We start from the raw sequence: 60194 nt of genomic DNA, 5'->3' as shown, positions 1-60194 counted from the left end.
GAGGTATTGTCAGATGCAGCAACCAGGTGGCAATGGAAACTTAGACCTGTAGCCTTTACAAGAAAGTGCGAACATGCATATGTATGGCAGTGAGAGCAAGCATAGCTGAAATGGTATAGCTTTTCCAAAAAAAAATAGTGCCACACTAGCTTGATTTAAAAGTGTTGAAGCTCATCAGAAAAGCTCCACCTTAAAGATTGTGAAACATCGAGCTCTTCTTCATATGAGACACATTTTTTTCCCTTCAGTAGAAAACTGAGGCTGAAATTGCTGATGTCTTGCATTTCAGACGTCACTGAAGACTTTCTCACAATTTTAAAGCCAATAACAAGCAGCTTTTGCTTAAAGCTGGACAGAATCAAATGAAAAATATCACTGAACGTCTGAGAAACAAACTTTGGGCTGTTCCAGCTAAACACACAGCGGAATGAGACCAGAAAGAACGGAGTATCTGAAGACTTCTTCCTTTGATGTTGCTGAGAAAGATGTGATCCCAGCCGAGCGCCTAATCAAAGTTTCGTTAATTTGCTGGAGAGGGCAAGGGTGTGTGCGGGAGGTTGGGGGGTTACAATGTGACAGACAGCGATATCTGGCTTAGTGTAGGTGTGTCCGAGGAATGTCACAGGGGTTGTTACCCCACACACTGAATCTGTGTCGCCACACACACTCTTTGTTGGCCGAGCAGCATAAGCAACTGTTGTATGTAATACTTGTAAAAGGGGTGTTTGTGTGCATATGTATTCAAATGCTGGTGTGTGTGTCTGTGTGTGTGTTTTTGGTGTGGCGGTAGCATCTTAAAAGGTATAGTGTGTGGAAAAAAAAAAGAGGGAGGGAGGAAATTCATTTGTGGCCAGAGAACACAGAAGACAAATTGAGGAAGTGTTGTGCTAATGTGTAGGGGTCAGCAGCAAACACACGCAGGTTTCTGACTGACTGCCACTTGGGTGGCCTGCTTGCTCTCTCTGTGTGTGTGTGTCTGTCTCTTACTCACCCACAATCAGCCCTCAAGCCACGAAGCCACCCATCGTCTCAGACACCCCCACCACCACCCAGAGCACAGACTCCACCCCACCTCTCTGTGCATCTGTTTGTCCGTGCACCACACATTTGCCTCCACTGTCCATCTGACCCACCCATCTTGTACTCCTCTTTATTTCACACTTCTCCATTAAAACTTGAGTTCATGATGACTGACCCATCACTGAGCCACTCTGAATCTGATCTATTTGTTCTAATTTTTTTAAAAAAAACGAACAAACTCCCAACAAACTTAGAGTACTTTCCTTTCTGCTTCTAACACAGTGATTCTTAGGACTCGTCTTAACTCACAAGTTAAAATTTAGAAAAGTGAACTACTTCTTTACCAAATCTATCAGCTTTACTCTGGATGATCCAGACTTTACTTTGGATAGTTTTCCCCACAGCATCTTCAGTAGACAGTATCGCTCCAACAAAAGCAAATCAGTCATTTACAGACTATCAAGAGTCTCTGGAACACTAATTTCTGGAAAAGTATTATATATATTTTTTCATGACTTTGTGTAACACAAAGATGATTGATTTATTTCAGTTTTATTCAGGCGGTGGCCAGGGTGTGGCGTTATAAAAGTTCACAGTCCCTGGAGGGTAAATGAGACCCCACTTTTTCAGATTTACATGAACTTCCCCTTTTAAACTACAAATCTGCTAACCAGCTGTCTTTTATTATACAAATCAGATAGCATCAGTCTAACATGCCCAGAGGTGTCATATAATGCATTTATCTTGACAAAAAGCATTAAATGTTGACAACCATTTGAATCTTCCCCAACCAACACTGAGCCACTTCCCAGACTCTTAACAAAAGGAAAATAAAAAACCTCTGATGAGAACCAGTCTGCTGAACTCCAGACCTCTGTCAACTTTTGTCTTTAAAATTCAAGCACACCATCACAAAACAATACACACTTCACACTCAACAACCAGGTGTAAACACTCACCACAGAGTCACGCGGAAAAAATTAAAAGTTTGTCTAAATTTCACAACCGTTAAGACAAATCTTGTGGACAACCAATACCGGTAATCATCTATGAAATGGTTCTGTATCACAGATGACTGGTTTTATGATAAAACACACGATCAGGTCTTCATAGCTTGCAAACCTTTGGATGCACGTGCGCACATGTGCATTTGCAGTCGTTCACAGGGTTATTAGTTGCTGTAACAGAAGATTAATAATGGTCACACACACGCACAAGCAAACAAATCTACTGTATGCGCTGGAAGACGGGTTCAGCCATGGTGGTGCTTTACTGAGGGGGCTCCGAGGTATTTGCGTAAATATACAAACCTTTACCCAAACACACCCGGCCGCCAGATCTCATCATGTGGTCGAGGAGAGAGGTCAGAGTGGAAATTTACCAAAAGCGTAAACACGGCCAAGACAAAGAACACAGATAAAGTGAATCTTAACTGTTGTTTTTATATTTTTAAGCTAGTAAATGCAGTCTTTCAACACCACATTTAGTCACCCTCGATATGAGGAAAAGTTCCAAAGTAAGAGCCCTTTGCAGAAACCACTGGCTTGTCGTGACTGCTGTGATTGCAATACTTCATCAAAAATGAGACAATTTCACATTGAGAATGAAAGGTAGATTTAACGTTTAAATAAGCATAAAAATGATTAGTAAAACTTTTAGCAAAAGTTTCACACAGAAATTGGAATAAAGATAAAATGAGGCAGAAAAAGCAAGAAGCTGCAAAGTAATTTAGTCTGTGTACTTTCAGTAAATACAGTGAGAAGACATTTCTGTGGTGCATCCTCAACAGCCACATAAGTGTCTGAAAAAGCTCGTTTTTTCAGCCTGACGCACACACTTATAAATAAAGTGTAACTCTTATTTGTATCACACCCCCCAGATTAAATCTGAACTCATGATAGTGTCATTTTACATTTACATGCATATTCTAAACTTCTATTTAAAGATGACCGCCCGGTTTTCTACAAATCCTGAAACAAACTGCTATGGAGAGAAATTACAATCCTTCTCAAGCTAATTAGGACAAGTAAGTCGCTGCTAATTAAGCTTACAAAAAATAAAATGTCTTTCTACAAATTTAAGATCCATGATTTAGTTTTCAAAGATCAAGCTGTGAGTAGCTCCTGCTCTCTTTCCTAAACGATCAAGGTTATTTTCGACATTTTACACAAACCACCGACTGAGTTTATTAATCAGAAAAACAACCCTTTAAGGGTAAAACTTTGTGTCAACTATTACTGCTTTAAGAAACTCAAATAATGAATGAAATCTATAGTTTTGACTTTTAACTGCATGATTCATACTTTAGTCCATATCTCGCATAGTTAAACTGTTATGGCAGTAAATTGTACTTTACAAGAGTTTACATACAAAGTCAGAGAAGTAACTGTCATTTTTAGTGAGTATTTGAAACACATGACTGTATAGCTGATATAGACAAACAAGGCTATCTAAAGGACACCAGAGAGGGGAAGGGAAAAAAAACCCGGACCACGATAATCTCTCTCCTACACACACGGGAACATCACATAATCAGGCCACAAGAGACAGTCTAAATGTCTCATGCAAGGCCACAGACACAATAAGAAACGGGGGACAGTAAATCACGCGCACGCACATGTACACAAAAAAGCATCCCTGCAGACATCCCTGTCCTCATCTTCTTCCTTTGTGACTAAGGAACCCTCAAACCTGTAATTTAAGAAAAAAGTCGAGTGATGGAATGCAATAAATCTCGTGACAGCAAAAGGAGCAGTAATGGAAAGAGGAGAAGAAAGAAAAGCATCGGGTGCAAGTCGGCTTCCTCCTTTGCTGCGTTCGTGAACGCGTGTGCGTGTGAGGGCGGGGTGTCGGTGTTAACTGATACAGGATCGAGTTGGGTGGTCCGGGGCCTACACATACACCATTTTTGTGTACAAATAAACTCAACCCCCACGCCATTGTGGTCTCCCTCCCACTGCCTTTTCTCTCCCTTCTCTGGTCTTCACAGCTGCACAGTGTGCATGTGTAAACACCCGTGAACATTCGAACGTGCATGAGTGCGCGCTCCTCCCTCTGGAACAGGCTAAATTGAGTAATTGACTGCTGCTATTAAGAGACAGTAGTGATCTGATAATAACTAATGTGGTGACATGATTGCTAAGATTGACTCGGTACTGCCACAGAAAAAGTCTGTAAAATGAAAGAAAAAGAGGATTTCTTAAAAACAGTAAAAGAAATAAAATAAAATAAAATAAAAACACGGATCCACAGGTTCAAGCTGACGTGAGTTTATTTGGACACTGTGTACAAAAAAGCCAATTGAGGTCAAAGTCTAGGCTTCTGATTGGCCTATCCGCTGGGGGAATTAGGGCCGTGTTTTGCTGCACTTGGATTGGTTAATGAGGTGAAAACTAGATCTCCATGAGCTGGTCTGTTCCAACGATGATCTCGTTAGTCCGTTCAGCTGCAGAAAAGAGATATGACAAAGAGATTATATCAGTTGCAGCTCTTGTGATCTTCACAGTTGAAAAAATAAACAGGGGAAAAAACAAATTCAAAAATGTGCAATCCACAAATGTCAGCTTCAGTGATCTCTTCCTGAATATTGCCACCATGCAATATGGACTTGCACTTTATTGCCAACTGGTGCACTAAACACATTTAAAAAAAAAAATATTTCAAATGCCGAATGACTATAGATCGTTGTTGTTGGGCTTTAACAATACCCATAATGTGCTCATCGTTTGAAAACGACTGCCTGTAATGTGAACACCTTCCCTTCCGCATCACAGACACAGCAGTGCTGACATCACTGGCTACAGGCGCCAAACAAATATTAGATTTTTTGTCGTAAGAATGCAAAGATTTCTAATAATAAAATTTGTCATTTGGCAGCTAGATTTATACCTTGGACTACTCGTGCACTTCTTCGTGAGTTTTTTTAATCATTTGTTTATAAACATTATACCATGAAGATCCCGGAGCACAGTTTTAGTGCTAATGTTACTGCTGGAGGAGGTTTGAAATCTAGAGTTATTCAGTCAGCAGAGAGTTGGTGATTTCTACAATCTACGCTCCTCGGGTTGCTGTTGTTCAACTTTGCGATAATAACACTTACAGCTGATCGTGGAATATCTAGATGGGAATTCATTTTATGAATTGACTTTTTGCAGCAGTGGTGTCTTATTGAAGTACCATGTTCGAATCCAGTGAGCTTTTCAGAACAACCCACTCTTTCACAAACGCTTTCAAGGCAGACTGCATGGCTAGGTGCTTGATCTTATATACCTGTAACAACTTTACTGAAAACACCAAACCTAAAAGATTAAGAGGTGTGGCCTAACACTTTTGTCCCTTTAGTGTAACCTTCATTAACTGAAGGAGAAAAAAAATCAACTAACAAAATATTTAGTGCAATAGAAAGTCTGTTTTTTTATTTCTGCATAATATTTCTAGTAGCTAACAAACTGAATACACATCCAATAAGGAGTTAATTGGTTCTTTTCCTTTCTTAAATCATTCTCTACTCAAAGCTAGTTTAACATGAGGAAAGTCAGCCCCGACTCCCCCGTGCATGGCTCTTTCCCTCCATCCCCGAGCGTCGGTACTGATCCAAAGCAAACGGTGGCAGAGAGTTATGTTCCATCCACACAGACAGGTTTTAGTGTGAAGGAATCTGTTGCTCAGAATGAGCTTATCCTCAGCTGTGAAGAGGGGAGAACAAATGGAGCATGGGACAGCAGGAGCGGGAACAAGAGGGAGTGACTGGGAAGAAAGGGAGGAAAGGTTACTCACACTGGGCCAGATAATTTGTCACTAACTAATAGAGTTTGTAGATGTATTAGGACCATATGTAACATTACATGTTACATATTCCTACTGCTGGGCCTGTGACACACATAAAAGGAGCCAACACGTGGGGGTAAAAAAACCTGTGTTTTGGAATAATTATTACTGTGACTATTTCCTTTTCCATCCTTCTTATAGCAAAGCATTCTTATCAAAAGCTGCTGTTTGCATTCGGTCATAGATAATCTTTGCCTTTTTTTGTCTATGTTTTTTGAAGCCCACTTATTCTATGCCTACATCATAAAATGTGCTACACATACAATCAGAAAGAAAGAGAGCTTTCTTAAAGAAAACACTGAATTGTTTTGTAACTCACAGAATAAAAGCACACATTCAAAAGCATCTAAGACCAGTGCGTGATCTCGCATCGTTGGCATGTGTAAATAAAAGGCAGTGTATGTGTGACACCTGCAATAGCGAATGCATATCTGAGTGTCAGAACATCTACAGGAGAGGTATGTATCTTTAAAATATCAACACCTGATGGACGTAGACGTGTGTATTGTATGTGTGCGTGCGTGCATGCGTGCACGTGTGTGTGCGTGGCTAACTGTCAGGGTGGTCCTTAGCTGCTAACAGCTTCAGCAGCAGAGTGGGTGTGTAATGTCTTTAGCAGCCCACTGTCAGCCAGCTAATTTGGTGGTGAGAGGTAATCTTGTGCTCTCCTGCAGTAACAATGTAATGCAGGAGGGAAAGAAGGCTTATCTTTACTGCAAAGCATTACACAGAATAATCTGATCTGACCCGTTCTTCATACACAGCCAGGCTGTGTGCGAGCCACTGTTAAACTGAATCTCCAGAATTGTTGTGTTAAATCTTTTGAAGTAGGTTACGGCAGATTAATCGAACATATATTAAAAACCTGTGTGACACTCTTCTTTTTCAGTCTGTTTTTATTTCCTAGCCTGCTAATTGATTTTGAAATCCAGCACATGCATGCCAAAATATGAAGGTAAGTTTATGTGCCAAATTAGAGGAATAACAAACATTTCAGTGAACCCAGGACCTTTATGGCATGTCGCAACTTCAGTCACCGAATCAAATCTCTCTGCTGCATCTGCTACTTTTTTTTTTTTTTTTTTTTCTTAAACTGTAAAATCTTCTAAGGAAGACGACTGGCTTTGGGTTGTCTGATGAATCTGACTTCAGTTTGCTGTATACACTGGACGTGTTAAAATAAAAGGAGACAATTTATGGTGAAAGGCTGTATCTTTGCTGTTGTTTTGGCCTTATAGCACATGCAAACACAGGTCCAAGTTTCCAGTGTTTAGTATAATAATGCCAGGAACTGTCTAACAGCAAAAAGGGGGAAAAAAAAACAAAACAGCTGAAGCAAGATCAGACTTCCTGCAGCAATCGCTCACTGGATGCTCCAAAAGGCTTCAGCTGTTTCCAACAGTTTTAGACAAGTTTAGCTCAAATTCACACTGTTGTTTCTTGGAACACCCTGTTGTTCACTCAATTAGGCTGCTCAGTCTGGTAGCTGAGCTCGCCCTCTCTTTCTCTATATGTGTATGTGTGTGTGTGAATGCGAGTGTGTGTGGATGTGGCTGGAGGCTGTTGAATTCCGGGTGGTCCTGTTCTGGCCCTGCTCTCTAACCTCTCCATCAATGTGACACACACATACATACACACACGCACAGCTAGCTTTTGGGACAAGAGGATTAAGGAAATAAAAAAAAAAAAATCTCTGACAAATCAGACTTGAGAATGAAGAAACTTTCCTAGTTGGCTCAAACACTTGGCACTTATAAACAGATACCACACACATACATTAACACCTTATCCGAGTCAGCCAGGGAGAAGTACAAATAAGCGCATCAACAAAACCTGGACGTTACAGCCTGTCAGAGCTATTTTTTGTGCTGGAAAATGTTAAGAGTGCAAGATGTCTCTGCTTTTTTTGTCCATACTAGGATTTTACTGCCCATTGCTCAGGATATTTGTTTTACTGAGGCCATCATTTATCCCATAGTGTCCATTTAGTTTGGGGATTGAAAACATGCTCCTGTTTAACTGTGTCATTTAAAAGAATTAAAAGTCCAAATGTACAAACCGAAATGCGAGTACTGACAGAGGAAACAGGAGTTGACTATAGTGTGGGCACCAGAGCAGCTATTAAACTCACCTTGTGGTGAAACTGCTTTGCCAACTGGTCAAATAATAAATAAATAAAGCCATAAAAGTGCTTATAAAGCCAGAAATTATAATGTTCACAAACCCTTTACAACCAGACAAACTACCTGCCGAGGTAGACTGTTTCATATAGCTAAAATCGAACGGCAAGACGTTGGCATGCTGAGAAGAGTGAACAGGATAAAATGAAATCAGGTGATAAACACCGATAGGCCATTTCTTCATATGTGTGTATTTATCTCGGTGCCTCTTACCTTCTGGTTCGATGTGTTGTCCATTTCCCACCAAACAGTATTTGAGGTCTGCTCCTCTGCCAATAACAGCATTACTGCAGATCACGCTGCCTTGGATATTACACCTGAAAATAACACACACACACAAACTGCATGAATTTGATTTTATATCAATAAATCTGCATGTGTGCTGGCCACTATGTTCCCACAGTGATGGCTGGTGGCTCTATGCATGGAGAGCTAACAGGTATACATTATACCTGCCGTGCGGTACCTGGTGAATGGCATCTTACGACGATGCCATTCGTCAGCATGTCGGTTTTTACTGCAGTTTTAATGGTATATCAGTACAGATGTTCATAGAATCACAGATGTTGCAACAATTTGAAAATATAAGACTTTGTAAAAAAAATTCTTTGCCTCTGGTTTTGACTTCTTCTCTCCAATATCAGTGCTGATGGGAAGGTGTTTTTAGAGTGATCACACCTATTTGTTCAGAAGAAAACTGCAGCAGCTACCTACACTGTGGCGATGAGCATAAACGGACGTGGCTGCGAGATGACGTTATCGGCAGCACACGAAGCGACCAATGCGGCACGTATACTGGGACCTTAACGCTCCTTTAAACAGAGGAAAGAAAACTGACATTACATGAAGAGATGCCACAAACTTGTGGCTCTCTTTGCATCACCACTTTACCAGAGATTTCATGAAAAATACCCTTGTTCATCCAGCTAAAAATCTCATCGGGATTTAATCGCTGTTTCAAGAGTGATTTGGCCGAGAGGGAAAACCATTACAAGAGTAACAAAAGCAGTCACATTGTCCAAGAGAACTATTTCCTCAGTCTTCTAAAATTGACATAAATATTATTCCACACTATCCTCAAAATATTAAAAAAAATGCACAAATTTCCCTTCCTAAACATACAGTTCAAGAAAATCCTCTTAAAAGACTCATAAATCTTGTATTACCTGAATAAGGGATGAATCAGTAGATCATTAGTCCTAAAACATTATTTTTCAGCTCAGTTGTTTGCTCTCTGGGCCCTTGTGTAAATACGCACAGGCAGGTACACACAGCAAAGAACATTCATGCAGCACTGGGAGCTTCACAGGAAAGGCGCAGCTTTCCAGCTGGGCGCTAAGCTTCTTTACTTGCACCGTCATGGACTGAGGGCCACACCGGAGGTTACACAGACATTCGGACTGTTTTCCCCACCTCACACCTGCTCCGAAAACTCAAAACTATCCAAACTATCCAATCAAACAAACTTAATGACACAACATTAGCATCTCTATTAAGTTAAGGAAGGCGCCCACGCTGTGTGCGCATATATGTGTGTGTGTGTGTGTGTACGCTGTAGGCCCCGTTCTGGAGTCCCACCTGAGCTGGCAGTGCCAACCGACTGTGCATGCTCACATTCAGCCAAACCATCACCATAAAATTCTTGGAGAGAGACACAGACAGTCCTGTGTGTCCTGTGTCGACTAACCATGAAGGGCGTGTATCTGCGAATGTGTGTGTGGGGTAAGAAACGCGCGTGTGTTTCAGAAGCTCGGGAAGCCCAGTGGAGAACACATGTAGGTCTTGCCCAGGCAGTGACGCACACACACTTGGCCCTGTGCACCTCACACACAGACAGGTTTGTATTGGCTCATTCTATTCAGGTGGTTAGGCTTGGAGGGAGACAGAGAAAAGAGTGTGTGCGTGTGTGTGTGTGTGTTTAAGTTACTACCTAGAAGGTGGTGGTGGTGGTAGTTGGTGATGGGAGATTACAAGATTCAGAGTTTTGTAACATTAGAGAGAGAGGGCGAGAGAGAGACCACCAAAGAAGCTTCGAAGCTGAAACACCACTAATTACTAACACCAGGGCTCCTCCTTGCCATGACCCCCCCCACCATCCTCCCTCTCTATTACACTCATACACAAACACACACACACACACGCATGTCAACCCCCCACCTCCTGTGCCAACCCTCCCCTATAAAGTTGACCCCAACTATCCCCCTTCCCAAACATGCAGCGCTTTGTCAACAAGCTCTGGTCAGCACCAAACAAAGAAACCAGAAACGCGAGGGGTTTCTGCGACATGGCTGGGGTCTGCTAATCCCCTCATACTGGCTCTTTCTTTCCTTCTTTCTCCTTCCTTCTTATGTCCTCAAAGAAAGAAAAGAAAGAATTGCAATTTCTTTCTTGCGTGCTAGCCTGCTTTCCCCTCGCTTCTTTCTTCCCTTCTCCTGTCTCTCTTTCTTTCACGCCTTTGTGCGTGCACCTACATGGGCATGATGAGGGTCCCCATGCTAACTGGCTGGGGTCCCTGAAAGGCTTAAGAAGAGATTGCAAGAGACAGAAAGAGAGGGAGATGGCGTTGAGGCCTTGATGTAAAGAAAAGAGAGAGAGGAAGAAGAATTAAGATAAAAGAAACAGGAGCCTGTGAATGAGAGCATTAAAATCCAGAGCCAAGATGAGTCCCTTTAAACCAATATTCCTGCCCTAAGACACCAAACAGATCAATCTACATGCTAATTCTACAGTAGACACTGTTGCTCTCTGTGCAAAGCAGTCAGTTCTTTCCACCTTAACTCTTGACTACAGCTGAAACTGGACTGGATAGAAATCCTGCTGCATCCTTACTCAGACTGGACTCAAATCACAACTACAACATCTGACATGCTCTCCATTGAGCTTCTGTGTTTCTTTAACCAAGTTGGAGTTCCTAAATCTCAAGTTGACATGATGCAATTTGCAGCACATTGGCTGTATGGTGGGTTTTTGTTTTGCTGTTAAAAATGATACGAAGTGGAAGAATAACATCATAAAAAATAAAAATAAAAACTACACAATTTGCAACACTCTACATGTAAGCACAGACGTGCATGTGTGAAGTAACTACAATGTTTACCTCCTGGTGAGCCTGATTAGACCCCTGTGCTGAAACCATTCTTTAAATAAAAGATGGCAAACTGGAGGGACAACTGATCCTTAAAGGCTAAACCAAACACGTGATTTTATTAAATAGCGGCGGGCTATTAGGGAAAGCATCATCTGAACTCCTGTGGTATTCCAAAAATTCTAGGACCAGTGGGAAACTGGGTATAGCCAAGTAATTTAGGCGCTTAAATGAAATGTATGGATGTTGTGTGTTTCACTTCACCAGCTCTGTGTTTGTTTGGAACTGGTCTCTGGCTGGTTGCACACCAATAGCTACATTGTTAACTCAGCGATCCCACAGAAAACAAAAAACCTGTTACACGTCCTATCACCGGACACACACACACACACACACACACACACACACACACTTCAATAAAAAGGTATGCAGCGAATGAAGAGGGAGCCACATCTATGCTTTTATAAATTCTAAAAAAGCCAAACAGGTTGATGACAAGTTTAGTGGTTTTTCAGAATAGCTGAGAGGCATAAATGTTCCTTCACTTCAAGTCAAGTAAATAATATAAACAGCTGAACAGGAGGATAAAAGTGTTTTTTCATGCTTCTGTTTAGAAACGTGTGCTTGCTAACTGCTGCTTGTCACCCACCACATGCAAGTAGCAACTTCACACTTAAAAAAACAAGCCAGATAATTAAAACTTTAATCTATAAACATGCCTTCAAGGTGAAATTCCCTTTTTTTTTTAGGTTAAATTAATGCGTTCAAGAAACCATTTCAAAGTACACAACCTCAGCAAGTGTGTGCATGTCTGTGTACAACTGTGTGTGTTCTCACCCCTCCTCGATGGTAACGCCATGCATGATGATGGAGTTGGTGACTTTGACCTTCTCTTTTACAGTGGTGAAGTTTCCAATAGTAGACCTTTTTATGGAAGTCTTGTCTGCAATGTGGCACACAGCTCCGATGATACTATCTGATCCCATCTGAAAGCCCACCACAAACAGCAACGGAGATACATGCATACACAATTTTAGTCCACGTATTGTAAAGTGCCTTTAGACGACAATAAAAGGCTCTGATGAAGTGAAGACAATCTGAAAAAGTTCAAAACAAGAGGGAAATGCTAGATAACTGAAATACAAGCATGGCTTGTAGTCTATATTCACCTGACATCTCTCAGAAATGTCAGCGGATGGATGGACTGATGGTTCTTCAAACAGCTTTGGGGCCTAGCAGAGAGAAAACGGGGGGAGTGAAAGAGTGATTAAGAAAGTAGTAATGAGTTTGAAAACAGACTGTAAACAAAAGATGGATGGAGTGTCCGCGTGTTTACAACGTTTCTTTTAAAAAGCCAAACATGTTGACCACAAGGTTTGTAGTTTTTAGAATAGCTGAGAGGCATAAATGTTCCTTCACAAGTAAAGTCAACTTAAAAGTGCATTCCTAAAAATGGCCATCAGGGGGCAGTTCCCACGGTCCAACTGCAAAAAGTCTTTGATAAAAGGACCAGCTCTTACTAAATGTATGACCTGAGTAAATTTATCATCAAATTGGTGACCGAAAATACTAAATCTGAAGTTTCAAGATGACATTTTACTGACAGCGGTGTGATGTCATCCAAGAAAGGAAATTAGAGAAAGTTGACTCATTTGGATGTAGCGTTTTCAGTGGGAGATGCATTTCATCACTCATTCAAGTGACTTCTTCAGTCTGGTTTCTCACGTTTCTCCCACTGATGTTGCTACGTCCAGACAAACAGAATCAACTTTCTGGGAACAGCATGTACACATAAGCATTTAACCACGATTAGGCTATTGTAGTCATGCCATACACGTAAAATAAACCCCAAACAAACAAAACAAACAGTCGAATGTTTGACTCACCAGTCGGTTCACCTCTATATAAGCAGCTAGAGTATTAACCCGGCAGCACAGACCCTGGTCCATAATGTGAACATAGCAGCGCAGCTTTCCTCCATGGTAGGCCTCACTCATATCACCACGGTGGTCATTCCAGCAGGAGCGCTCCTGCGCCAGCTGGAGGAGAGGCTCGTCCCGAGATGAGATGAGGAGCTCTGGACACCAAAAGAGGAAGAGATGCAGGAAGAGAAGAGGGTTAGAAGCTGATGCCTTAGGCAGCGATGCCCTAACCTAGAAGTTCTTTATGATGAATGTTTATAAGCAAGATGAAGAAGAATTTTAAAAAGGTTGCAGTCTTTGGGCAAGACTGAGGTTTGGACATCTGCAGAGGAGGGATAGTGGATGTACTGAACAAAGGATATCAATTATTTTGCCTCCAGGAAGGAGGAAAAGATGAAGACCACAGAGAAAATACAAGGATAAATGAAGGAGGACATGCAGAGTGTTGTAACAGAGGAGGATGCTGATGACAGGGTGAGATGGAGGCAGATGATCTGCTGTGGCGCCGCTAAAGGGACCAGCCAAAAGACAAAGAAGAAGAATCATGCTTGGGTTGTTAAATGCTGTTCCTCCTCTGATTCTGAGCGTGAAGATATGTTATGTGAATGCAAACAATAACCGTGGTTTGCAGGCCCATCGTTTTTTTCCTGGGTCTGATCGTCTGTGTCGTCTTTCAGTTTCTGGCTGTTAACAGTTTTGGAGAACTGTTTACGCACCAAATATGGCACCAACTCTCCACGGATCGATGAGATAGACCTAGGATACAAAAGAAACACATTAATTTAGTCATTTAGCAACTGGATCAGGTAAGAAACACTAGTTCATGCTATGCAATCATAACATCTTACAATATCTCGGTAAAAATGAAAAGATATAGACTATACTGGAATAAAATGGTTGTATTTTATGAATATCACCAGAGTAGTTGTAAGCAGTAATTGTGTAACACTCAATAACAGCATGTAATAAATAATTGAATGATGTATAAAGGAGTCATTGTCCCTATAAAGACGTCGATCAAAATCAGGAAAGGAAGCACTGACTAAAGACTGATGATGTTCCAGCAAGAAATACATTAATTAAAAAAAAATAAAAAGAGCTAACAGTGAGCTTTCTTCGAAGTTTCTCTCTGTGTAAATCAGGAGGCAATATCCTCATCTTAATTTCTTTTTCCTCCTCTCTGGACTGCGCTGTGTTCAGTGTTCCTCTCTACCACACCACACACCCCTCCACTTGCCCTCTCTTACTTTCTTTTAAAGGGAGATTAGAATTTCCATCTGAATGACAGGAGAAAAACAACAGTTACTCTGTCCATTTCTCTCCTTGAGCAAGAGACAGAGAAAGAACATTGAGGAGAAAGGAAGAGAGGCAAAGAGGAGCCGTGAAAAGAGTCCAAGAAAAGAGCTGAAGAAAGAAATGAGTCATCTAACAAGAGAGATGATATATGGTGGCGGTAGAGGGTGCGTTGGTGATGCAATGATGTAAGATTTACATCTGCATCTCTATGGCAAATTGCTACTTTCAAGTGCTTTAACCAAAAATATTCACAGGATTAGTAAAGGGGATTTGTGTTTGTTGGCTTGGCTTTGGATTTATTGAGTGGAATAAAAGTAGCCTGGTGTGGATGCACTCCATTTATAGTTGTTGAACTTTAACAATGGGTAATAAATGATTTCCACAATTCGGCTTTCAGCGTGGTACCCACTTCTTCATGAAATAATGTGCAAGTTACAAAATACACGTGTGGAAGTCTCATCGCCACCCAGTTTTGGGAAGTTGCCAACAAATAATATTATATTTGCTTCCCAAAATTAAACGGATACAATCAAGCACTATTTAAAGTAAATGCTTCGCCAATAGAACACAAAGCAAAAGCAAATCAAGCGCTCCCTATATCAGAGCCTGACAATGCGACTGCATGTGACAATCACAGCTGTTCCCTGCACTGGACAACTAGAGGTTTCCTGGATGTACTCAGGATGACTAACAGTGTGTTAAAAGACAGACGCACAACAAAAATCAAATGTATGGCACAGCAGACGGTAAAGAGTTTCTGCTCAAAGTGGACTATCATCTGCTGTTTGGAGATACTTTGGATTTAGTGATATTAACCAAGAAGAAATCAGATGCAAACAGTGCTGTAGAGGTGTGTCTGCGCCTCAAAGCAATATAAGCCACTTATTCACATGCCTGAAAATGCACCACCACAAACTGCAGGATAATTAAGGCATGAAGGCCAAGAAAAACAATGCTTTGTTGCTGACGCAAATCGTCCACAAAACTCAGGCTGTGCAGTGCGTCTACATATTCCTTCACAAAGATGTGCTGAAATCACAACTGCAATCACACTTCCATTGACCAAAGATAGCAGTCCCCTCTCATGTAATTTTGTGCTTTTCATATTTTTATGTTTTTTGTTCCTTCTAAAAGATGCACTCAATTTGGGTAAATGAAGAAAAGTAGTTTTATTTTTACATAAAGATGGAACATGTTGCATCACATGGAAGTGAAAGCAGTGTTAAATTTAGAAAATTACTGACCCTAAAATGAACGAATAATCATGACAAATAATCAATATTGCTGAAAATAATATTGTTTCAAAATTGTCAAAACAATTTTCATCAATTTGCTTAATATAAAAGGAAAATGTAAGAATGCAAATGCTAATTTTAGGACTTCAAAGTGCTAGTTCCCACTACCTGTGTGAAAATAGGCATTTGTATAAGGTTTTGTCAAAGAAATTCACAGCAAGCATTTACCCAGCATTCAAGAAGTGACAACGTTTGAAGCGGCCCGCTTCCTGTTGTCTGTTTCAGGTTAACAAGAGCAAGTGCTGACAAACCCTGATTCTCAAAATAGTGAAAACAGCTTTAGCCTTTCATTTTTCAGATGCAGCACAGAGACAGACTCCTATACAGACTCCTCCGGCTATAGCGAGCTCCCCCGTCACACCGCTTCACTTCAGAGGCTAAAGGCCTAACAGCCTGTCTCAGTGGCACATAGTAAAACAAATTAACACCTCACTAGAATACCATGCTAACAGAACCTTTCAAAGCCTTACACACCATGTAACCATGTTAAACACACACAGATTAAGCAGCAAGGTAGAGTTCATGTCAGCTTGAGTGTGGGGCGTATGCATATATTTTGTGTCTATATGTGTCTAAGTCTGTTGGGTAATACCTCTCATGGAGCAGACATAAACAGGAAAATTTCAAAATTCAACAAAAAAAAATACAGTCAAAAATAAGTGAAAAAGGTCTGGGGAAATTTTTATGTCCACTGTGGACTTACTTTGCAGAAAGATCTAAACATAGACATACTTATATTCATTATTCACTTCAAAAGCATCATAAAGAATATGGTGATGGAGACATGTTTTTCTTGAGAGTTCACTAGTGTTTCTTGGTGTGGTTATTTGTATTTTGTTCTTGCAGATTTTTGGAAATATTTTGTGAGTTTGTATAGTCTCTCTTGTAAAACAGTCTGATCTCAGTAGGACTTCCTGTTAAAATAAAGATTCAACCCCCCCAAACTTACTTGTTTTCTGTGAGGAAGTCCACGACAGCCTTTTTCAGACAGTAGAGGTGAGCGTCCACTAAGCCCGTTTTGATGAGCATCCTGGGATGTCTGTGGGTAAAAGGAAAAACAGAGATGGAAATCAAAGCTCACAAAGTGTCCTCAGTTCGTGAAAACAAAGCATTAAAATCCACCGTTTGCACACAATGGAAAAGTGTGATGCACAGAAACGAATAGATTAAAATACACACTGCACACCTGCGCTGCTTTTACCATCTTAATTGGGTGCTACCTCTGGGGGAGTGTGCTTTGATTCTCTTCGTCACCTGCTGGTTTTATCTTTAATGCTTACTTCACGTTTGCTCAAGCCACTTTTAATCTGTGTTCCTTTGCACGCAGGACTATAACACTTGATGAAAAAAATGGCAAAACCAGCTATAATGCGTGATTGTCCTCTGCCGTCTACCATAGATGTCGCCCCGAGGGCAGCCGTCATGCATTCACTCATTCACACAATTTTTTTCACATAGGGAGAAGCGGAGTCAAAAGTCTGAACGTGACATTTACGAAGCGACAACCTAAAGAAAACAATGCAGTCCCAGACGTTTCAATAAACAAATCTATCAACACCCCTACGTCCTCTCCGGCTACTTACCCTTTCTTCCTCTGCCCTTTCAACCACGACATAATAAAAACTGTGGGGTGCATTCCTCCTTAAAAGGGCCATACCACTTTTAGCCCATTTATTACCAATCACATAGACCTTTCATTACTGCTTACCATCTTTCACAGCATGCCGCAGTGATTTAGATTTTTAAGGTTGTACAAACAGGTTGAAGTCTGTCTCATTATCACACAATAACTCCGACCAAATTAAAAACAGACACATCCACTGTTTGCAGAGTTGTTCAGTTTTGATTTATTATTCCACACTAAAAGCAACAGGAATGATAATTACAACTCTCCCTGGAAAGTGAGTGTGACAGCAGGAAGCCACGCCAACATTACTTTGACGTGATAAAGTTTTATTCAAAGATGTGTAAAAATTTAGAAGTCATACAAAATTAAGGAAACCAAAACAAATCAACTGCAGTTGTGCAGAAACTCTATGCAGCTTTGTGAAAAACTAAGTACACCCCATTATTTAAAAACTTGTAGAACCACCTTTAACAGCAATAACTCGAAGTGATTGTTTCCTGTTTGAATTTATCGGTTTTTCACATCATTGTGAAGGAATTTTGTCTCAATCTTCTTCACAGCGTTGATTCAGTTCATTGACGTTTGTGTGCATTCGTTTATGCACAATTCAGGCACAGGTACCACCACAGCAGTTTCCCTGGGTCATCGAAACACCTCCATTCTTTTCTTGTTTGCGCATTCTGTTGTAGATTTACTGCTGTGTTTGGGATCATTGCCCTGTTGCATTACCCAATTCTGGCCAAGCGTTAGCATTAGTTGACTCTGGAACACTGGTATTCGGAGGAGTCCATGGCTCGCTCTATGACTCCAAGGTGCCCAGTTCCTGTGGCTGCAGAAGAAGCCCAAATCATCAGCCCTCCAAAACTGTATGAACTGTTTGTTCTGACATGCTGTATTTGTTTTTCACCAAAAGTAGTACTGTGCATTACAGCCCGATATCTCCACTTTGGTCTGATCCACCTCAAGGACATTGCTGCAGAAGTCTTCAGGTTTTGTTCAGATGCAACTTTGAAAACCCAAGCTGTTCTGCCATGTTCTTTTTAGAGATAAGACGCTTTCCAAACAACCGACACTTGTTCCATCTTTTTCTCCATTTAACTTGCTAACTGAGACTTGCAGAGTCTGAACTATAGCTCTTAGGATTTTGCAGATTTTTTGAGCATCACAATTTTGAGCCACAATCTCCCCACTCCTGGGAAGATTGTGGCATTCTGTTAACACACACCTGAATATTTCACACCAGCTACTTGCCAAAACTACTTCTTTTATAGAGGCGCACACTTGCTGCTGATGAGTTAATCAAGTGCATTTGATTACCAGCGCCTGGTTGCTTCTTTCTCTCTGAATTCCTTTGGAGGCAATAAGGGTGTACTTGGTTTTTCATGGGACTGCGTAGAGTCCTGTGAACACTGTATTTTTCACATGACTGATTGTAAGTCTGTGAATTTCCACTTAAATGTATTTCACCTTCTCTTTATGTCAATTCTCCTATTTTTGGAATTAGCATGTAACACTGATTAAACAACCTCTATGTACTAGGGGTGCAACAATACTTGTATCGATATTGAACCGTTCGATACAGTGCTTTCGGTTCGGTACGCATATGTATTGAACAATACAAAATTTTTAATTTATTTTATCAACTTTCCTTCTGACGATGCTGTCTGTGTTGAGTGCTCAGTGGATCTGCGCTCAACAGTGCAGCCTAGGCGGAGTAGTCGAACGCAGATTCACTGAGCGCAGGGCAAGCTAGCGAGACAGAAGTTAAGCTCTCCTTGCAACATGGCAAATTAAACCTCCCCCACCCTAATTCAGATCTGGCGTTTGGAACTATTTTGGTTTTCATGTGACGTATGACCCTGAAGGTTTACGTGTCATGGACTAAAGTAAAACAGTATGTTGGATGTGCCACGCAATGCTCAATTACATTGGTGGGAACTAGTGCGTTAGCGCAGTTAGCTTGTTAACGTGTTCGCCGTCCAGCCCCACGCACGGGGCGATCCGCGGTAGCTCGTTAACGGAGATTTGCCGTGTTGTGGCGTTAACGTCATTTCAATGAGATTTACGCTGACAACACTAGTGGGAACACAACGAATATGACTGCACATTTACTCCAACATCATCCTAGTGCAAAGACAAGTGGAAGCAGACAAAAACAACAAGCAGGCATGCTACAAGCTTTACCTGAGTCATTTAGACAGCTGTTAGCACATGATTCTCCTTATGGGGACCTGATATGTTTAATATGCTGCTGAGAATATAGCCCAGAAGAAGCGTGTAGTATAGCTTTTATTTTGGAAAGAGACATTTCTCTGTAATAAACTCTCTTTTCCAAAGAGAGTTTATTACAGATAGATTTACTTTTTTATTACTTTGTTGTTTCAGCAACATTAAATTTAAAAACTGTACGTTTGAGTTAAAATATATATTTACAATTTTAATAAATGACAAATTAAAAAGGCATGAACATTTTTTGTATCGAAAAAATATCGAACCGTGACACCAAAGTATCGAACCGAACCGTGAATTTTGTGTATCGTTGCACCCCTACTATGTATATATATATGACCAAGATTTAGTGAATGTTTAAAAAAAAAAAAGAGAGAGAAAAAGAAAAAAAGTGTTATTTTGATAATTTTAACTGATTTGAACTGAAACTGGGTTTTTTTCTCCTCATACACACAACTAATAATTTAAACTGCAATTTTTTTAAAACAGCAATAAAAGAAATGAGGAGAAAAATATCTGTGGTGACCCCACAGGAGCCATCAAAAAGATCTTCTCGACAAGCTTTCCCCTCCCACCTCAAACACCAGGCTTACAGTATAACTGGAGTGACTCGGGAGGATTACTTAGTCTCACACACACACACACACACCAGATGGTAAAAGCTCTAAATCAAACTCGGTGCGTGTCTGTCTGTGTTGAGGTATTTTATTAAAAAGCATAAAAACACATGTTCACTCTCACACACAGTCATGCTCTACGGGTGTCCCAGGTGTAAGTCTCTGTGTGGCTATCGCATACATAAAGTAAAACTCATCAGAACACCCAGCATGTGACATCACTGTTTAGCACCTGCAGACGGGCAAGAGACAGAGCCTTGGATAATTGGGTTATGAATGACGATGTGTGTGTGTGTGTGTTTGTAGGTTAAGAACAGGTGCCCTGAATCATAATAAAAATATGTTAGTAGCCATAAAAAGCAGCACAGTAGGTACAAGTATCACCATATCAAGACTGTTGCAGTATAAAACCAAAACATATTAACTTTTTTTAAGGGGGCCTCGTTAAAATAATTTTGAGGTCCATATGTTTTTATTCTGGGAATCTATTATAGCAGCTTTGCATGATCACCAATTCAAAACAAGTCCTTATTTTCCCTCATACTGAGCCTCGGTTTAACTACTTAGCTCGTCTTCCTCAAAGTCAACTTTCTTTGATTGCCTGTAACTGACAAACTGAACATTTGAACAACACCTTTGGGGGGTCTGCATATGCCATGTTAAGAAAATCCCTTCCCCTTGACATACCGCAGACCCAAGAGCAGAAAAAACTGTTGGAAACAGAGTTTTTAAGAGGAGTCTGAAGCATGAGCACACTAACTACTTCTACACATGCTGACTTTGAAATGTTCGTGTTTAATGAGTACGCACCATTGTAACAGTACATATATTACCCGAACATTAGTAATCAAGTTGCCTTTCCTAACAACAGCATCATGTGATTTCTGGTTGCTGCGAGTGCTGTAGAGCTCATTGTCGAAGGGAGCAGGAATTTAGTGCCTCTGCAGGCAGGGATGACTCAACTGTTGGATTAATGACTGACTACTAAAGTACCACTAAAGTCCTCAGTGGGAGAGAGGAGTCACATCTCTCGCTCTCAAACACACACAGCATAATGTCTTATTTAGTTACAACTAAAACCCCACAGCGGATGGTGAGTCAGATGCAGCAGAATGACCGTTAATACCCTCATTAGTCAGGTTTTCACAAGAGCCAACAGTGCTGAAGGGCTTTTTAAAAAAACAATTTAACCACTCCTCCAAAGCAAAATTTGCGATTCTCGTAATATTAAACTAGCCCCATAGATGCTTTCTCAATTGAATTCACATATCTGATCTTGTGTTGCAAGCCTACAGTGCGCATGGCTCTGCAAGTGCACTCAGACTAATGTTGATAGCTGTCAAATCCTGTGCAAACACACTCATTATGTGGGACCATTGATACATATGTTTAGTAAATTTAGTACAAGGATCTTTGGAAGGGAAGTTATTTAATTTTTTTTAAAAGGTACTTTGTGTAATATTTGTGTTTATTGGCTTTTAGCCCCACGTGTGCCATCATTAGTAACAGATGTAAGTAACTCCGAGTCTGTTTTGCTGAAGATCACTGCAGTTGATCTGACCTAAGCTTCCTTGCCTTTCCTTTATACACTTACTGGCCACTTGTTAGGCACTACATGCTAGTACTAGGACACTCTTTTGATTTCAGAATTGCATTAGTTATTTGTGGCACAGATTCAACAAGGTCCTGGAAAAATGCCCCAGTGATTTCCATATCGTCATGATAGGATCACACAGCTGTGGTAGATTTATCAGCTGTCCATCCATCATGTGACTCTCTTGTTCACTACATCTCTTGACTTGAGTACAGTGAGCTTGCTATCATGTTCAAGAAACCAAAGTTTATTTGTGCTTTATGGCATGGATGTTATCGCTGTCAGAAGCAGCAATTAGAAAATGCATACACTCTGGTCACAAGGGGATGGACATACTAAGCAGGTAAGCAGTGGCATATTAGCACTGCTCAGTTTTAGCATCAACAAGCCATTCTCTGCGAAATCTACAGATGCTTGTGTGAGAAATCCCAGAAGGTCAGCAGTTTGTGAAATACTCAGATCAGCCAGTCTGGCACCAAAAACCATGTCCCATTCAAAAACTTCTACATTAACTTTCTTACCCGTTCTGATGCTCAGTATGGACTTCGAAAAGACGTCTTGACCATGTCTGCATCCCCAAATGCATTGTTTTGCTGCCATGCGATAGGCTAATCACATATCTGCATTAAAGATCAGCTGAACAGGCGCACCTAAAGTGTATGTCATAATTTTAAAACCTCCCAAAAACCCAAAACTAGCTGCTAAACTTGGGGCTTTGCTTGTTTTGCTTGAAACGTTCTAGTTTTCCGAACTATCCTGTTAAATCAGCAGATTAATACACAGTCAACCATTTCTCCAGACCTACATCCACAACATTCTGACAGGTGGAGCCTAATGTATGAGAGGAAGCTCTGCTGGATTCCTTTCACACCGTTTAAGCGATTTCCAGGTCAAACAATCTCACATGTGCAGAATGTTTTGAGCTAACACACCTCAACCATGTGGAAACTATAGAGAAGGAAAGGGAAGAGAAATTACAGAGAGGCTGAGGCAGAACAAGCATGGAGACTGTAAGAACAGATGGTTGGTTGTGTGGAGGGATGCACACAACAAGAACTGGTTCAATGAAGTGAATGAAGTGGAAAATTAAACGGACGCCAGTCAATGAAGAAATTCAGGGGGTTGCACTCACCGATTCATTTTTCTTTCACTAACGTTCCACAGAAACTGAAAAGAACCAACTGCAAAAGATACTACAGGTGTGAAATGTTAATGTGTACAAATGTAACACGAATACGAACATTTAATATCCAAAAGACGCTTCATAACCTGTATGTACAGTACGTGTAAGCTGTGACTACTCTGTGGGTGATACTGCTTTTGAAAACAGTCAGGTAGCTACAGGTGGGAAACAGGAATCCATACTCTGGCATTTACTCTGCTTACTACCTCAGGCAAAAAATAATTTTGTGTGGGTGTGTGACATGCGAGCGTATAAATGATCAGAGGTGCTTTCAGTGTTGGAAGTCTTTCAGTATAAGCTGTAAATGTTTAGCTGTGGGCTCAATAGGTTTCCATAACACTGTGACAATGTGTGACTGTTTTCTCTCCATCAATGTCCGCCTCGAGGTTGTGTTATGCGTTCATATAAGCATTTCTGAGTTTATGAAATAAGACAGAATGTGTGTGTGTGTATATATGTTAGTGTGTGCCTCAAGAGTTTCTCTGTGCAGAGAAGCATGCGAGCAGCTGCTCTGGCCCCCCTCTTATTGGCCAGAATTTACTGTGTCTTTGGCTCCATGAAGTATTTACAAGCTCCCAAACACCCGCTTTCACACATACATGCATTTTAGGAGTTCGAAACAAAAACCTACCTAGAACACTCTTCCTGTAACAAAAATCCCACACAGCCACCACAGAACCTTCGCCCTAAAACACACCGACTCTGATTAGAAACTTAAACATCTGCTTTGCCAGAGCTAAGAACCTACAGATGTACAGAACACGTCACCATCAGGCAAACCTCCAAAGTCTGATCCACGCATGGAGGAATAAGAACCTGCACGAGAACACGTGCCGCACATGCTCAGCAACTTATAAAGTGAACACTGATTTGCTTTGGTTAACAAACCGTGCTGTGGACAACTGTCATTCCACTAATACAGAAGAATCAGGAGCCTTTAAGAAGACAGAGACCCCTTTGAAGTGAACAAAAACAAAGACTCAACAGTGAAATGATTGAATGAAAGTGGATAACCAATCAGAAATGAGTAGATTTTCACATATATGTATAATTTCTAATGGCTCATTTGGACATATAAATAAGCAATGTGTGGTTAGACTTACTTCCTCATAATGGATTTCCTGATTGATAGTCCGTCCTCAAGATCGGCCTCATTGGCCATGAAGAGCAGTCTCTTTCCTGACTTATCAACACCAACAAAGTCTCTCTGCTCAGCTGGGGAAAAATACACAACATATACTATTAATACAAAAAAAAAATATTGCCCAGTTAAACCACTGCAGGGAAAAAAAAATTATAGATTACATAAACAGCAGATGCAAAATGGTCTCATTTTCTAAGATTTATTTTCATTTTACCTGTCTTTTTCTTGCCCTTCTGGCCTGGGACGGTCTCTGTAAATTCGTGGGCTTTGCTCATTAGCATGGCCATTGTCGCGTTGTGCGCCCGGAACAGATCGACCACCTCGTGAAGCGCTACGTCTGTTATCAAGTCACAACTCAACACCAGGATGTCGGTCTTAAGAGAAAGATTTGAAAGAAAATCACAGTGATCTATTCATGCTGATGTATTTACTTGACAGCGCAACGGTAAGACACAACAGAATGTCTAACATAATGAACCTGACGTGGTTTGGTGGGACTAGGATTACTTTACTAAGCATAAAGAGGCTTTTGACAGGAGCTTGCAGGCACACACACAAAACTCTGAAACAGACACAGAAATGGCTGAAATACAGTTGGCAGGGTGAAGCATTTAGACTATTGTATACATAAACTTTATTTCCGCAAGTGCTTGTTGGCCCTTTGTTAAAGTGACTTAAACTCTGATTACAGAGAGTAGTGAGTAATGATTTCTGCTGTTATTCACCATCTCTGTTTGAGAATATACAATTTCTCTTCTGATTTTGTTGTTTGACATTATGTTTTAATACGAAAGCAATATAAGTTGCCTTGTTATGCAATAGGTTATAGCTTATAGAGGTAAAAAAAATTATACTTGAGTAGCTCAGTTAAACGGTAAATTTAAAAAAAAAAAAAATTAAACCAAAAAGCACAGATCTAAATAAAACAGGAAGGAGCCTGAATCAAAAGGGAATAAAGGTATTGTGGTATAAGGTAGTGAAGAGTTTCTGCATCTGTCTTCATGGAAACAAAGCTGAACCAGATGTCAGACAAAAAGTTCAGCTGCTGATCTAGTAAAAAGCGCAGAGGTGGTGCGAAGAAATTACTCAGCAACTTTTGACAACAAAAGTTATCTCCAGACACTTTATGCTGTAAGCCAAGAACCCTACAACAGTGAGTTACACAAATCCCAGAGTACCTGTTTTTTCTTTGCTCCCTTCCCTTCTCCATTCATTCAGGTCTGAGAGACAGAATCCATAAACAGTGAGTGTAACTATATTTTTCTGCTGTTTCTCTTTGCTTGGATCTAAGCAGACAATTCAATTCATAAACACGTGGTCTTCGTCAAATTACTTTGGTATTAATTTGTGATACTTCTAAGATTTCTGAAGTCCTTAAAACCTTGCTCTATTTTTCACCTAAAAGCCCACAGCAGATCGAAACGACAAAAAAGTCTCAACAGGTGATTAAACTACAGATGTTAAAAACAGGAACTGTAACAAAAACAAAACGGCCCAGTCTGTATTGTGATTATATACACTGAACAATATTTCTGGCATAACAAATTAATGCTTTCTATCAGGTCTTTAACATTGCTGGTAATACGTTACACTATGTCACAGTCTATACATTTTAATAAAATGTTATGCAACAAGCCTACTGCTCTTCCAGTAAGCCATTTATGCTAGTTTTACTCTCTCTAATTACTGCAAATGAGTAGTTTTACATCTTTCAAAAGCTTTGAATTTGTATAAAAGAGAAATTACATGTGATTGGGACATTTGTTTAAATCTTTTGCAATCTCACAATTTTCTATTTTTTGTTTGAAGTGCTTGAAAACGCCTGACAAATTAGACATCTGTCCTGTTTAGTTTTCAGTGTGTGTACGCAGTTATCTCTCTGAAAAACCTGCCTTAAATAAAGGAAGATTAACTCCACCCTGTGTTTACATCCACATGTTAAGTCTTGCCCATATTTGAGTCTTTTTTTTTTTTTTTAAATCATGCTGCACTCACTGCATTCAGTGACACAATATCACATAACTCCCTTATCCTTCTCCATTTTACCCTGGCTGGCTGGTTTTAAGTACATTTCTGTGAACTGATCCACATAAAACACTGCTCTAACGTTACACACAGGCAGAGAAAACCAGCCAGCGTTCAACAAAATGCACTTGAGCTTAAAACAGAGCCCACATTTTTTTTTGAGAAAAGTCTTATTTTAGAAGATGACTATCTTAAACTAGTATCAGTATCCCTACTATCTAACCACATGTAAATCAATACATGTTTGGAAACACAAATAAATATGCAGCTGTGAATTCCAGTTGACGTATCACTTGCTCTTATGGCGAGAGCAAAAGCAGTACCTGTCATTTGAACTGTTCTCCACTGTCTGAATGTGTGTTTGCATGTGGGTGCAGCCACATTTGTGTCTGTGTGCGGTATCTATCTGTCTGTCAAGAGATGAAGGCTGTCAGCATAGGGACTAATCCCACCATTAGCACCAGCAGCCTTAACGACAGAGACATTATTGCTCTGTTTGTGAAGGAGAACACAGAGTGAGAGAGAGGGGATAAGGAAGAAAAACACATGAGCAAAGAATCCACAGACTGTCAAACAAAAGAAAGAAAAGGAAAGATTACAGTGAAGTTGTTTTTAAAAAAGTATTTATATAGAATAAATGTAATATATTATCTGGTTTAAAAAAGGATCAAAGTATGTAGAGTATGAGATCAAGGGTCAAGTTGACCTAGATTTACATGCAACTCTAATCTTGACCCGGCGACAGGAAGCTGCCACAGTAAAATTGAAGGTGCCTGCAAGAGATCTCCTGACTCCTGAGACTCTGAGACCTTTCAGCTCTCTCCTCGCTCTATCACAGACTGATAAGCTCGCACACATGTTCAGAAACAGAGCACTCTCACACAGCCACACACATTAAATGGACAAAGGCGTGCTTGCTTCATTCACACATGCACGCACGCAGGCGTACACTCAGAGGCGACAGCCGAGTGGAGTCAGCTGGAGAGGCAAAGACACTTTGGCCTTTCAACAGCCAGGATCACTGGACAGGTCAGGACCACACACACTGGTGCACAAGCAATCACACACAGATTCGGATTTGTCCTAGTGGTAACTGACTTCAATCCAAAACTAGTGCTTGCACAATCCTGACCCGTTTCAAGGACACTTTCTTTGTTGTATGAGGTATGAATCCACCAGTAAAGGCTGACATTCACAACTTTGTTATTTACAAGTTACAAAATTCAGCAATGTCACGTACATAAAGAAAGCTATGATGTATATAATAAACAAAGAAAGTATGAAACAGAGATTCAGGCTTCATCCAATTCCCATGAGAAGACAGCAGCAGGGAGAATTTCATGGTTTGATTCAGGAGTTGAAGCTCTATCATGACTGCTTTTGTAAATATTTCACCTTTTTCAAAGAACCGATTCGCCCAGAGCAGCGTTTAGCTGCGTGTCGGAGGTAAAATAATATTATTTTACTATTTCCATATAATTGTATATTCAGTACCAGTGAATGTTTTGAGCTACAGTGCACTTGTTGGTATACTGAAGTATACTTTATGGTATACTGCAGTATGAAAACTGACAATACTTTCGCTCAGCTGCATGCATGCATGCACGCCAGTCAGACTTTTTACCACACTTCCAATAAAAACAGTCTATTTGTTCAATCTCTTTTATATTTTGATTCCTCAAAGGATTTTTGAAGCTAAGAACTTGAAATGACTCGGCTATGTGACACTGGTCATCAAGTCAGTGTAGGTTTGAAGGATACACAAGCTTTGACTAATGTGTTCATCATAAAAAAAACAAAAACAAACCACTGAATATTTTCCATCACCCTGGGATAAAAGTAATGTCGGTCACTTTTAACATGTACAAGTCTTGCCTGGTCTTCTTAAGATTATGAAGTTTCAACATTGCAGTTCAGTGAAAAAACAGAGAAAATGCACATGGAGTAAGGGTGTGGAGCAAGACTGTTGAAAGAGGGAAAGAAATAAAAAAAGACACATCTAAGCATGTTTGCTGTGCCGCTTTCATGAAAAGCCTCAGTCCCATCTCTCACTCCTCTCTTTCTTCACCTTTTGTGTCAAGTCTTACAGGCTGACTAACAGATGTGGACCAAAGGTGAAGCCTTGAATCACAAACTCCAATGTATATATAGCTGTTTTAGTTCATACGCGCTCATTATACCAGGTGATTAAGCCTCAACGATAATAAAAATGTCAAAGAGGCTTTTGGCGTACAAAGCAAAACGTGCATGCAAAGTACTCCTTTCACTAGTTTGGCTTATTGTGAAAGAACTCAGCATTAATCAGCATATCCGTCCACTTTTGTGTAACCTCACTGTTTGCAGAGTGAACAAAATAAAAAATGCTCCCTGTAATCTCTCCTTTCAGTGTTCGAGAGAAATGGCCGACTGTGCTCACCCAGAGCACACACCAATTCCTGTAACTATTTTGTTTGATCGGTTACACCAAATCCCCTCATGGAAGGGTGTTTGCATCAAGATGTGTGAGTGTCTACACTGTGCGCAGGCTTCGGTTTGACAGATTGAGTGATCTCTGTGCGGGGATTTGGCAGGCCATGGTTACAGTTCCTCACTCATCACCTTGCAGTGTGTGAGTGTTTGTAACTCAATGCCTCTCATCCAGCTGGCTGCTCAAAGGATTAGAAACTCAACGATTCTCAATGAGAGCATGCTGAAGCTAGTTCTGCCTAAGTGTGTGAATATTTGTACATGTGGTAATTCCAAGCATCTATTAAAAGGACTAATCTAGCTAAGAAAATAACTAGAATCTGTACACCAATTCAAAGGGGAAAAAAGAAAAACGATTAAAGCCATTTGACCAAAAGAACTGAAAGACTGATCATGTTGTAAAGAATGAATGTCAGAAGGACATTTTTATCTTCGATTGTACAGACAGGCACAAAATAAAGAAAAAAAACCCTGAAAGCTTTATCATTACAGTGAGAGCATTTAGTGCCTTTGCTACACTGTGAGGAGTATTTTGCTGGCAACTTGAATGTAAAGCTGTTTTCAATGATCAGCTTTATCCATGATTTAACATTTCTGTCTTGAGAAGAGCCACTCTCTTTTCAGGACAATAACACCCAGAGAATCACGTGGAATCACTAGATTTTTAACCCATTTGAATATCTATGCAACATGTCAAGTGTGGCCGACCAAAAAGATTACTGTATTTTCCACATTATAAGGCGCACTTAAAATCCTTTAATTTTCTCAAAAATCGACAGTGCGCCCTATAATAATAGTTAAAAACTGTCTAAATTCTTTCATCTTTAATAAAATGATCAGCGTTGCTGCTTTACCAGGTGTAACAATTAAATTTAACATGCAGGCATCCATGAAAACAGAATTTATTAAATTTAACAGAGTTAGAAGTTAGCAGGAAGTTAGCTTGCTAGTTTCCACCTAAACATGATATAGCATGTTCTGATTGAGAGATTTCTGAAAAAATTAAAACACACAGCGCTGCTTTCGATTAATGCACCTTATAATCCGGTACGCTTGATGTATGAAAACAGACCTGTGCATCGACATTGCGCCTTATTATCCAGTGCGCTTTATGGTCCGAAAAAATACGGTAATTGTAGTGATTGAGGCTCTAAAACAACAGTCTTACATCAGATTGTGATAGAGATTTCAAGATGACTGTTTGTGACCTGACCTGGGACAAAGTTAAAGAAGCTACAACTCACATTGTAACTGAAACTATAGCCTGCTAGGGTTATCAAAATACTAGAATGTCAAACTTACCGAAATGCAGTGTAAAAAAAAAAAAAAGCACAGGGGGAAAAAGATTAGAACAATACAAACTTTACCAACTTAATAACACATGGCTAATATAGGAACTGTGAGGAACTGCTTATAGTTAAATGACTAACGTTAATGTGTGTGTGTCAGTCAGGCTAACGTTTATGAGTATGTAATACTTTACTCTTTGTAAAGACTTGTTCAGTCTTGGGGTGCTGGTATAACTCATTGGGTTGAACAGTCAAACCAAATGCCTAAAGGCTTCTGCAGAGTCCACCCTGTGCCATTTCCTGCATGTCCATGCTTTCTCCCTCCTTTCCTTACTACTCTAGTCTCCTGTCACGAAAAAAGGCTAAAAAAACCCTCTAAATTAATCTAAATAAAGTTGTCCAGTGTTGCTAATGTCAAATATTTCAGCTGCTAGTGAGGAGAGGTGCTGGGTGAAGTGTGTCAACTAGAGGAGGCAAAGACTGCACTGGTGGTAATGATACTGATACAAATGAGTAATTTGATAGTAATTTTTAGTATCTGAGAATTGATTTTTTTGACAACCCTACTACGCCCTACATCTACTTATCATCCAGTAGGAATGTAGCATGTAATGATGCTTAGTGTTGGGAATGGAAATTCCTGGAAATATTAGGATCCTGTGGTTTTTCTTCCTTTTAAGATTAAGGGTGGGCGATATTGTTTCAGATTGTTCCTCTTTTCTATATGTTGATAATTAAGTGGTTCTGGTATTGTGAAATTAGTTGACTCTTCTAATAATCTAGCTTTTTACTACAAGCTACACTCGTATGCCTTTCTAAGTATCAAGCAAACACATTCACCCACCTGCACATACACACTCTTTGGGAATTTGCCAAAAAGGAGGAGCGAGGGATCAAACTAGGGCTGAACGATATATCGCATTTGCGATAATATCGTGACATGATCAAGTGCAATTTTCTAACCGCAAAGGCTGCGATTATACTCTGGACATGTCCAAATTCATGGGCTGCATCCTCCTGAGGCCGCATTTGTAGACCGATTACGTCACAGCGACGCACCGAAGGCTGTCCAAATTACTACCATATCCCAGAATTCATAGCGCGGCCCAGCCAAACTCCAGTTTCCAGCAATGGCGGCCGCTACTAAGTTTTAAAATTACTCATACTAATCTTTCTGGGTCACAAAATAAACTTTTAACATATTTTCAGGCGAGAAAGTAGTTGTGTAAACATCAAATATCTGCTCGGTTTATCAAGATATCCCATATTTGCAAAAGTGCTTCGACGTTTTCAGAGGCGTCTGCTACCCACCAGCTCGACAGCTAGCCGGGAGCTCGAGGGTTACTGATGCGGCCGAGAACGGCACAACTCCCGGCACATCATTTTCAGATCACCGCGGAGTTTCGCTGCTCGGGTTAAACGTAATATATAAGTCACTTAGACAACCTAAAAATGTTATTGTTGGGCTTTTTTCAGTGTTTTGTTTGTTCGTGAGTAAATCGGTTTGGCTGAGATTAAAGTTATTAGATTAGATAAAATAAAACTTTATTAATCCCCCGGGTGGGTTCCTCCTTGGTTTTCACACAGCTGACTAAACGTCAAACAGAAAACTTATTAAACAGAAGTATGAGACAGTCGAGAATTTACGCCAGTGTCTGGTTATATTTTAGATAGCAAGAAGCAGACGGCCGAGTTTATTAAACTCCACCGAGACAGCGGTGACGCTAATCAGAAGGCTAGACCGTCCAATTTCACGCCTTTAAATTTTAAAGGCGTGTTTGTGTGTGTGTTTATACAATTGCTATTATGTTTGCACTTTATGTGTAATGTTACTGACTGCAGAGATCAGTAAGATGTGTGTATTTTTTATTTATTAGTTTTATTTATTTAATATTATTTTTTAATTGAATGACTGTCTAGTAGTTCACAGATGTCGAAAAACTGAGTGTGGTAAAGCCACTGATTTTTTTTATGTATATTTCTGCAATCTGCACATTGTACTGACTTTCATTTTAATGTTTACACCAGGGTTCCTTGTCAGCACTTTATGCTCAGATGTTTGTAAGCTAAAAATAAACTATTGTGTATGTTCAAATATACTGTTGTGATTGAAGAAGTTAAATAAAAATGTCAGTCATCAATTCATGCATCACCTCATGTCATCATAACAGAGGTCTGTCTTCCAGGAAAGAACAGTTTAAAATTAATGTAATATAGTATTGGCCATACTATATGATGTATTACTTGTCTTTGTTTAATAATACAGAAGACAAAGACCTTAAAAAATAATCGCATCGCAATCGCAATATTGGGGCAAAAAATCGCAATTAGATTATTTTCCATAATCGTTCAGCCCTAGATCAAACCCCTGACCAGAATCACAATCCAGATCAAGAGTTGTGATTGTGCCAGAAAAAAAAAAGTCATGATCTTCTGGCCAATCACCTACCAACACTTGGTTCAGATCATAATATAATTAAAAAAATATACCAACAAAAACTCGTCTTGATTAAATAAAGATGTGACTGGATGCAAAAGTTAATTTTGTATGGCAAAATGTTTGGACTGCATTTCTGTAACTGCCAAAAATGTGTCTTTTCTTGTAAATGTTTGAGTCAGACAGTACCGTAGATCAGCACTATTTACCTTGCTGATTTCATATAGCATTACTGTAAATATGTATTGGCTGAAAGCCTGAAAACAACCATAAAACCTTAAATTATTGACATACGCATGAATCACAATGAATTAATTACTCAAAAGCATTCATAGTATCACCTTCATTTAAGATTTGATGAGTCTGAATTAATTGTGATTCTTAAAACTGACATTTCTAACTAAGCCAGTGGTATACAATTCTTTGATAGTAAAACAATAAACAAGAGAAATTGCTTTTGAAACACATCAGCGGCCAACCCTAACCCCAAACTAACCCTAAACTCATATAAACATGTCTTCATGGACACAAGGGGCCAGTCAGTACAATGGCATATACACAGGGTCACCATACACCCTTACATACCCAAACACAAATGTTGCACAGATGTGCATGACTGCTGCATGAGAATAAATGGTGCACTGGGTAAACTGGCAGCACAAGGAGTTTGAGTCTTAACCATGACCTCATCTGTTTAGAGTGAATCGGATGAAGGGAGGGATGGAGGGATCAGCAGGCAGGATATAGAGGGGGGTATGGAAATTGCAGTTGGGGGTCATGGATACCAAGACAGCATATGTACACGTGTGTGCCTGTGAATGTTTGTGTGTATTTTAAAAATGTGCAATGAGGTACCTCGGCGGCCTTGGCCATTCAAAGCAGGAAAAGGCATGGATCGGTGGTCAGCCCAGCAGTGTGAACGTTAGGGCTGCCACAAATGGTTATTTTGATAGTCGACTAGTCACCGATTATTTTGATAGTCGACTAGTCACCGATTATTTTTGCGATTAGTCAACTAATCAGATCATGCATCCATTGGACATACAACGTACAGCTTATTACACCAGCATGCATCTGCTCTTATATAACTATCATTAGCTTACAGCTTTAAGTGTTTAAGGTATGTGCTAACTAAAAATAAAGACAAGATGATAGTTTATTACATTTTAATGAAATTTGCAGATTGTTTCGGTGGAGTTTAATAAACTCAGCCGTCTGCTCCTTGATATCTAAAATATAACAGGACACCGGAGTATATTCTCGAGCATCTCACACTTCTGATAATCAGTTGTCTGCTTGACGTTTATTCAGCTGTGTAAAAACTATAACTTTAATCTCAGCCAAACCGATTTACTCAGGAACAAATAAAATACTAAAAAAAGCCAAACAATAACATTTTTAAGTTATCTAAGTGACTTATATATGTTTAACCTGAGTAGCGAAAGACGGCGGTGGGTTTGAAAACGATTTGCCAGGACTCCGGTGTTCTCACCGGCTCTAGTGAGCCTTGAACCCCAGCTAGCTATCGAGCTGGTGGGTAACAGACGTCTCCGAAAACGTCGGAGCGCTTTTGAAAATATGTGGTGTCTTGATAAACTGAGCAGATATTTGAGGTTTACACGGCTACACGTTTATTTTGTGACCCAGAAAGAATAATAAGAGTAATATTAAAACTAACTAGCTGCCGTCATTGTTGGAAACTGAGCTGGGCCACGCTTTGAATTCTGGGACAGAGCTTCTTCTTCTTCGGGGTTTAACGGCAGCTGACATCCTTGTAAATGCAGTGCTGCCATCTTCTGTTTCAGTCCGCTATTACACTCTTAAATCCTACTAGTTATCCCTGCGCTTTTGGGATGTTACAAAGCTTCAAACGACGCGTTGACTATTAAATTAGTCGTCAACGATTTTGATAGTCGACTAATTGTGGCAGCCCTAGTGAATGTCCACCTAAACTTCCCCCGCAATCTTTGTCAATTTTTTATCTTACCTAAAACCTTTCTGCAATTCTTTGTATGGCTGTGACATTAAACAGAATAAAAATTTATAAATAAATAAAAAAAACTCCCTACAAAACACTGTCAATCAGAGCAATGGAGAATGGTATTAAAGAGCAGAACATGCAACATGCAGTGTCTGTGGATGCAACATGCAACTCTTTACTGGCACTGCATAATAAAGCAAAACTCAAACCAATGCTTCCTGCAAATAAACAATTTAACCATAATATTTTGTTAAAAAAACACTGCAAACAGTATCCTATATTTTTGTAGACACTGGAACAAGTGTTAGGATAGTCGCAGTCATGCAGGACTAGAAACTGGAAACTAGTAACCAGTTGCTAGGGAAAAATAGTTTATTCTTCCACCATTTGGGAAATGGTTGCTAGAGGTTGCTGGGAGTCGCTTGCAAATGGGTGCTATACCAGGTTCCGCAGTTGCCCACAATTTCAGACAACGACTTGTCTGCAAACACTAGCCCCGTAGTTGCAGAGTGATAATGAAACTGTGAAAAATATGATGGAAATGTAACCTATTCACCTTCAAAGTAATGTATAAATGTTGTGCCTTATCACTGCAAACAAAACATTTTAAAAAGGTGCTCCGGACCCTTGTGACTGAGGCCTTTAGTGTAACCCTTTCATTAATTCAGTCTGATCTAATTCATACTTATTTTCCATACATAGCAAATAAAGGTCCAAGAGATTGAGAGTAAATATGCCGCCCCCTCCCCCCCAAAAAACACCCACAAATACATACGCACCTTGATCTTTGGCTGGATGTGTCTGAGAGCATCAGCGGTACCCATGTCGCCATCTTCCTGGATAGAAACCACATCCAGTTTCATCTTCACATCCTTTATTTTAAGGTCTGTGCTCATCGCCTTCTGGACCTCTTTGGTAGTGATCACTATCACCTCTGAAAACACAGTTCACAAAAGTATCCCTTTGATTATCTTACCTTCATAAAAAAGGAGACAAGCCACAGCAGATGCTTACATGGCTATAATATGTTGTGAGCTTCAAATAAGCCACTTTTGTGTTTTTTATAAAGTTGGTAGGAACAGTACTAGACCACTTTACGAATCTAAAATGTTGTAGAATCAGTCTAGTTTAATTAGCCTTGCCTGCATTAAATGGTTTATACCGGGCATTTGCTCACTCTAGCTGTGTCAGCCTAGTAAAACCTAATTGCACAGATTTGGCTAGGAAAATGCACACTGTAAACTGCTGGCCACACAGAATGATTATGTATAGAAAGCAACTTTTATTTAACCTAGCACAGGCTTTTGTAATGAACAGCATATTGCCAAAAATAAATAAATAAATACTTTAGAAGGTCAGGCTTTCTGAGCCCCACTGCATGCTGCTGCACAAGAGTCAGAAAACTTGACTGTAAAAAAAATAGTGAGGAAATGCACACCTGACATGCTGACAATGTCAAGTTGACAAGCTGATGGAAGTACAACTAAAACAGACCAGAGCAAAATCTGACTCAATGTAAAATATTTGTAATGGTGTTAACTGAGGATTTCAGTGCCAAACAAAAGCAAAACTTTCACTGACCTTAAAGAGAATAAAGAATTACAACTGGCTTCGCTTTTACATATTTAGAGTTTGAAAAGCATAACACATTTTAAAGTAACTTGTTGTTTCTTTTAGGTATTTTGAATGTTTTAACAATGGTGAAAAACATCTAACCAGTTTTAACTCCCCAGAATTTAGAGTCCAAGTAGTTGGTCAACAACTACTTGTGTAGGATAGATCTTGCTTAAAGTCTAGTATTGCAAATTATTGCTTATCCCCCAAAACAGATAATTTATTAAACACACAGCTATAGTTTGCACTTCCCTGGATTCTGCCTGGCTTTAACACTCCAAATGATGAACCAGCAATGAAAGAAATATCATTTTTTAAGTCACAGTTGACATGATTGTAATCATAAAACCATTTTTATGACCTCCGCTGACATTCTCTCTTCATTATGTCACTGCACAAATAACTCTCTCCCTTTAAGAGTGCTCACAGTTTCTACATCAGTTTTTGTATCTGTAATTTAATCCTGACAGTACTAACGTGAAAAAAAGGAGTCCTCAGTTATAATAGGAGGTGAAACTATTTTTCTTATAGGTCTGAGTTTCCACTTTTTGTTCCAGACTTTCCAAATGGGCCACATAAACTTACTGGCAGGATTTTTGCTTCTTTACATTTTATGTGGAAACCAAGAATGACTTAGCCCTAACTTTAAGACTTCTCCCCCGCTACCACTTACACAAAGCTTACATGCAACAAATACAGTTGATGTGAGCTGTACGCTACAATATCAGACCTGATTTTATAACTTAAGATGACCTATAAAGCAACAAATATTTTCACATATTATGGACACCCAGACCTCTGAATAATATTTCTAATATTCAGTATCAGCTGAAATAATAGCTGAACCAAGAGATAAAGAAGCATTATATTTATTGCTAGCTCTCACCTTCAAATCCCACCTTCTCCAGAAGGTTAAGGGGATACCACATAAGGGGCTTGTTGCCAACAGGCAGCATAGCTTTGGGGGTGTTGTATGTCAGATCAGTCATACGAGAACCCCCACCCGCCGCCATCAGCACCGCTTGGAGCTCCATGTCTGCTGCAGATGGCTAAGAGAGGAGGGGACATTGTAAATGAAAACGTATAACATACAGTACTGACCACAGGTGTAGACTTAGTACTTCAACAAATTAATACAGCACTAAAATACTGTCGATAATATTTGTGTATAATACTCTGTAAAATAGTATATAAAAGCACAAAGAGTAAATTATGTTCATATTAGCAATAATGTGAGTTCCTAAATGTAAATGGACACCATGGGTAAATGGGCTATTGTACATCAGTTCAATATAGTTCATGCACAAGAGCAAACAGATCCTTGTTAAAGAAGTAAGTCTTTTTATTACTTTAATTACTAGTTTTTAAATGCATTTAATGCTACTGTTATGTTCATTTTAAATAAAGTGTGTTCAATGTACACATATAACATACTGATGATGCTGTGTGCCTCAGCTATATACTCCAATCAGTCTTCCAAGTGACACTCCCTCTGCTCTACCCTGTTTACCGTATTCAAAAAGTCTTAGCTCACACCAGCCAAGATTGCAGGTGGCCAGTCTAACAGAAGGCTAACACAGACAGACAATCGATAATGCTCACATCCACATCTATCGTCAATTTACAAAAACCAATTAAGCTAACCCCATGAATATCTTCAGACTGTGGGAGGAACACAGAGAACATGAAAACTCCACACAGAGGCCCCAGCTGGCTAGCACACAGGAAGCTAATGACAGAAGGTTAGCAGTTTAGAGGCATTCCAGACCTGCTTCAGATGTTTAGTAGTTTGTGAAATTGCAATTTGTGGTCACGTGAACTGACACAACTGACAAGCTCTCTATGATTCATTTACTCTCAAGCCTGTGTGACTGAACAGTGATGCTAGACGGATTTTATTTTACAAAGTCAGGACATTAATGTTAGGGATCAGTGGACTCCTACTCAAAAGACTGAAACTGTGAATTCCCTAAAATACTAGTATCATCATTATGATCATCAAGAACTGTGTTTTTCTGTCTTTCATGGTATTGGCTTGATGTCACTAATGAGATCTCGTTGCTGATGGATGAGCACAGGAGTTAGCTTCTAACATTTCTGAATGTCATGATCATGCTGGCAACTAGGGCAGTGCCACATCAAAACAACCACAATAATACCAGTATAAATTTCACACAATACAAAAATGTCTTATCGCAAGTTTCTTGCTATAGCAACGCCATGCATTTACATTCCCTAGTGCACACGACGACAATGGGACAAGACTAGGCATCTCTGAGAGTGAGAATCAATGACGGTTTATTATAAACAAAAACCATACTAATAAAATATCGTAGTTCCCACTAAAAGCGAAAACAACAAACATATTTCAGCACTTGGAGGAAATACACATGGCCACACATTGTACAACCAGGCTATAAAGTAGAAGATACAGTGCAAATGTAAACAAATGGCTCCACCGAGGACCACTAGCTGTTCTCTAAATGCCAGGGAGAACAAACAGTGGATGGAAATTACATATGTGGTTATATAGTGGAATAAGCAGGACTTTAAGCAGCTGGTTAAAAGGCTGTTGAACCAACATACAACATCCAAGAATGTAATGCTATGTAATCACTACTTCAGTATCGTGCTGGTACTTCTGGTAACCGAATAGATTCATACTTCAATCAGCATTATTGTTGGGTCTTTACCTTAAAATATAAAGCACCTTGAGGCAACTGTTGCTGAGATTTGATACTATATAAATAAAATTGAACTGAATTTAAATTAGTGTTTCATCAATGGAAAAGAAGAATGGAAAATACACTTTATTTACAGTGATGCTGATGCCTGCAAGCATCACTAAAATCTTGTTCAGAATTCTTTTCTATATCATCAGTAATACTGTTATTGCAAGTTTCACTGAAATACTGTGATTTGATTTTGAAGTTATACCGCCCAGCCCTACTGGCAGCACACAATCTGTTTCATTCACCTTCATACCAAGAGCATGCACAGCTTAATACTTGTTGAATAGACTCCTAGTGTCTTTTTCCCCCCCAAGCATTCAGTGGTATCGACCTTCAACACTATGATACCAGTGCATCACCAACAAGTTTGCACAACTGTGCTTCATTGTATGTAAACAAAGATGCCTGTGCTTTATTGTAACGTACGGCAGCTATGGCTGAAAATGAGGAAAAAGAGGATGAATCTGCATATTGTGTTTATCATGATGAAATATGACATCTAAAATCACGCAGTTATTTGACTCCCACAGTCACAGCTTTCTTAGTCTCAGTACAGCGTGTGCTTCACACAGCGCCTGCTCTCCTGAACGTTTATATCCAACAGACATCATGTCATCGCTGTAGTAACCACTAGCGTCAAACTGGCATGTGTGCTCAGGACATACCCTGTTGACCGAGAGCACACCCATGCTTTAAGAATTAATTCAAAGCCGAAGCACTGAGATATAAAACTTTACCTACCTGTCAGAATCCCTCCGAGCTGTTCGGCTGCCTGGAAATGACAGCGGTGCTAGACGCATGTAACTTGCCGTCAGTGTTGTTAGCACTCGGCTAAGGACTAGCAACGAGCAGTAAACGATGCCGCTTTTTTAGAGATAGATTACAACCAACCGGACACGTTTCTGAAAACCGACAGGTAACTTAAATACAAGTAAATAACAGATATTAGATTTCTCGCCAAATAATTTAACAGTAATTACGCAAAAGACGCTAAGCAACTAGCATTTTAATGATGACACCTGCGTGCCTTTAGTGAAATACGTCCGTGCGGGAAACTACTTCCTCTGTAGTATGGTTCCGATCAGAGAATAGAAGAAAAACTAGACCATGATTTGTCATAGACTAAAGTTTTTTACAGACAAGGGGAAAAGGAGGAATAGGTGTGGTTGAGAAGGACAGATCTGTTTAAAAAGAAAAAAAATCTTCACTCTGCTAGGGTATAATATCATCATGCTGGCAAGCTAAACTATGATTTATACTAAATTAATTTTCCGAGTGATGATGATGATAATTGTTTTACATTATTAAACAGATAAAGAATATTCTTTTTTTTTTTTAAAGCTATGGTACAAGGAATTACAAATGTTCACACATTGTAAAAATGTGAGCAGGTTAGCGGCCAGAAGCCAAACAGCAAAAGCTTAGAAAAATCCCAATTCACAGAGCTGAGACGTAACAGCAAATTGAGCTTGGGGAATGTGGCTCTGGTTTTGTTTGCTCTGGCCAGGAGATGAGCTTGACTGCTCGTTACTGCCTGCTCAAAGCCAGGCAAGCACGAGAAGGGTGGGAAGAAGGAGAGAAAAAGAAAACAACAAAGAGACGAAGAGGCCTGACTGCCTGTTGTTGCCCAAACACCATAATGCTGAAACTATTGAATGCAATTTCTCCACCGTGAATGGTGATTGCTGAAAAAGTGGGTGTCCAGCTGCATTTGCTGTCTGTGAAGCAGTGCAGAAGAGCCATGTAGACAAATAACAAAAGAATAAACTCTAAAATCAAACAATCCCATATGCTATTTATCTTATAAAACACACTTTAACGGACATATGATCATTTCTGTTTATCATCTTCACCTTCTCAAGCCTGCAAGGTGTTGTCAGAAGGCAGGTGGCATCTTTCTCAGTTCATATCAAGGAATCTGGGAAAAATTAGAGTGTATATATAAAGTGTGTGTGCCACAAAAAAAGGCCACAGTAAAAGTCAAATAAAGACCACAAAGATTGCTTAACTCAGCTGGTTAACCACAGGGAACTGAAGTGTGTGAGACATTAGAGAACTTGGCTAGTTACAAGAAAAGCTCAAACAGCAAGAAAGCAAACATGTCTAAAAGGATATCAAAGTTGGTTTTTGTTTGTTTGTTTGTTCTTGTAATAATAATAATAATAATAATAATAATAATAATAATAATAATAATAATAATAATAATAATAATAATAATAATAATAAAAAACGGGGTCAGTATAGAAGTTTTTTGTTTGATGTCATCTGCACATTACTTGAGTTTTCCTGTATAGTGGATGTGAAATCCTTGTGATGGTGTTGTTCTCATAATAATGTTGTGTTGTAAAAGCTTTGGAATTTTGTGAGGAAACAAAAAAGTGTTTGTTTACATAAAACTCTCTTCTGGAATAAATGGTAAGTGTTTTAGTTTTTAATAGCAATAGATAACTTCTTGGCTAATGCTAACTGATTGCTCAGACAGTGTGATTGGCCAGTTGATGAGATGTGCATGTGTTGTATGCTAAGTTCTGTATTACTTAAAAATGTAATTAAGTACAAAGATTTTACATGGCTCAGCTTCTCTCCTCCTCCCCTCAGACATCAATGTTTCTTGCTTATGCTTTCCATACTTCCACATTCATATTCATGTTTCTTTATATTATTGCTTTTCAAGGTTATTAAAGATTTTAATCTCTCTATTTTTAATGCAGCTTTGACTGACTATAGAAAAAGGGAAGCTTTTCAGAAAACTCTGGTTTGCTTGCAGAAAGGTTTCTAATAGGCTTTGTCATTATATACTGCCCTAAGGATATCCTTCCATACACATAGCGACAATGCTATTGAACAATCTCTCTCTTCATTTAGCATGTTCATTGTAAGGAGGAGCCCTACAGAGACACATTGTTTATCACAGTTTGACTTCTTTGATATATGTGGGGAAAACGAGGGAGAAGAAAACAGAATTGAAAAATGAGACAAAGAGGAATCACATGTAAATTAAAAAAATTCCCTGTGCATATGTATTTTGCATATTTTCAAAAAACGCTTTATTTGTCAGAAATGAAGACATCCGACTGAGCGGTTAGGGGAAGACAAAATGAAAAAAGGTCCAAAACAGAATGCCACAACTCCGAGACAGAACCAGATGGGGATATGCATGCAAACAGACATGGAGACAGTCATGCAGGTCTAATCGTTGAGTGACTTGAAATGGAGCCCTAAGATTTCCTCTGATTTCCTCTCCCTCCTTGGCTCTGTTGCAGCATCTTGTAAATCATTCTCAGTTCACTGAAACAAGCCAGTTGGATTAGCTTGGTTTAGATCATAAACATTTGTAGCACAGACCACCCAGCGAGAGAACAGAGCCAAGGCGAGAGTCTGTGTGAGTGTACATGCATGGGTGTGCTTGTGTGTGTGTTTGAAGCCTCCCTCTGAGTTTAGAGGTGGGTACTGCAGAGCATACAAAGTCACACACGCACGCACACACGCACGCACGCACGCACACACACACACACACACACACACACACACACACACTGTGGTTTGTGTTTGCTCCACTTCCAGGGCCAGTGCTCTGTGGGGCCCTTACCACTGCTATGGAAACTAAAACCGGCACGTTCGCCCAGTCAGTGTCAGAGATGAACGCACATGCTCACAGTTCAAAGATTAAGATGTCTCACTGTGGCAGAGATGCAAAAACTGTTTTACATTCCTTCGTTGATGTGATTCGTTTTTTTTTCTTCTAATTTACTGTGAATACACTTTAGTTTATTGCATGCTAAAACCTCCCTTTTGTTATGAAATACTTCACAAGATCCATTGTCACTGTTTTATTGGACTGAAACCCAGAATGCCAATTTGTTCATCATCAGCCTCAAAACCAGCTGTGAAATGTTATATTTCAAACAACTGTGATATAAAGTGTGTTTTTTGGGGATTCGCAAATAAATGTCATTTTTTTTCCCACCTGACATTCAACAGTCTGCGTCACTAGACCTTTGAAATTCATTCCTTTTCACTTGAACACAGTTGGAGTAATTCTTTTCTTGTTTCTCTCTGCTTTCAGGAGGGATCTGAGAGCCAAGCTGGTGTCAGAACCAGGAAATATCTGGGTTGGGTTTTGAGAAGCCAGAGTGGGAAAAGCTGGACAACTCCCTGCTGCAGGGCGCTGGCACTTTTCTCTGTAAGATGCTGTTTGAGGGTCTCTATAACCCATCTGACTGTGTATGTTATCCATTTGCATCCCTCCCTGTTGAGCTACAATACTGGCAATTGTTGTCTATCGCTCGGCCACATTTTCCATTACTAGACTCCGTATTTACTCAATTATAAGACAATTCCTTTTTTCTGAAAATTACATCGAAAATAGTTGTGGTCTTCATGAATCTGAGGGTAAATGTTGGATCTTCGGTAACAGAGTACAGCAGCTTCAACTGTTAAAAGTGAAATGATTATATTTTTAAAAAGCGTGCTGCAAATGCAGAGGCTGTCATTATCAAGTTTGTAAAGGCCTTTCTTGAGCATCTCTGTGCGATAAAGGCTGTACAGGAAGACTGTTTTAAAGATCTACTAAGGTGGTAACAGAGGAAGATTAATATAGACTTATACAGGAAAAGTGCTAATGGAAGAGGGAGGATTTTGCAAGAAGAAAAGAGAGAGTTTGACCATATCATCTGAACTGCAGCTCGCTTTCTGCATCTGTGTGTGTCTTTGCTTGGCCACGTTCTGTTTGATGGACTTTCTGGGAGGTCTGTTACCCACACAGGGCAAACATGAACAGACACACATGCACACACACCTTTATATATACACTCTATAGCAATAAAAACAAAAGTATATGGAACATTTTGTACCTTTTGTTTAGAGATCATTCATTCCAAATCAGTCTAATTGATACCTTTATATTGGGGATGAACACCAGATCATTACATTACACTGTTGAACTGTGTTACGATAAGATAACCCTTATTAGTCCCACGCATGGGAAATTTGTTTTGTTATATATTATTTAAATGCAAAAACATGGATTTTTATAGACTACAGTATTATAACCAAAATGTGCAACAAACAGATGAACAATAATCACGCCATCATAAATTACAACTTACCCCCCCCACCCACAGTTTTCAAGTCCTAACTCTGTAACTATTCTAAAAAGCAAAAGCATAAATGTACAAAATTAATAAATCACTTTGCTGTTCTTTTGGAACATTTTGTGGGTAAGCGATGACTCAGCTATGGGTTTAACTCTTTTTATGTATAAACCTGTCGCATTTTATGGACAACACACCCAAAATATTTGGTCATGTTTGATCTCTCTCGACCTGGTTGCCTTCCTGTACAGCAGAAAAAAAGACATACACACACACACACGCACACGCACACACATGCGTGCACACCCACATGTATGCATCACGCACTTGCAAAAATCATCTTTTCAACCGAAATAAATGTTTATAGCATTCCAAACATTTTGTGTGTGAGACAGTATGTGTGGTCCTGTCTGCACCTAGCGTGTGGTTTGAGGTTAAGGTGTTTGTCTGCTGGTGTTTGAGCACGCCAGTAATGTGTGTGTGTGTGTGTGTGTGTGTGTGTGTGTGTATGTGAGAGAGAGAGGATCAGAGAGATGTAGAAATGGAGAGCAAGAAACACTAGTGTTTGTGTTTGAAAATGGGAGCAAGGCAGAGAGAATTAAGGAAAAAAACACTGGGGTATTTTATTGTATCCATTAAATTACTGAATTCACTAAATTTACTAATTCACTAAATTGCTAATAAATGTAGCCATTAAAAAGCTACAATATAAGAGAGATACACTTAGTACTGGCCAAGACTTAAACAATATGAGTGCTTGTAAAGTCTAGTATTGTAGCAATGTCATACACAGGGATCAAGTTGCAAATTGACAAAATCAGTCATACACAAGAGCAATAAAGAAATGCTTTAATGTGATTAGTTGCAGTTGCCCACAGTTTTGCATTCATAAGTCTCAAATATTTTTCTTTGTCTAAGAAAAAGCAAATCAAAATGAACTTTAACAGGTTAAATGTTTGGCCTAAAGGTTTAATGAGCATTTACCTTTTTTTGTTAAATATGTCTCATGTCCTAAAAATGGCTGTCCTAGAACAGCACAGCACGAAGACACTTCAATTCAGGTTCATTTATATAACATCAAATCACAGCAACAGTTACCTCAAGCCACTTTATACCACAGTGTAAAGACCCTACGATACTCTGGTGAAAGCCTCAACAATCAAGTGAGCTCCAACGTGCAAACACTTTGTACTGAGAAGTATAGTCCATTGTAGGAAGTTTCAAGTCCCCACCATGGCCTTAATGGGGCCACCATACAGGGAGTGCAGAATTATTAGGTAAATGAGTATTTTGTCCACATCATCCTCTTCATGCATGTTGTCTTACTCTAAGCTGTATAGGCTCGAAAGCCTACTACCAATTAAGCATATTAGGTGATGTGCATCTCTGTAATGAGAAGGGGTGTGGTCTAATGACATCAACACCCTATATCGGGTGTGCATAATTATTAGGCAACTTCCTTTCCTTTGGCAAAATGGGTCAAAAGAAGGACTTGACAGGCTCAGAAAAGTCAAAAATAGTGAGATATCTTGCAGATGTTAGGTGTGGCTGTGTGCAGGCAGGAATAGGACCCAAGGTGCAGACTCCGGAGACGGACATGAACTCAAAAAGGCTTTAATTAGGTACTCAAAAATATAACATAACTGAAAAAACTCAAAACAAACTTAAACTAGAGAAATGACAGAACACACAGCTAGGAAAACGGTAGATCGCGACATGGACACAGAGAAACACAGGGCTTAAATACACAGAGGGAGCAATCAGGGATGGGTAACAGGAGGGAAACACAGCTGGGGCAAATCAGGCCTAACGAGACAAGGGGAAGCAAAACCAGACACAGACTCGCACGCACTGCAACAGAGGGAACAGAGACGTGGGACCAGGGCAGACACAAACACTGACTGGACACGGGGATATAGCCACTAAGGACACACAGAGACGCGAACTAGACAAGGGGATACAGCTGACAGGGGAGACAAAGCAGCTAGAGAAGACAGAGACATAAACTATAAAACAGAACTCAAAGAAACCAAAGACTAGAAAGTATAAATAATATAATAAACTCAAAACCCCTGGGTCAACGACCCAGGCATCCTAACAGCAGAGGGATGCAGCAGTCTCAAAATTGCAAAGCTTCTGCAGCGTGATCATCGAACAATCAAGCGTTTCATTCAAAATAGTCAACAGGGTCGCAAGAAGCGTGTGGAAAAACCAAGGCGCAAAATAACTGCCCATGAACTGAGAAAAGTCAAACGTGCAGCTGCCAAGATGCCACTTGCCACCAGTTTGGCCATATTTCAGAGCTGCAACATCACTGGAGTGCCCAAAAGCACAAGGTGTGCAATACTCAGAGACATGGCCAAGGTAAGAAAGGCTGAAAGACGACCACCACTGAACAAGACACACAAGCTGAAACGTCAAGACTGGGCCAAGAAATATCTCAAGACTGATTTTTCTAAGGTTTTATGGACTGATGAAATGAGAGTGAGTCTTGATGGGCCAGATGGATGGGCCCGTGGCTGGATTGGTAAAGGGCAGAGAGCTCCAGTCCGACTCAGACGCCAGCAAGGTGGAGGTGGAGTACTGGTTTGGGCTGGTATCATCAAAGATGAGCTTGTGGGGCCTTTTCGGGTTGAGGATGGAGTCAAGCTCAACTCCCAGTCCTACTGCCAGTTTCTGGAAGACACCTTCTTCAAGCAGTGGTACAGGAAGAAGTCTGCATCCTTCAAGAAAAACATGATTTTCATGCAGGACAATGCTCCATCACACGCGTCCAAGTACTCCACAGCGTGGCTGGCAAGAAAGGGTATAAAAGAAGAAAAACTAATGACATGGCCTCCTTGTTCACCTGATCTGAACCCCATTGAGAACCTGTGGTCCATCATCAAATGTGAGATTTACAAGGAGGGAAAACAGTACACCTCTCTGAACAGTGTCTGGGAGGCTGTGGTTGCTGCTGCACGCAATGTTGATGGTGAACAGATCAAAACACTGACAGAATCCATGGATGGCAGGCTTTTGAGTGTCCTTGCAAAGAAAGGTGGCTATATTGGTCGCTGATTTGTTTTTGTTTTGTTTTTGAATGTCAGAAATGTATATTTGTGAATGTGGAGATGTTATATTGGTTTCACTGGTAAAAATAAATAATTGAAATGGGTATATATTTGTTTTTTGTTAAGTTGCCTAATAATTATGCACAGTAATAGTCACCTGCACACACAGATATCCCCCTAAAATTGCTAAAACTACAAACAAACTAAAAACTACTTCCAAAAACATTCAGCTTTGATATTAATGACTTTTTTGGGTTCATTGCGAACATGGTTGTTGTTCAATAATAAAATTATTCCTCAAAAATACAACTTGCCTAATAATTCTGCACTCCCTGTATACTGTAAACAAAGGTGGACATTGCTTTGCCATCTGAAAAGTTAAGCAATGCAGAAGAGTGTTAAAGGTTTGCTTTGTTTCTCGTGACCAGTACTCATATGACTGAGGTGGCTGTAGCTCAGGAACAGTAGGTCGTGTACCAATCAAAAGGTTAGTAGATCAGTTCCTAGCGCTTCCTGTCCATGTGTTGGAGTATTCTTGGGCAAGCTACGATGCTTTCATAGGACTGTGTGTGTGAATGTTAGATAATAGTGTTAACGTCCAGCTAAAAGCAGTGCGTGTAATTGGGTGATTGGGACTTGTAGTAGAAAGCCCCTTTGAGTGCTCAAAAGTGAGTAGAATGTATAATATATATATATATATATATGTATATATATATATATATATATATACTCCACAGTACTCCACAGCGTGGCTGGCAAGAAAGGGTATAAAAGAAGAAAAACTAATGACATGGCCACCTTGTTCACCTGATCTGAACCCCATTGAGAACCTGTGGTCCATCATCAAATGTGAGATTTACAAGGAGGGAAAACAGTACACCTCTCTGAACAGTGTCTGGGAGGCTGTGGTTGCTGCTGCACGCAATGTTGATGGTGAACAGATCAAAACACTGACAGAATCCATGGATGGCAGGCTTTTGAGTGTCCTTGCAAAGAAAGGTGGCTATATTGGTCGCTGATTTGTTTTTGTTTTGTTTTTGAATGTCAGAAATGTATATTTGTGAATGTGGAGATGTTATATTGGTTTCACTGGTAAAAATAAATAATTGAAATGGGTATATATTTGTTTTTTGATAAGTTGCCTAATAATTATGCACAGTAATAGTCACCTGCACACACAGATATCCCCCTAAAATTGCTAAAACTACAAACAAACTAAAAACTACTTCCAAAAACATTCAGCTTTGATATTAATGACTTTTTTGGGTTCATTGAGAACATGGTTGTTGTTCAATAATAAAATTATTCCTCAAAAATACAACTTGCCTAATAATTCTGCACTCCCTGTATACTGTAAACAAAGGTGGACATTGCTTTGCCATCTGAAAAGTTAAGCAATGCAGAAGAGTGTTAAAGGTTTGCTTTGTTTCTCGTGACCAGTACTCATATGACTGAGGTGGCTGTAGCTCAGGAACAGTAGGTCGTGTACCAATCAAAAGGTTAGTAGATCAGTTCCTAGCGCTTCCTGTCCATGTGTTGGAGTATTCTTGGGCAAGCTACGATGCTTTCATAGGACTGTGTGTGTGAATGTTAGATAATAGTGTTAACGTCCAGCTAAAAGCAGTGCGTGTAATTGGGTGATTGGGACTTGTAGTAGAAAGCCCCTTTGAGTGCTCAAAAGTGAGTAGAATGTATAATATATATATATATATATATGTATGTATATATATATATATATATATATATATATATATATATATATATATATATATATATATATATATATATATATATATATATATATATATATATATATATATATATAAGTACCAGGCCATGTACCATAAAGAAGTTGGACTGTGTAGAAAACAAACTATCAGCTTAATTGATTTGTAACCTTACTATAAGTTTTTTGTGATGAGATCTTGGTCTCCATATGCTACTTTCAGCTCCTCCGATGTCAACACAGCACGTTTGATTTGGTAGAGTTTTATGCCTGATACCCTTCCTGACACAACCCCAAAGTGGGATTTGTGTCTGATTGGAACTCACCAGCAACCACTAGCCTATGGAGCCATAGATTATAGTCTCCATAGGAAGTTTCTTAATAGAGCATGATGTTATTTTAATAAATGATGGTCATACTTTGTCTACAATGTTCAGTAAAGCTGGGTGTGTTTTAGAGTGTGGCAACATTGTGACTGAAAAGTCACTACAGTATGGGCACAAAGTTTCTAACCAAAATGGGAGTCCACAAACCAATGAGTGACATCACAGTAGCTCCGTCTTTTTTATGTAAGTTATTTGATCTAACCACTGAAGGAGAGACACACAGCTGGGGGTGATTGGTTTTGCAGTGACGCTCATTTGCTTCACAACAACAGTCCCCTCAAGGTGCTTTGTATTGTAAGACCCTGCAGTAATAAAGAGAAAACCCCAACAATCAGATCCTCTTTGAGCAAGCACCTGGCGACAGTGGAAAGGAAAAACTCCCTTTTAACAGGAAGAAATGTCCAGTAGAGCCAGGCTCAGGGAGGGGAGGCCATGTGCCTTGACCAGTTGTGGCTAGAGACAGGACAAAAGACGTGCTTGGAAGGCAGCCAGAAATGAATATTAACTAAAGAGTAAACGTGGAGAGGTGTATAAACACATAGTGAGTGAAAAAGGTGAACCTAATCTTGAAAATAGAGACGGTGTCTGCCTCCCAAATCCAAACTGGGGCCTGGTTTCACAGAAGAGGGGCCTGAAAGCTGAAGGCTCTGCCTGACCAACAACTAAGTAAGCCCGCAGTCTGAGACCGAAGTGCTCTATTGGGGTGACACGGTACTAGGGGGTCTTTAGGATAAGATGGGGTCTGATTATTTGAGATCTTGAATGTGAGGATTTTAAATGTGATTCTTGATTTAAGACAGAGTCAGTGAAGAGAAGCCAATATAGGAGAAATATGCTCTCTCTTTCATGTCCCCGTCAGTACTCTAACTGCAGCATCTTAGATCAATTGAAGGCTTTTCAAAGAGTTTTTAGGACACCATGATAATAATGAATTACAATAGTCCAACCCAGAAGTAATAAATGCACGAATAAGTTTTTCAGCATCAGTCTGAGACAGAATGTTTCTAATTTTGTCACGGTATGGCATGGCACACCGTGGAAGGAGTGGGGAAGGAGGACCCAGGCGCGGTGCTCTATGTATAGGCAGTGTTTATTTACAAAGTGAAAAACAACGTAGCAATAAATCCCCGTGTTCTCCCAGACTCCCGTGTCGTGTCTCCCCGTGAATAGTCCGTGTTTCTGTGCTCTCCGCTCCCGTGTCAGCACCCCCCGGTGCTCGCTGCTCCCGTGTCTTCCACGCTCCTCCTGCGGGAAACAAAAGACGCAGCCGTCAGGACACATACAACTTGCGGGCATACACACACTAACTCGGTAACAGGACGACTAACGTGGAGTCTCATGCAATGATCCCGCGTCAGTGGGAGCTCCAAGACTCTCCTAAGTAGCTCCCCCGACGAGCCCTGATCAGCGGCAGGTGTGTGGCTTCGGGTGTGGCCAGTCCTTCCGCAGGGCCACACCCCTCAGGCCTGCAGGTGGCTGAGCTCCATCCTCCAAGCATCCCCGCAGACATAAACACACACACTCACATCTACAATCATGGAGGAGAGCAGCAGCAATACCAAAATACATATAATAATAATAATAATAATAATAATAATAATAATACATAACTGCTCAGGGATCCTGGGCCGCCCAGTCCCAGGACCCTGACAAATTTTGGAAATATTTCACAAATGCAAGAAAGCAGCCCTGCATATTTGTTTCATTTGCACACTGACGGGCATACCCTGCCAATGGATTCACAGCCTATGGACTGAAGAATGTGCAATGTGTGACCATTTTTACAGTCTCATTCTGTAAAACAGTAGTAATGCCATAATAGCACACCATGCCTCTCTGGCAGTTTACAAATGTCTGTTAACTCCCCAAACAACTGTTACACCAGGCACTATAAAATACATGGAAACAGTTGTTTGCATTTAGAGACCATTATACAAGTAAATAGAGCAAAAAAACATAGATGTGGGTATTTTCACACATACAAAGGACCACACACACAAATATCGCTGAAAGGGCAAATGAGTGCTGATATAAATGATACTACTGGTACCACTGGACACATCATTACCTATACTTGTTTTTATAGGTGACTAAATGAAGCCTTTGATGGTACGCTGTCTGGTTTTTGTGTTTTTCAACCCGATTTGCATCAAGTAACGCGGGAGCATGTTGGTATTCAGCTGTTTCCAGCACACTTAGTGTCAGTGCCAGTAAGGAACTGTAATCTTGAGTCTTTCCTCTTTTATGTGATGGTTATCTTTGGCTCTTTCTGTTTTTTAGCACTCCAGATGCACGGCTTTATGTGTCTCTCAGAGTTTGATCCACCACTTGAGTTGGAGCAGATATATCTGAAGAGCTTGTTTTCACAGTTCCTAGAGGATTAATCATAATAGTCATCCCTCTAGTGCCACCATGAAGTTGGTGTCATTACTTCTGAAATGTGAAATCCTTATTATCCATTTTAAATATAGAGATTTATTGAAGAGCTTCACTACATCCAGGATGTCTAAATATCCATAGCACAAAATGTATTTTGCCAATAACAGTGCCAATTTATTTGTCCAGTGTGGACAAATAAATTGTAACTTTAAATGATTGCCCATATGTGTGTGCTCAAGGATAACTAGTGTTTGCATGGATTAGCCCACACACAAGGCCATATAACTGTATGGATATATGTGCATGATACAGACAGTGGGAGATTGAAGGAGGAAGGAACAGCAATCCTGCAATTCTGCACGGGAGGCTGTGTATCATTTCAGGGCTTTCTGTATCAAAAAAATAGTGCACATGCCTGCTCACACATATGCACACACACACACACACACACACACATGCACACACACAGAGATAGGTAAAAGCATCTGCTCCAGATGTTTAGAGTATTTTGTTTCAGTGAAGGTATTGCAGCCTCACATCGGAGAGGAGATAAATCACAGTGCTGGACAGCAGCGAAGACACTTTTAGAGGCATTTCTAAACCCACCGCATTCACTTGGTTCCCATTTGGCAATATTCACAGATGCCATTTGGAATGACACTCACACACAGACAGCAGCAGTACACAAGGCCGATTATTTTCAACACTACCCGTAAAACTTTACTTTCAGTTGTGAGGGAAAGTATAAAATGGAAATGTTGCACCAAATAAAGGCTCTACTGACGTCACCATCCCGAATGGCAGGCTAAAGCAATAGCTCCCTCGTGAAAATAGTTATTTCGTCCCTTCAGAACATCAAATACTAGACCTACAAATAATACTCGAATAGATGAGAGGGGCAAGAATGGGGAAGACGCGTGCAAACAAAGAAACCACCGCAGCAGAAACTGCAGATGCAGAAAATTTGAGGAGCAGCTCTCTTACGAAGGGACAAGAAGGCGAAGCTAATGCTAACCCAGCTCTCTCAAGTGCCGACGTAAGTTTGACAAAAATCCTGGAGGAGATTCGGGACTTCCGAAAAGACATAAAAGAACAATTAACTGATATTAAATCAGAGATTACCAGCGTTAATCAAAAAATAACAGAGGCAGAGGTACGAATTGAAAAAGTGGAAGACCGTGTTCAAAACTTGGAACAGACTCTGAATAAGATGATAAAAGTCATGCATCAACAAGAAAATAAGCTACTTGACTATGAAGGAAGATCCCGACGAAAAAATTTAAGGATCTATAATGTCCCGGAAGGAGCCGAGGGCTCGTCTATGGTGGACTTTGTGGAAAAACTACTGCGGGACACTCTGGAGATAAACCCTAACGAGGAGTTTGGCATCGAGAGAGCACATCGGGCGCTGGCTTTAAGACCCGCCGGAGACAGGCAAGATAAAACGCGATCAATAATAGTCAAATTTCTCCGCTATAGGGTTAAAGAAGAGATCCTACGTAGAGCTTGGGAAAAGAAGAAAGTTTTTCTGAATGGGAAATTGATATTCTTTGACCATGACTACCCTCCAGTAGTACTGCAGAAGAGAAAGGAGTACGTAGAGGCGAAGCGGGTGTTAAAGCAGAAAAACATCCGCTTCCATACTCCGTTCCCGGCAAAACTACGAGTGTTTTATGAGGATGGAATAGTTCTGTATCAGACGGCGGAGGAGGCGACTACAGACATGAAGGACAGAGGACTTCCAGTTAATGTGACTACACCGAAGGAGAGTCTGGTCGAGCAGCTGTCCCGTACCGCCTGGGAAACCACGAGAGGTCCAACTCAGCGAGGGACAGACGACGAGCGAGAGAAAGATATCAGGGCGAGACTGCGAACCTTCAGAAGACAGATCATGCCCTCGCCAGAGGAGCTATAAGTACTGTCGGACGTTAAAATGAGGTAAAAATACGTGGTGTTAAATATATTTCAAGATGTTTTGTGAGAATATCTTTACCCCAATTGGATGAGACTACACAGATATAAGCGAGAGACACATAAGGACACACTTTTTGTGAAATGAACAACGACTTTGTTTTCTGCCGCCTCAAGTGCCATGATGGGGGCCCTCAGCCCATATATGGGAGAGGCTTTCCTCCACAGCTAGACGTTTTCTCTAGCTCTACACAGGGTCATTTCTTAGAGACCCCAGCCTTGGAATCACAGTTTTTTGTTTGTTTTTTTTCTCTGTATTTGATGTTTATGTTTGATATGTTTGTCTGTTTAGGGAGTAGATCTGATAAGTTTAATTTTACTTGCTTTATGGACATACGCTGATTACATATGGCTAGTGATAAAGTAAAATTTATATCTTTCAATGTTAATGGGCTGTTAAATCCAATTAAACGTACTAAAATCCTAACTAAAGTGAAAGCAGAACAAGCCCATATAGTCTACTTACAGGAGACCCACATGACAGATAAGGAGCACGTAAAATTAAAGAGAATGGGTTTTACTAATCTGTTTTTTTCTTCATACAAATCAGGACATAGGAGAGGAGTTGCAATCCTTATTTCAAGCAAATTAAACTTTGAAAAAGTATCTGAAATGGGTGATAAAGAGGGCAGATTTATTCTAGTAAAAGGGAAAATAGATGGGAATTTGATCACCCTCTTAAATGTTTATGCCCCACCAAAGAGTGATATTAGCTTCTTCCAAAGGATTATTAATATTATGGTAACAGAAACAGAAGGCCTTTTGATCTGTGGAGGGGATTTAAATATACACCTGCAGCCAAAATTAGACTCGTCTAGCAAGAAAACATACGATATGAAATCTCCATATATCAAAGTGAATGCACTTTTTGAGGAGGTAGGATTAATGGACATATGGCGAGACCTTTTTCCTAATAGAAAGGACTATACTTACTACTCTGCCCCACACTCTCTTTATACAAGGATAGATTATTTTATAACATTTGGTAAAGATAAGGATAAAATATATACTTGTGGAATTGGAACGATAGATATAAGTGACCATGCACCAATATATTTATCCATTGATTTTAACTTACGGTTAAAAAATAATACATGGAAATTGAACTCAAGTCTATTGAATGATTCACCTTTCAAGACACAAATTAAATCAGAAATTAGTCTCTTTTTAGAGTTCAATGATACCGGAGAAGTACCACCTCCCATACTATGGGATACTCTGAAGGCGGTACTAAGAGGGAAAATTATAGCAATAGCTTCATTTAGGAAAAAAGATAAGAATAGAAAATTAGAAGAGTTGAGTAAGAAACTAAAGGAATTAGAAAGAAGACATAAAAGGGACTTAACACAGGATATATTAAGGGACATCAAAAACATTAGGAACGAAATTAACAATATAGCCACACAAGAAATCAAGAAAGATTTAATGTTTTTGAAACAGAGACAATATGAAAGTGGCATTAAATCTACCAAAATATTGGCGTGGAAATTGAAAAAAAAGATAGCGGAAAATACAATTTATAAAATTAGGGACCCAAGTACAAAAGTGATAAAAAATAAATTAAATGAAATACAGGAAGCCTTTGAAAGATTTTATAAAACCCTATACTCTGAAGCCCCGGGCGGGACTGAAGCTCAGATGGATAGCTTTCTGAACTCTCTAGACTTACCCACTCTAGATGAAGAACAAAATCAAGCAATGACAATGAATATAACTGAGGAAGAATTAAAAGCTGCAATTAATAGGCTTAAATTAAGTAAATCACCAGGACCAGATGGTTACACGGCAGAGTGGTATAAAGAATTTAAAAAGGAACTGATACCTGTCTTACTGCCTACATTGAATTGGGTTTTGAAAAAGGCACAAATGCCCCCCAGTTGGAAGGAGGCAATTATTTCAGTTATACCAAAAGAAGGCAAAGATAAAATGGAATGTGGATCTTTCAGGCCAATCTCTGTTCTTAACGTGGACTATAAACTTTTCACATCTATCATGGCCAAACGGCTAGAAGAGTTCCTACCAACACTGATATGTAATGATCAAACAGGTTTCATACATCAACGCCAAACACAGGACAATATACGAAAGACACTACACATTATGGACCATATACAAAAACACAAAATCAAAGCAATTGTGATGAGTGTAGACGCTGAAAAAGCCTTTGACTCTGTCAATTGGAAGTTCCTCTACAGGGTACTATATAAATTTGGCTTTCATGATATGATTATTAAAACGATACAAGCATTATATGATAATCCTACAGCCAGGATCAAAATTAATGGATGCCTATCCAACAGTTTTACCCTAAAAGGGGGCACTAGACAGGGCTGTGCATGGTCACCGTTACTTTTTGCACTATACTTGGAACCACTAGCTCAATCCATCAGGCAAAATAAGGACATTAAGGGAATTTTTATCAAAGGGACACAATATAAACTGGCTTGCTACGCGGATGACATTTTGATTTACCTTGGACACCCAACATATTCTTTACCCAAGCTGATGCAGTCATTTGAACAATACGGCCAATTATCAGGCTATAAAATTAATATAGGTAAAACCCAGCTACTCTCATATAACTACAGCCCACCAGAAGAAATAAAATGTAGCTACTCTCTGGTATGGCAAACGGAGTGTTTTAAATATTTAGGCATAAATTTACCGAAAGACCTTACAAAACTATTCGAACAGAACTACCTACCCTTATACAAAAAAATAAAGGAAGATATAGTAAGATGGAATTTAATTCCTTTCTTTAGTTTTAATTCAAGAATTGATTCTATTAAAATGAATGTATTGCCAAGATTTTTGTATCTATTTCAAACCCTACCAATAGAGATTAACCAAAGTCAATTTAATGAGTGGGATAAAATGTTATCTAGATATATATGGCAAGGTAAAAGACCAAGGGTTCGCCTTAAAACACTACAGCTGGCTAAGCAAAAGGGAGGATGGGGCCTCCCTGACCTCAGATATTATTATTTTGCAGCGCAGATGAGAGCAATAATATGCTGGTGTAACCAATCATACACTGCCCAATGGAAAACCATTGAGGAACAAATGCTGTCTATACCTATTCAGGCAACTCTAGCTGACAATAACTTACAAACCTATATAAAAAATACTGATAACATGTGGGTGAAAAGGACCCTTAAAACATGGAGAACTATTATAAAGGAATATAAACTCGAGACCAATATTACAGTTCTTAAATGGTGTGCTTACGACTCAGAGTTCAAACCTAATGAACTGGATTCTAGATTCAAGGACTGGACAGGTAAGGGCATAACAGCCCTGTGCAGTATAATGAAGGATGGAAAATTGTTCAGCTTTGACATGCTTAGAAAAACATTTTCATTAGAAAAAGAAGACTTCTATCGATATCTGCAGTTAAGGCACTATGCCGACACGAAGATGAGAAACGTAACAATGATAAACACACGCTTGATGGAACTGTTTATAAAAAGCTATAACTCAGAAACTATTGATAGAATTGTATCATGTCTCTATAAGGGTCTAATGGATTTGAAACCACATTCGACTTCATATATTAGAACAAAATGGGAGAAGGAAGGAGGGATAAAAATATTAGAGGAAGAATGGACGGCAATATGGAGATATCAGTGGATGTGTACCAGCTCACAAAAGTGGAGGGAATTTGGCTGGAAGTGCCTAATTAGATACTTTATAACACCTTCTCAGAAGTCTCATTATGATGATAACCCCCCTGCTTGTTGGAGGAACTGTGGAAATCAAAGTGCAAATCATTACCATATTTTCTGGGACTGCTCAATCTTGAGGGATTATTGGAGAGAAATACATAATGCCTTACAGGATATCTTTAAACGTGAAATACCTCTCGAGAGTAAGACTATGTTCTTTGGATATATACCTCAGGAATGGCCTAAATATGATAAACATTTAATAAATATTTTATTGGTGGCCTGTAAAAAGAATATCACCAGAAAATGGTTATCCCCAGAGAGCCCAAACATAAGTACATGGATGGAAATCACAATGGAAATTTATAACATGGAAAAGATAACAGCTTCTGTTAACCACAAGCTGGAGAAATTTACATCATATTGGGAAAACTGGGTTAAATATATCACGCCTCATAGGCCAGATTTTACTATTACAAACCAATAATTATGATGTATGTATATATATTTATAGGATCACCCCATACCAACACATCCGTGTTTTTTTTTTTTTTTTTTTTTGTTTCTTTTTTTTGTTTTGTTTTGTTTTGTTTTGTTTTTTTCTCTTTTCTTAGGTTTGTTAGTTTTGTTTTTTGTTTTTTGTTTTTCGGATTATGTGATGATTTCAATTACTTCTATCGTTGTAAGTATTCTTCCCTTATGACTTGGATGTAAATTAAAATACTATTTCAGTATTTAAGGCAGATAACCTAAGTATGAAGAATGCTTACATGATGTACATACTGTGAATGCCTGCTTTTGAAACCTTAATAAAAATATGAATTAAAAAAAATAAAAAATAAAGGCTCTACTGCCATTTATAGACTCAAAATTACATTCCTATCACTCTGATGTGATGTAACGAAACAGATACGCTTCTGTGCATCCTTAAGTGGATCAGACCGTCCAGCATCGCGAGGGACTCATCAAGAGCCAGTATTTTTCTTCCTCTGTTGGATAATAGTTTATGAGACACCAGCTGAGCAGCCTCAGACCTTCTCTGATGTGGGGAGGGATTCAAACTCACCATTGTGGTTTTGTGAATGACAGCCGTTTCCTGATCTTGACCCCTAATGTAGTTGTTTCCTCTCCACTCTTGATGTGCAGCCTTTATATTCAGCCGTGGTCTCATCAATCATGGGTTCAGATGTTTAGTCACACACAAACCCTTTCACACACAAATACACAATCCACAAACTGAGAGGACCTTACATTCATTTAGATTCATTTATAAATATCTATTGATTTCAAATCCGCATATGTGACTATGGTGTTCACAACATGATTAAATGCTAGCACACAAATATATTCATAAATGTTTGTTTTAAATAAGTTGTCGTAGGCCTATACTAACTACCAATCCGGTCGTTAAGTCTGACGTCACTAGCCGTGTCTGGGCCTAAACTCCGCTGCAGGTCCATATATCAAACGATCACTATGGCATTACTGAGAGTTGAAAAACTGTCTAAAGTCTTTCATCTTTAATAAAATGATCAGCGTTCTGCTCTACCAGGTGTAACAATTGAGTTTAACATCCAGGCATCCATGAAAACGGAATTTATGACATTTAACGGAGTTAGAAGTTAGCAGGAAGTTAGCTCGCTAGCTTCTATCTAAATACAATATAGCATGTCCTGACTGCGGGGTTTTGGAAACAAATTAAAACGTACAGCTCTGTTATCACTTCCAACATAAATAAAGACAGAAAACTAAACAGCAGTGACGTTTGTAGGATTACTTAAGTTTGGCTAGCTGGTATATAATGATGTGCTACTTGACCGCTAGCGACACAGCTATGTTAGCATAATATAAACAAGCTAACTTTTTTTCCACTCGATAAAAGTTAACGTGAGTGTTCTCGGTGGTCAGGATTCAGGAACAAATGTAATCGCATGGCAGGATGCTGTAAAAGGACCAAACTTCAGCCAGGAGAACAACTGAGATAATCCATCCACAATACCAGGTTAGTCATTCATATACTGCTGCATGGGCTGGGCTGTAGTTACATCCTAAGGATTTAAAAACTGAGCTTAAATAAATGATTAGCGGTAATAAAAGCCGAGGGAGGTCAACAGTGATCACTGACTGTTTTAGGAGCTTTTTGAGATCAAATAGAAGAAAATACAAAACATTAAACACGTTAACAACACAAAAGCCATATTAAACCAGACTACTTTAGACCCGGAAGTAGGATTCGTCACATCATCACTTAACGACCGGATAAGTGATCCAGTCTGTTAACAGAGATAGCCAGTTACATTTAGAGCTCATAACTGATCCTCAACTTATAAATTGTCAGTTAAAAAAATTTATACATGTAATTGCTACATTTTTGATTGCTCTATCATTCTCATTGAACTCACCGGATGTGTTTTATATAAACAGCTTTCAGGGAAGATTCTATTAAATATGGAATGATTAAGTCTTTAGATCTCTCTTAAAACTGTGGACATAAAACTGTGCTGCAGGCTTTCTTCTTCCACTAGAGCCAGGGAATGACCTCCATCTGTTGGTCGGAAGCAAGTATTGCCATAAAAATTAAAAAAAGAACGTCACTGTGTTTGCACCTGACATGAAGGAAACTTGGGCAACTTGATGGCCTTAAATTGTCACATTATGACTTTCTGTAATTTACATAAGATTAAATGTTATAATAATATTACATTGGCCAATATAAAGTTAACTTTATCTTAATTCTAACCAGGCACTTCAACCAGCATCTGATCAATGAAACATGACAGCTGCTACCTTCTCAGATGAAGCAGTGATGCATCTCCACCAGAAAGAAGAAAGCTTAATTCTAGATCAAGAACTGAGAGCCTCAGTGTTTCCTGTTCATTCACAGCTATCAATGTACTGAACTGACTCTAAACTCTAAACAAAACAAAGTCAAATAATTTCTTCTTTGCTGCATTACAATATATAAGTCAATAAAACAAATTAAAATCTCCTCTGTTTAAAACTGACTTCAATCATTTTGCATCATAAATTTCCTCAAAGCATTTCATTCAGACTCAGGTTGAATTGATCTGCTGTACTTAAAAGAAAACCCCTGTTTGATTATTACAAGTGTGTTTTCTGCTCTGAGGGGGATTTTCTCTGGACATGATGTGACTGACCTTGTTGCTTTCAATCTATTCACAGTCATGCCTTGCTTCACTGGTGGATGTCACAGTGTCACCCACAGGGATGAGGGAGCTCATAGACACACACAAACACATGCGCATACACGCACGCACAAAGACGCACAGCACATCACAGCATCCTCACATCGATCCCTGGCAAAGCCAGAGCGATGCAACTGCTACTCCATTGTCAG

At 39.6% G+C, this 60194-nt stretch overlaps 1 protein-coding gene across 1 annotated transcript; it reads right to left on the bottom strand.

Annotated features, from left to right (window-relative positions):
- Positions 1 to 4273: 4273 nt before the first annotated feature.
- On the bottom strand, positions 4274 to 39616 carry eif2b3 (eukaryotic translation initiation factor 2B, subunit 3 gamma). The gene is made up of 12 exons (XM_085389227.1): positions 39305 to 39616; positions 36718 to 36880; positions 34997 to 35151; positions 24234 to 24393; positions 23979 to 24090; positions 16575 to 16664; positions 13654 to 13790; positions 12999 to 13189; positions 12282 to 12344; positions 11950 to 12098; positions 8241 to 8344; positions 4274 to 4465 (listed from the first exon to the last, which is right to left on the bottom strand). Exons 2-12 carry the CDS (start codon positions 36863 to 36865, stop codon positions 4413 to 4415), a joined length of 1362 nt encoding a protein of 453 aa, XP_085245353.1. The 5' UTR covers positions 36866 to 36880; positions 39305 to 39616; the 3' UTR covers positions 4274 to 4412.
- Positions 39617 to 60194: the final 20578 nt, after the last annotated feature.

Source organism: Rhamphochromis longiceps, linkage group LG18 (genome assembly GCF_057381845.1).
Source record: "Rhamphochromis longiceps isolate RC_006_pf linkage group LG18, R_longiceps_female_GT1.1, whole genome shotgun sequence".
Classification (NCBI taxonomy): domain Eukaryota; kingdom Metazoa; phylum Chordata; class Actinopteri; order Cichliformes; family Cichlidae; genus Rhamphochromis; species Rhamphochromis longiceps.
Note: the sequence above shows the minus strand (reverse complement) of the source record. Positions and strands in the feature narration are given on the sequence as shown.

Excerpts from the sequence above, each read along its gene's own strand:
- eif2b3 (XM_085389227.1), bottom strand. The coding sequence starts at position 36,865 with ATGGAGCTCCAAGCGGTGCTGATGGCGGCGGGTGGGGGTTCTCGTATG. Across the intron at positions 16,665-23,978 it reads AGGAAATCCATTATGAGGAA|ACATCCCAGGATGCTCATCA; the intron begins GTAAGTCTAACC and ends TTTTACCCACAG. Across the intron at positions 13,190-13,653 it reads CGATGGGCCTGCAAACCACG|AGCTCCTCATCTCATCTCGG; the intron begins GTTATTGTTTGC and ends TTTGGTGTCCAG.